Source organism: Lathyrus oleraceus, chromosome 7 (assembly GCF_024323335.1).
Source record: "Lathyrus oleraceus cultivar Zhongwan6 chromosome 7, CAAS_Psat_ZW6_1.0, whole genome shotgun sequence".
Classification (NCBI taxonomy): Eukaryota; Viridiplantae; Streptophyta; class Magnoliopsida; order Fabales; family Fabaceae; genus Lathyrus; species Lathyrus oleraceus.
The window spans coordinates 335352020-335424108 of record NC_066585.1 but is presented as its reverse complement, the minus strand read 5'-3'; the positions used below and the strand labels follow the sequence as shown (position 1 = coordinate 335424108).

General features: G+C 39.6%; 1 protein-coding gene and 1 non-coding gene across 2 annotated transcripts; both read left to right on the top strand.

Annotated features, from left to right (window-relative positions):
- The first annotated feature begins 24030 nt into the window (after positions 1 to 24030).
- Positions 24031 to 24137, top strand: LOC127109424 (small nucleolar RNA R71). The gene has a single exon (XR_007796716.1). It is a non-coding gene; the product is annotated as a small nucleolar RNA R71 (small nucleolar RNA).
- A 13860-nt stretch (positions 24138 to 37997) lies between these two features.
- LOC127103679 (uncharacterized) lies at positions 37998 to 39674 on the top strand. Its single transcript, XM_051040921.1, has one exon. It carries the CDS (start codon positions 37998 to 38000, stop codon positions 39672 to 39674), a length of 1677 nt encoding a protein of 558 aa, XP_050896878.1.
- The last annotated feature ends 32415 nt before the right edge of the window (positions 39675 to 72089 follow it).

The window sequence follows — 72089 nt, the reverse complement described above, 5'->3', positions numbered from 1 at the left end:
TGTTCAGCAAGATAGATTTGAGATCTGGGTATCATCAGATACGTGTGAAAACTGAGGATATTCAGAAGACTGCTTTCAGAACAAGGTATGGACATTATGAGTATTCTGTAATGCCTTTTGGTGTGACTAATGCGCCTGGAGTATTCATGGAGTATATGAATAGGATTTTCCATCCGTACCTAGACCAGTTTGTTGTGGTGTTTATTGATGACATTTTGGTGTATTCGAAATCTGAAGAAGAGCATGCTGAACATTTGAGAGTGGTTTTAGAAGTTCTACGAGAAAAGAAGTTATTTGCTAAACTCTCTAAATGTGAATTTTGGTTAGAAGAGGTTAGTTTTCTTGGTCATGTGATTTCAAGAGGTGGTGTTGCTGTTGATCCTTCTAAGATAGAAGCGGTATCTAAGTGGGAAGCTCCGAAGTCAGTTTCTGAGATAAGGAGTTTTCTTGGTTTGGCTGGTTATTATAGGAAGTTCATTGAGGGATTTTCTAAGTTGGCGTTACCGTTGACGATGTTGACTAGAAAGGGGCAAGCGTTTGTTTGGGATTTAAAATGTGAAGAAGGTTTCCAAGAGTTAAAGAGAAGGTTGACTAATGCTCCTATTCTGATATTACCGAGTTCGTCGGAATCATTTGAGGTTTACTGTGATGCTTCATTGTTGGGTTTGGGTGGTGTGTTGATGCAGAATAAGCAGGTTATAGCTTATGCTTCGAGACAACTGAGAGTCCATGAGAGGAACTATCCGACGCACGATTTAGAGTTGGCAGCTGTGGTATTTGTTCTGAAGTTATGGAGACACTATTTGTACGGGTCAAGATTTGAAGTTTTCAGTGACCATAAAAGTTTGAAGTATTTGTTTGATCAGAAAGAGCTGAATATGAGACAGAGAAGATGGTTAGAATTTCTGAAGGATTATGACTTTGGTTTGAATTACCATCCGGGTAAAGCAAACGTAGTAGCTGATGCGTTGAGTCGGAAATCATTGCATATGTCTATGTTAATGGTTAAAGAATTGGATTTAATTGAGCAGTTTAGAGACTTGAGTTTGGTGTGTGAGAGTACTCACAATAGTGTTAAATTGGGGATGTTGAAGTTAACGAGTGGTATTCTGGATGAGATTAGAGAAGGTCAGAAATCCGATGTGCTCTTGGTTGATAAGTTGACTTTAGTGAATCAAGGTCAAGGTGGTGAATTCAGAGTTGATGAGAATGGTGTTTTGAAATTTGGTAATCGGGTGTGTATTCCGGATGTTACCGAACTTAAGAAGAGTATTCTTGAGGAAGGACATCGTAGTGGCCTGAGTATTCATCCCGGGGCTACGAAGATGTATCATGATTTGAAAAAGTTATTTTGGTGGCCGGGATGAAGAAAGAAATTGCGAGTTTTGTTTTTTCCTGTTTGACTTGTCAGAAGTCAAAGATTGAGCATCAGAAGCCGTCTGGGCTAATGCAACCGTTGGCTATTCCGGAGTGGAAGTGGAATAGTATCAGTATGGATTTTGTGTCTGGTTTGCCGAGGACAAGTAAGAATTTTGAAGCCATTTGGGTGATTGTTGACAGGTTGACAAAATCGGCTCATTTCATTCCGATCAGAATGGATTATCCGTTAGAGAGATTGGCTGAGTTGTATATTGAGAAGGTTGTAAGTTTGCATGGTATTCCGTCGAGTATTGTTTCGGACAGAGATCCTAGATTTACATCGAAGTTCTGGGAAGGTTTGCAGAGGGCTTTGGGAACTAAGCTGAGATTGAGTTCTGCATATCATCCGCAGACTGATGGTCAGACTGAGAGGACGATTCAGTCATTAGAGGATCTTTTGAGAGCTTGTGTTTTGGAAAAGGGAGGTGCTTGGGATTGTTACTTACCTTTGATTGAGTTTACCTACAACAATAGTTTTCATTCGAGCATTGGTATGGCACCGTTTGAAGCTTTGTATGGTAGGAGATGTCGGACACCGTTATGTTGGTATGAGTCCGGTGAGAGCACTGTGGTTGGACCGGAGATTGTTCAACAGACTACAGAAAAGATTAAGATGATTCAGGAGAAGATGAGAATTGCTCAGAGTCGTCAGAAGAGTTATCACGACAAGAGGAGGAAGTCACTTGAGTTCCAAGAGGGAGATCATGTGTTTCTTCGTGTTACTCCGATAACTGGTGTTGGTCGAGCTTTGAAGTCGAAGAAGTTGACACCTCGATTTATTGGTCCTTATCAGATTTTGGAGAGGATAGGGGAGGTAGCCTATCGTGTCGCTTTACCGCCGTCGCTTGCGAATTTGCATGAGGTTTTTCATGTGTCTCAGTTGAGGAGGTACATTCATGATCCGTCGCATGTAGTCCAAGTAGATGATGTACAGGTGAGAGATAACCTGACTGTTGAAACATCACCTATGAGGATTGAGGATCGAGAGTTGAAGCAATTGCGAGGTAAAAAGATTGCCTTGGTGAAGGTAGCTTGGGGAGGACCAGCAGGTGGCAATGTGACTTGGGAACTGGAGAGTAAGATGAAGGAATCTTACCCAGAGTTGTTCGCTTGAGGTATGTTTTCGAGGACGAAAACTCTTTTAGTGGGGGAGAGTTGTAACACCCCGATAATAATAAAATAATTATTTGAATTGAGTTAATAATTTATTTATTAATTTAACTAAATAATTGGAAATTTTATTATTATTTATTATTGGATTATTATTATTATTTGGAAAATATATATATGTTGGAAATAAGAGAAAGAATTCCATTTGGTAAAAAGGAAAGTTTCACGTGAAACAGAGAAGCGATCGTGAAAGAGGAAAAGGGCAAAGAGACAGAGCAGGGGCTGAAGGTTGAAGAGAGAAAAGCTTGGAGCTCAAAGATTTGCCGGATTAATCAGGTAAGGGGGGTTTATCGTCGATTAATGGGTATTATGGGATAATATGTGATGGGTAGTGATAAGCCGTTAATTTGACCCTAATTGGGATTGTTGATGCTGAAGAATTCTGTTGGATAAATTGTATTTAGACTGTAATTGGATCTGTGTTTGGGTTAGTTGTGAAATTCCGAACGTATAGCTTCTTACGGGATCGGAATCGGAGGTCCGGAAGTCCTCCAACGGTGGAAAATGCGGAGAATTCTGCATTCTGCCTTGTGTTAGCGCAGGACTGCTGTTTTGTCTGCGTTAACCGGTTAACCCAGAGTGTTAACCGGTTAACACTGTTTTGAATTGTGAAAATGTACTGTTTTGCCTGCGTTAACCGGTTAACCCAGGGCGTTAACCGGTTAACACTGTTACAGAGTGGAAAAATTGGCTTTTTAATGTTGTATACATAATTGAGAGTTGGCCTATGTTGGCGTATGATGTAATAGGGATTATTTCCCGCTGTTTTGAGCAGTATAGGTATTAGTAGAGTGTGCTAATACTGTGTTTAATTGATTTACATGTGTTGATGATGTATGATGGTATGCATAATGATGTGAATGTATGTATTATGCATGTATGTGTGAATGGACTGTTGTATGGCTTAGAGTGTGAGCATATGTCCGTTGTGAATTGTTGGTGATGCTGCATTGCTAGATGATTAGCGTGCATAGCATAGCCTTCGGGGCTGTAGCTAATTCCCATGGTGAGGAATTAGTGAGTGAACCATTGTGGGTTTGTTGTTGATGTTTGCATGCTAGATGATTAGTGTGCATAGTCTAGCCTTCGGGGCTGTAGCTAATTCCCATGGTGAGGAATTAGTGAGTCACTAGGTCTCAAATGAGTGGGACTAGTGAGCTTAGTAGCCGTATCTGGAGGGATCGGTGAGCTTGAACTATATGTTCAGGAATAGTCGGTACCGCATGTGTGGAGTCTCATTGCATAATGTATGTATGGCGTATAATATGAATGGATGTATTCCAATATTATACGTGTGTTTGTGTTGTTATGGAGTATGATTTGAGATTATACTTGTGCTTTATATTGGTGTTGAGTATGATGTTGAGCTGATGTGCTGTTACTGATTGTATGTTGCGATTAGGGTGATAAATGTGTTAAATTGCTTAACATGACATTATATTCTATAATGCTTATTATATTGATTGAGGAACTCACCCTTACAACTATTTTTCAGGTAACGAGAAATGAGTTGAGTAGAAGCGAATGCTTGGAGTCTAGTGTAGTCTCCTTAGTGGGTCGTGCTCTGATAGATGTAACATCGGGATGGGATGTTTTATGTTGTTGAATAATTTACATGTGAATGTTACATGTTTTACATGATTGAGGAGATCTCTATCCGCTGCGTTTTATGCAAATGTTTATGTTTTGAATAAATAAAAGAGCATGACCGTCATATTGTTGAATATTGTGGGATAATTGTGTGACACCCTTGAATGGCATAATTACTCTGAATTGTTATATGTTTATTATTTTAATTAAATATTTGGGGTATTTTAGAAGGGTGTTACATTAGTGGTATCAGAGCATAGTCGGTCGAGTAGAGTCGTAATTTTCTGTTTCCCTGTACGGGATAGGTGTTGTGTAACCCTATCAGTACTTATTGTTTTAGTTTGCTTGGGTTGTCCTTTGAGTATTTTTGGTAGAGATTTTGGGATAGACCTTGTGTGTCTTCCACTAGTGCAGATTGATGTTATCTTGGGTATGAACTGGTTGGTGTTTAACCGGGTTTCCATCAACTGTTTTGATAAGACTGTAATATTTCCTGAGATTGAGGAAGGGAAGAGTTTGTTTCTATCAGCGAGGCAGGTGAATGAGGCAGTAGCGGATGGGGCAGAGTTGTTTATGCTGTTAGCGACTTTAGAGGCTAAAGATAAACTGGCAATTTGTGATCTAGCCGTGGTGTGTGATTTTCCTGATGTGTTTCCAGAAGAAGTGAATGAATTACCGCCAGAGCGTGAAGTTGAGTTCTCGATTGATTTGGTACCTGGTACTAGACCGGTATCGATGGCTCCATATCGTATGTCTGCTGTTGAGTTAGCTGAATTGAAGAGTCAGCTGGAAGATCTGTTGGATAAGAAGTTTATTCGTCCGAGTGTGTCACCGTGGGGTGCACCAGTGTTATTGGTTAAGAAGAAAGAAGGTACTATGAGGTTGTGTGTGGACTACAGGCAACTGAATAAAGTAACGATCAAGAATCGGTATCCTTTGCCGAGGATTGATGATTTGATGGATCAGTTGGTTGGTGCGAGTGTGTTCAGCAAGATAGATTTGAGATCTGGGTATCATCAGATACGTGTGAAAACTGAGGATATTCAGAAGACTGCTTTCAGAACAAGGTATGGACATTATGAGTATTCTGTAATGCCTTTTGGTGTGACTAATGCGCCTGGAGTATTCATGGAGTATATGAATAGGATTTTCCATCCGTACCTAGACCAGTTTGTTGTGGTGTTTATTGATGACATTTTGGTGTATTCGAAATCTGAAGAAGAGCATGCTGAACATTTGAGAGTGGTTTTAGAAGTTCTACGAGAAAAGAAGTTATTTGCTAAACTCTCTAAATGTGAATTTTGGTTAGAAGAGGTTAGTTTTCTTGGTCATGTGATTTCAAGAGGTGGTGTTGCTGTTGATCCTTCTAAGATAGAAGCGGTATCTAAGTGGGAAGCTCCGAAGTCAGTTTCTGAGATAAGGAGTTTTCTTGGTTTGGCTGGTTATTATAGGAAGTTCATTGAGGGATTTTCTAAGTTGGCGTTACCGTTGACGATGTTGACTAGAAAGGGGCAAGCGTTTGTTTGGGATTTAAAATGTGAAGAAGGTTTCCAAGAGTTAAAGAGAAGGTTGACTAATGCTCCTATTCTGATATTACCGAGTTCGTCGGAATCATTTGAGGTTTACTGTGATGCTTCATTGTTGGGTTTGGGTGGTGTGTTGATGCAGAATAAGCAGGTTATAGCTTATGCTTCGAGACAACTGAGAGTCCATGAGAGGAACTATCCGACGCACGATTTAGAGTTGGCAGCTGTGGTATTTGTTCTGAAGTTATGGAGACACTATTTGTACGGGTCAAGATTTGAAGTTTTCAGTGACCATAAAAGTTTGAAGTATTTGTTTGATCAGAAAGAGCTGAATATGAGACAGAGAAGATGGTTAGAATTTCTGAAGGATTATGACTTTGGTTTGAATTACCATCCGGGTAAAGCAAACGTAGTAGCTGATGCGTTGAGTCGGAAATCATTGCATATGTCTATGTTAATGGTTAAAGAATTGGATTTAATTGAGCAGTTTAGAGACTTGAGTTTGGTGTGTGAGAGTACTCACAATAGTGTTAAATTGGGGATGTTGAAGTTAACGAGTGGTATTCTGGATGAGATTAGAGAAGGTCAGAAATCCGATGTGCTCTTGGTTGATAAGTTGACTTTAGTGAATCAAGGTCAAGGTGGTGAATTCAGAGTTGATGAGAATGGTGTTTTGAAATTTGGTAATCGGGTGTGTATTCCGGATGTTACCGAACTTAAGAAGAGTATTCTTGAGGAAGGACATCGTAGTGGCCTGAGTATTCATCCCGGGGCTACGAAGATGTATCATGATTTGAAAAAGTTATTTTGGTGGCCGGGGATGAAGAAAGAAATTGCGAGTTTTGTTTTTTCCTGTTTGACTTGTCAGAAGTCAAAGATTGAGCATCAGAAGCCGTCTGGGCTAATGCAACCGTTGGCTATTCCGGAGTGGAAGTGGAATAGTATCAGTATGGATTTTGTGTCTGGTTTGCCGAGGACAAGTAAGAATTTTGAAGCCATTTGGGTGATTGTTGACAGGTTGACAAAATCGGCTCATTTCATTCCGATCAGAATGGATTATCCGTTAGAGAGATTGGCTGAGTTGTATATTGAGAAGGTTGTAAGTTTGCATGGTATTCCGTCGAGTATTGTTTCGGACAGAGATCCTAGATTTACATCGAAGTTCTGGGAAGGTTTGCAGAGGGCTTTGGGAACTAAGCTGAGATTGAGTTCTGCATATCATCCGCAGACTGATGGTCAGACTGAGAGGACGATTCAGTCATTAGAGGATCTTTTGAGAGCTTGTGTTTTGGAAAAGGGAGGTGCTTGGGATTGTTACTTACCTTTGATTGAGTTTACCTACAACAATAGTTTTCATTCGAGCATTGGTATGGCACCGTTTGAAGCTTTGTATGGTAGGAGATGTCGGACACCGTTATGTTGGTATGAGTCCGGTGAGAGCACTGTGGTTGGACCGGAGATTGTTCAACAGACTACAGAAAAGATTAAGATGATTCAGGAGAAGATGAGAATTGCTCAGAGTCGTCAGAAGAGTTATCACGACAAGAGGAGGAAGTCACTTGAGTTCCAAGAGGGAGATCATGTGTTTCTTCGTGTTACTCCGATAACTGGTGTTGGTCGAGCTTTGAAGTCGAAGAAGTTGACACCTCGATTTATTGGTCCTTATCAGATTTTGGAGAGGATAGGGGAGGTAGCCTATCGTGTCGCTTTACCGCCGTCGCTTGCGAATTTGCATGAGGTTTTTCATGTGTCTCAGTTGAGGAGGTACATTCATGATCCGTCGCATGTAGTCCAAGTAGATGATGTACAGGTGAGAGATAACCTGACTGTTGAAACATCACCTATGAGGATTGAGGATCGAGAGTTGAAGCAATTGCGAGGTAAAAAGATTGCCTTGGTGAAGGTAGCTTGGGGAGGACCAGCAGGTGGCAATGTGACTTGGGAACTGGAGAGTAAGATGAAGGAATCTTACCCAGAGTTGTTCGCTTGAGGTATGTTTTCGAGGACGAAAACTCTTTTAGTGGGGGAGAGTTGTAACACCCCGATAATAATAAAATAATTATTTGAATTGAGTTAATAATTTATTTATTAATTTAACTAAATAATTGGAAATTTTATTATTATTTATTATTGGATTATTATTATTATTTGGAAAATATATATATGTTGGAAATAAGAGAAAGAATTCCATTTGGTAAAAAGGAAAGTTTCACGTGAAACAGAGAAGCGATCGTGAAAGAGGAAAAGGGCAAAGAGACAGAGCAGGGGCTGAAGGTTGAAGAGAGAAAAGCTTGGAGCTCAAAGATTTGCCGGATTAATCAGGTAAGGGGGGTTTATCGTCGATTAATGGGTATTATGGGATAATATGTGATGGGTAGTGATAAGCCGTTAATTTGACCCTAATTGGGATTGTTGATGCTGAAGAATTCTGTTGGATAAATTGTATTTAGACTGTAATTGGATCTGTGTTTGGGTTAGTTGTGAAATTCCGAACGTATAGCTTCTTACGGGATCGGAATCGGAGGTCCGGAAGTCCTCCAACGGTGGAAAATGCGGAGAATTCTGCATTCTGCCTTGTGTTAGCGCAGGACTGCTGTTTTGTCTGCGTTAACCGGTTAACCCAGAGTGTTAACCGGTTAACACTGTTTTGAATTGTGAAAATGTACTGTTTTGCCTGCGTTAACCGGTTAACCCAGGGCGTTAACCGGTTAACACTGTTACAGAGTGGAAAAATTGGCTTTTTAATGTTGTATACATAATTGAGAGTTGGCCTATGTTGGCGTATGATGTAATAGGGATTATTTCCCGCTGTTTTGAGCAGTATAGGTATTAGTAGAGTGTGCTAATACTGTGTTTAATTGATTTACATGTGTTGATGATGTATGATGGTATGCATAATGATGTGAATGTATGTATTATGCATGTATGTGTGAATGGACTGTTGTATGGCTTAGAGTGTGAGCATATGTCCGTTGTGAATTGTTGGTGATGCTGCATTGCTAGATGATTAGCGTGCATAGCATAGCCTTCGGGGCTGTAGCTAATTCCCATGGTGAGGAATTAGTGAGTGAACCATTGTGGGTTTGTTGTTGATGTTTGCATGCTAGATGATTAGTGTGCATAGTCTAGCCTTCGGGGCTGTAGCTAATTCCCATGGTGAGGAATTAGTGAGTGAGTCACTAGGTCTCAAATGAGTGGGACTAGTGAGCTTAGTAGCCGTATCTGGAGGGATCGGTGAGCTTGAACTATATGTTCAGGAATAGTCGGTACCGCATGTGTGGAGTCTCATTGCATAATGTATGTATGGCGTATAATATGAATGGATGTATTCCAATATTATACGTGTGTTTGTGTTGTTATGGAGTATGATTTGAGATTATACTTGTGCTTTATATTGGTGTTGAGTATGATGTTGAGCTGATGTGCTGTTACTGATTGTATGTTGCGATTAGGGTGATAAATGTGTTAAATTGCTTAACATGACATTATATTCTATAATGCTTATTATATTGATTGAGGAACTCACCCTTACAACTATTTTTCAGGTAACGAGAAATGAGTTGAGTAGAAGCGAATGCTTGGAGTCTAGTGTAGTCTCCTTAGTGGGTCGTGCTCTGATAGATGTAACATCGGGATGGGATGTTTTATGTTGTTGAATAATTTACATGTGAATGTTACATGTTTTACATGATTGAGGAGATCTCTATCCGCTGCGTTTTATGCAAATGTTTATGTTTTGAATAAATAAAAGAGCATGACCGTCATATTGTTGAATATTGTGGGATAATTGTGTGACACCCTTGAATGGCATAATTACTCTGAATTGTTATATGTTTATTATTTTAATTAAATATTTGGGGTATTTTAGAAGGGTGTTACATTAGTGGTATCAGAGCATAGTCGGTCGAGTAGAGTCGTAATTTTCTGTTTCCCTGTACGGGATAGGTGTTGTGTAACCCTATCAGTACTTATTGTTTTAGTTTGCTTGGGTTGTCCTTTGAGTATTTTTGGTAGAGATTTTGGGATAGACCTTGTGTGTCTTCCACTAGTGCAGATTGATGTTATCTTGGGTATGAACTGGTTGGTGTTTAACCGGGTTTCCATCAACTGTTTTGATAAGACTGTAATATTTCCTGAGATTGAGGAAGGGAAGAGTTTGTTTCTATCAGCGAGGCAGGTGAATGAGGCAGTAGCGGATGGGGCAGAGTTGTTTATGCTGTTAGCGACTTTAGAGGCTAAAGATAAACTGGCAATTTGTGATCTAGCCGTGGTGTGTGATTTTCCTGATGTGTTTCCAGAAGAAGTGAATGAATTACCGCCAGAGCGTGAAGTTGAGTTCTCGATTGATTTGGTACCTGGTACTAGACCGGTATCGATGGCTCCATATCGTATGTCTGCTGTTGAGTTAGCTGAATTGAAGAGTCAGCTGGAAGATCTGTTGGATAAGAAGTTTATTCGTCCGAGTGTGTCACCGTGGGGTGCACCAGTGTTATTGGTTAAGAAGAAAGAAGGTACTATGAGGTTGTGTGTGGACTACAGGCAACTGAATAAAGTAACGATCAAGAATCGGTATCCTTTGCCGAGGATTGATGATTTGATGGATCAGTTGGTTGGTGCGAGTGTGTTCAGCAAGATAGATTTGAGATCTGGGTATCATCAGATACGTGTGAAAACTGAGGATATTCAGAAGACTGCTTTCAGAACAAGGTATGGACATTATGAGTATTCTGTAATGCCTTTTGGTGTGACTAATGCGCCTGGAGTATTCATGGAGTATATGAATAGGATTTTCCATCCGTACCTAGACCAGTTTGTTGTGGTGTTTATTGATGACATTTTGGTGTATTCGAAATCTGAAGAAGAGCATGCTGAACATTTGAGAGTGGTTTTAGAAGTTCTACGAGAAAAGAAGTTATTTGCTAAACTCTCTAAATGTGAATTTTGGTTAGAAGAGGTTAGTTTTCTTGGTCATGTGATTTCAAGAGGTGGTGTTGCTGTTGATCCTTCTAAGATAGAAGCGGTATCTAAGTGGGAAGCTCCGAAGTCAGTTTCTGAGATAAGGAGTTTTCTTGGTTTGGCTGGTTATTATAGGAAGTTCATTGAGGGATTTTCTAAGTTGGCGTTACCGTTGACGATGTTGACTAGAAAGGGGCAAGCGTTTGTTTGGGATTTAAAATGTGAAGAAGGTTTCCAAGAGTTAAAGAGAAGGTTGACTAATGCTCCTATTCTGATATTACCGAGTTCGTTGGAATCATTTGAGGTTTACTGTGATGCTTCATTGTTGGGTTTGGGTGGTGTGTTGATGCAGAATAAGCAGGTTATAGCTTATGCTTCGAGACAACTGAGAGTCCATGAGAGGAACTATCCGACGCACGATTTAGAGTTGGCAGCTGTGGTATTTGTTCTGAAGTTATGGAGACACTATTTGTACGGGTCAAGATTTGAAGTTTTCAGTGACCATAAAAGTTTGAAGTATTTGTTTGATCAGAAAGAGCTGAATATGAGACAGAGAAGATGGTTAGAATTTCTGAAGGATTATGACTTTGGTTTGAATTACCATCCGGGTAAAGCAAACGTAGTAGCTGATGCGTTGAGTCGGAAATCATTGCATATGTCTATGTTAATGGTTAAAGAATTGGATTTAATTGAGCAGTTTAGAGACTTGAGTTTGGTGTGTGAGAGTACTCACAATAGTGTTAAATTGGGGATGTTGAAGTTAACGAGTGGTATTCTGGATGAGATTAGAGAAGGTCAGAAATCCGATGTGCTCTTGGTTGATAAGTTGACTTTAGTGAATCAAGGTCAAGGTGGTGAATTCAGAGTTGATGAGAATGGTGTTTTGAAATTTGGTAATCGGGTGTGTATTCCGGATGTTACCGAACTTAAGAAGAGTATTCTTGAGGAAGGACATCGTAGTGGCCTGAGTATTCATCCCGGGGCTACGAAGATGTATCATGATTTGAAAAAGTTATTTTGGTGGCCGGGGATGAAGAAAGAAATTGCGAGTTTTGTTTTTTCCTGTTTGACTTGTCAGAAGTCAAAGATTGAGCATCAGAAGCCGTCTGGGCTAATGCAACCGTTGGCTATTCCGGAGTGGAAGTGGAATAGTATCAGTATGGATTTTGTGTCTGGTTTGCCGAGGACAAGTAAGAATTTTGAAGCCATTTGGGTGATTGTTGACAGGTTGACAAAATCGGCTCATTTCATTCCGATCAGAATGGATTATCCGTTAGAGAGATTGGCTGAGTTGTATATTGAGAAGGTTGTAAGTTTGCATGGTATTCCGTCGAGTATTGTTTCGGACAGAGATCCTAGATTTACATCGAAGTTCTGGGAAGGTTTGCAGAGGGCTTTGGGAACTAAGCTGAGATTGAGTTCTGCATATCATCCGCAGACTGATGGTCAGACTGAGAGGACGATTCAGTCATTAGAGGATCTTTTGAGAGCTTGTGTTTGGAAAAGGGAGGTGCTTGGGATTGTTACTTACCTTTGATTGAGTTTACCTACAACAATAGTTTTCATTCGAGCATTGGTATGGCACCGTTTGAAGCTTTGTATGGTAGGAGATGTCGGACACCGTTATGTTGGTATGAGTCCGGTGAGAGCACTGTGGTTGGACCGGAGATTGTTCAACAGACTACAGAAAAGATTAAGATGATTCAGGAGAAGATGAGAATTGCTCAGAGTCGTCAGAAGAGTTATCACGACAAGAGGAGGAAGTCACTTGAGTTCCAAGAGGGAGATCATGTGTTTCTTCGTGTTACTCCGATAACTGGTGTTGGTCGAGCTTTGAAGTCGAAGAAGTTGACACCTCGATTTATTGGTCCTTATCAGATTTTGGAGAGGATAGGGGAGGTAGCCTATCGTGTCGCTTTACCGCCGTCGCTTGCGAATTTGCATGAGGTTTTTCATGTGTCTCAGTTGAGGAGGTACATTCATGATCCGTCGCATGTAGTCCAAGTAGATGATGTACAGGTGAGAGATAACCTGACTGTTGAAACATCACCTATGAGGATTGAGGATCGAGAGTTGAAGCAATTGCGAGGTAAAGAGATTGCCTTGGTGAAGGTAGCTTGGGGAGGACCAGCAGGTGGCAATGTGACTTGGGAACTGGAGAGTAAGATGAAGGAATCTTACCCAGAGTTGTTCGCTTGAGGTATGTTTTCGAGGACGAAAACTCTTTTAGTGGGGGAGAGTTGTAACACCCCGATAATAATAAAATAATTATTTGAATTGAGTTAATAATTTATTTATTAATTTAACTAAATAATTGGAAATTTTATTATTATTTATTATTAGATTATTATTATTATTTGGAAAATATATATATGTTGGAAATAAGAGAAAGAATTCCATTTGGTAAAAAGGAAAGTTTCACGTGAAACAGAGAAGCGATCGTGAAAGAGGAAAAGGGCAAAGAGACAGAGCAGGGGCTGAAGGTTGAAGAGAGAAAAGCTTGGAGCTCAAAGATTTGCCGGATTAATCAGGTAAGGGGGGTTTATCGTCGATTAATGGGTATTATGGGATAATATGTGATGGGTAGTGATAAGCCGTTAATTTGACCCTAATTGGGATTGTTGATGCTGAAGAATTCTGTTGGATAAATTGTATTTAGACTGTAATTGGATCTGTGTTTGGGTTAGTTGTGAAATTCCGAACGTATAGCTTCTTACGGGATCGGAATCGGAGGTCCGGAAGTCCTCCAACGGTGGAAAATGCGGAGAATTCTGCATTCTGCCTTGTGTTAGCGCAGGACTGCTGTTTTGTCTGCGTTAACCGGTTAACCCAGAGTGTTAACCGGTTAACACTGTTTTGAATTGTGAAAATGTACTGTTTTGCCTGCGTTAACCGGTTAACCCAGGGCGTTAACCGGTTAACACTGTTACAGAGTGGAAAAATTGGCTTTTTAATGTTGTATACATAATTGAGAGTTGGCCTATGTTGGCGTATGATGTAATAGGGATTATTTCCCGCTGTTTTGAGCAGTATAGGTATTAGTAGAGTGTGCTAATACTGTGTTTAATTGATTTACATGTGTTGATGATGTATGATGGTATGCATAATGATGTGAATGTATGTATTATGCATGTATGTGTGAATGGACTGTTGTATGGCTTAGAGTGTGAGCATATGTCCGTTGTGAATTGTTGGTGATGCTGCATTGCTAGATGATTAGCGTGCATAGCATAGCCTTCGGGGCTGTAGCTAATTCCCATGGTGAGGAATTAGTGAGTGAACCATTGTGGGTTTGTTGTTGATGTTTGCATGCTAGATGATTAGTGTGCATAGTCTAGCCTTCGGGGCTGTAGCTAATTCCCATGGTGAGGAATTAGTGAGTGAGTCACTAGGTCTCAAATGAGTGGGACTAGTGAGCTTAGTAGCCGTATCTGGAGGGATCGGTGAGCTTGAACTATATGTTCAGGAATAGTCGGTACCGCATGTGTGGAGTCTCATTGCATAATGTATGTATGGCGTATAATATGAATGGATGTATTCCAATATTATACGTGTGTTTGTGTTGTTATGGAGTATGATTTGAGATTATACTTGTGCTTTATATTGGTGTTGAGTATGATGTTGAGCTGATGTGCTGTTACTGATTGTATGTTGCGATTAGGGTGATAAATGTGTTAAATTGCTTAACATGACATTATATTCTATAATGCTTATTATATTGATTGAGGAACTCACCCTTACAACTATTTTTCAGGTAACGAGAAATGAGTTGAGTAGAAGCGAATGCTTGGAGTCTAGTGTAGTCTCCTTAGTGGGTCGTGCTCTGATAGATGTAACATCGGGATGGGATGTTTTATGTTGTTGAATAATTTACATGTGAATGTTACATGTTTTACATGATTGAGGAGATCTCTATCCGCTGCGTTTTATGCAAATTTTTATGTTTTGAATAAATAAAAGAGCATGACCGTCATATTGTTGAATATTGTGGGATAATTGTGTGACACCCTTGAATGGCATAATTACTCTGAATTGTTATATGTTTATTATTTTAATTAAATATTTGGGGTATTTTAGAAGGGTGTTACAACGACTCCTACTGCAACGATGCTCCTATCTTGAAAACTCTAGTCGATCAAATCTAGTTGATAATGTGGCATCAGAATCCCGCAGGTGTTGAAGGTTACCCAATACGAAGCCTTGAGTGGCCTCCATCAGGGTAACGTATCTCTGAAAGTTTGCTTGCTGACGCTGCTGATTCGAGAGAAGGGCTTGTTGGGATTGCATGATGCTGCAAAGAGAACTATCAGTTTGCCGCTGTGATTCACGCATGAAGTCCAAGTTGTCCTTCAGCTGTTGATTCATGACAGATAATAAGACGTCCCGCCTTTCTTCTCGAGCTTGTAGCTCTCACCTTATTTCTTCAGTAATGTGAAATCCATAGGATGTACCCGCAGAAGGGTGAGTAAAAGATGGTGCGGTTTGTGCAGGTGATGCATGGTGTGAAGGCATGGTCGAAACTAGAGACTGGTCTCTCTGCTCATACTCATCATTGGTCCTATCACCTTCTTCAAAAGGTATGTTGGATGGAAATTGGCCGGTAAAAGGTGGAGCTTGCAGATCATAGATCCAATTTCTCTCAAGGAGCATATCTGTACATCGAGAGCAAGGTAAAACTACACTTGGGATAGCTACACTATGAACCATAAGGTTATAACCGCCCTCTTTCCTCACCCTGCATAATCGCATATCTTTTAAAAAATTTAAATTTATTATGCGGTAAGGTAATGGTTCTAATGTAGCCAACTCAGCGTCAAGATGCAAAGCTCTAGCAATTGAGGTAATTAAGCCTCCAAAAGAAATAGTCCCTCCCTTTTTCAGAACGACACACATATGTGCAAGCATAAAGGGGACATAGTTAATTTTTCTCTTTGTGAGGATACCCTGCAAAAATAATAGTTCTTTGGCATTGATTTTATTAGGATTTTCCCGGCCAAAAATTATGCAAGCCAACAGATAGCGAAAAACGCGTATGGTCGGGTTATGAATACTTGAGGCCAGGTTCCCCTCAAAAGAGTCAGTGTCTAAACATGACAATTTTTTCCAAAATTCAAATGTCTCAGATGACCATTCAGAGTCCAAGGGTGTCTCATATAGGGAACCTTCCCCGTAAGGAATTTCTAACAAACCTACTAACTCATCGGTAGTGTACTCATATTCAACATTGAACATTCTAAACCGTACAGTACCACATGAAGTCCATGTTGTCCTTCAACTGTTGATTCATGGAAGATAATAAGACATCCCGCCTTTCTTCTCGAGCTTGTAGATCTCACCATATTTCTTCAGTAATGTGAAATCCATAGGATGTACCCGCAGAAGGGTGAGTAAAAGATGGTGTGGTGTGTGCAGGTGATGCTTGGTGTGAAGGCATGGTCGGAACTGGAGACTGGTCTCTCTGCTAATACTCATCATTGGTCCTATCACCTTCTTCAAAAGGTATGTTGGATGGCAACAGGCCGGTAAAAGGTGGAGCTTTCAGATCATAGATCCAATTTCTCTCAAGGAGCACATCTGTACATCGAGAGCAAGGTAAAACTACTCTTGGGATAGCTACACTATGAACCATAAGGTTATAACCGCCCTCTTTCCTCACCCTGCATAATCGCATATCTTTTAAAAAATTTAAATTTATTATGCGGTAAGGTAATGGTTCTAATGTAGCCAACTCAGCGTCAAGATGCAAAGCTCTAGCAATTGAGGTAATTAAGCCTCCAAAAGAAATAGTCCCTCCCTTTTTTAGAACGACACACATATGTGCAAGCATAAAGGGGACATAGTTAATTTTTCTCTTTGTGAGGCTACCCTGCAAAAATAATAGTTCTTTGGCATTGATTTTATTAGGATTTTCCCGACCAAAAATTGTGCAAGCCAACAGATAGCGAAAAACGCGTATGGTTGGGTTATGAATACTTGAGGCCAGGTTCCCCTCAAAAGAGTCAGTGTCTAAACCTGTCAATTTTTTCCAAAATTCAAATGTCTCAGATGACCATTCAGAGTCCAAGGGTGTCTCACAGAGGGAACCTTCCCCGTAAGGAATTTCTAACAAACCTACTAACTCATCGATAGTGTACTCATATTCAACATTAAACATTCTAAACCATACAGTACCACATGTGCTAGTAGTGTTAGGATGAACAATATAAATTAGGGAACTTAAGAATTCCTAGGTCAGGTACTCAAATGTAGGTTCCTTTTTTTATAAAAATATCATGCAATCCTAAATTATCTAACATATAGTAAACAATATGAAAAATCCCCAAATTATACAGACACTTTTCATCGATATACCTGGTGGAGAAAATTTGCTTTGTCTGCAACTCCTCGAATATCCTCCTTTGCCTATCTCCGGGGTTTCCTCTTCGAAAAGTGACTTGATAATTCTCTTTTTTTCCCTTGGTGATGATTGAGGAAGAAAATTGGGTTTTATAGGGGAAGATGGTGAAATGGGATTTTAATAGTGGAAATTGGAAATGGAAGTAGGATTGGTAGTGGATTTTTGTTTGAATGGAAATTTAATGGGATTTGAGTGGGTTTTAATGGTGGTCAGGAATGGAGAAAATGGGGGATTTGAGAGGTTGAAGATGGGTTTTTGGGGTAAAAATGGTGGTTTCTTCAATTCTGTCCGAAATATATTCAGACCCCATGGCGGCTGCTTGGACTAGATGGCGCCCGCCATCTTTGTTGTTCTTGCTGGGTCGGTTTCATGAATTGGTCTTTGGTCTTGGTTTCTTTGAGTCATTTTGGGGGTATGCACAACAACTTCTAATATGTTCTTCTTCCATGTATTTGCACATGCATGATATAATTAATTTTTTTCAACATAAGAAAATAAAATAAAATAAAATAAAATATTTAAAGAAACAATAAAATAGAAACATAAAAGAAGTAATATTATATGATGTGATAATATCATAGGGAAAAGATGAGAAAAAACAAATCTATGCGGAAATAAAATAAATCTAGAAACTAGGAAATAGATATAGATATATGTCTGAATATGCTAAATAAATAAAGTGATAAAAGCTGGAAAACGTAGTCCTCAGTGCGTCGATGGTTCCTCAGTGAAACTAGAATCTCGTGCCTCTGCTAGCTGACAACGGAGATCGCCGATTTCTTGGTATAGGCAATCAACCTATGTGGCATTAGTAGCGTCAGACACCTCTAACTGTAAGGTAAGATCAGTAACCTCCTGGCGAAGGATGGCCACTTCTTTGCGCAACTCAATAAGCTCAATGTGAACGTTGCGTCTCTGCAGATCAAAATTATTAGAAAGCACCGTGGTCCTATCTGATGGTGGTAAGGGATGGTATTCTGGTACTGGAGGGGATCTGGGTGCATCAGGTGTCTCATCCTGGCCTTCTAAGGCATATGTCCAATTTGCTTTGTTATGGACATTAGTCTTCGTGGGATCAAGTAAAGTAAAGTAATGGATGGTCTTATGATTGATCAGGAGCTTATATTGGTTCGGGTTAAAGGAGGCTCTCCTCATCAGGCCACGATCTAAACAGAAGGTAACATCTATCAGGGTGTAGCCACAATAAGAAGTCAGGTGAACTAATTTTCTATCAAGAGCCATGGCAGATGCTATATGTGTCACAGTTCTTCTCACATGAATAAGTCCTTTAGAAGATTTGGCTATAAGGTTAAGGTTGTCAATTAGAAAGTTTCTAGAGGCTATAGGGCGTGACTGGGTGATACAAAATAGAAAAAGGATTTCCTCAGCACTAACATGGGTATCAATATCACTCTTTCCAAGGAAAGTGTGGGCTAGGATCATATGGAAGTATCGGAAGGTTGGGTTATGGATTATGTTGGACAACTGGGTAGAAGGGTCAAGGCTCCCTCCTCCTGTAATATCACTCCAGAACTTGTCTATCCCATCCTGTATAAAATAGCCTAAATGGATTTTAGGCATAACATCAAGGCCACACTGAAAACCAAGTAACTCAGCAAACTCCTTATGATTGAAGGTGTACTCAATTCCAAACAATCTGAAGTTAATATAGCCTCTCTAAGAACGAATTCCAATGTAGGGTTCATAGCTGAGGGAACGTAAGAATTCCAGGGTTAGGTTCCTGTAGGGTACATGCATGGCCTCAACATATTCTTCCCATTGAATTTGATTGCATAGGTACCTCACACTTGCCTCAAGACCTAAGGTTTCCATGAAATCAGGGTCAGGGTACCTAGTGGGTAACATGGGACGCTCAGATAGGACCGCATATCGCTTTCTCTGAATTTCATCCCTGAACACAACATGTATATCATCAAAACTCTGCATCCTGAAAAATATGGTTAGTGGAGAATGCTATGGAGAGTGATGGGACCTGAAACCTGAAACATAAATATTACGAAGGTTAGTCCAGTTAAGTACATAAATAAAACATCGAATAAAAACAATGCAAGAAAATAATAAAGTGAGAAAATAGAGAAAAATCATGGGTTGCCTCCCACACAGCGCTTATTTAACGTCTTTAGCTTGACGATTAGAGACTCATATTTGAGAAGTAGGGACAGGTGGATCGATCAGTGTGTGGCAAGAGTAATTAGTAGGGATGTCACCTCCTTGGTAGTGCTTTAGCCTTTGCCCATTTACTATGAAGGGATTACAAGAATGGTTCTTAATTTCAACTGCTCCAAACTTTAGGATCTTTGAGACCTCGTAAGGGCCAGTTCGTCTTGAGCGCAGCTTACCAGGAAAAAGTCGCAACCTGGAGTTAAAAAGGAGAACATGATCGTCTATGTTGAAATACTTTTTTACAATTCTCTTATCATGCCACACTTTAGTTCTTTCTTTATATATTATGGCATTTTCATAAGCATTGTGACATAGCTCTTCTAATTTATGAATGTCTAGAATGTGCTTTTCACCAGCTGCTAGGTAATCCAAATTTAGGGTTTTAATGGCCCAATAGGCTTTATGTTCTAGCTCAAAAGGTAAGTGACAAGATTTTCCATAAACTAATTGGTACGGGGTGGTTCCTATAGGGGTTTTATAAGCGGTTCTATAGGCCCATAATGCTTCTTTAAGCTTTTGAGACCAATCATTTCTGGATATTGAAACAGTTTTCTCTAAGATTTGCTTAATCTCCGTATTTGATACTTCCACTTGTCCACTAGTCTGCGGGTGATAAGGTGTTGCTACTCTATGCTTAACTCCATATTTATCTAAAAGTTTATAAAAAAATTTGGATATGAAATGTGATCCACCGTCACTTATAACAAGGCGCGGTACTCCAAATCTAGGGAATATGTTATTTTTCAATAACTTAATCACTACTTGTGTGTCATTTGTAGGTGAGGCTATAGCCTTAATCCATTTAGACACGTAGTCAACAGCTACTAAGATATATTTATTTCCCATTGATGATGAAAATGGTCCCATAAAATCAATCCCCCAAACATCGAAGATTTCTACTTCTTGGATATTTCTTAATGGCATTTCGTCACGTCTTGAGACGCTCCCAATACGTTGGCACCGATCACCTCTGACAATGTAAGCATGAACATCGCGTCATAATGTTGGCCAGTAAAGGCCAGCCTGAAGAATTTTAACGTATGTCTTAGATGTGCCTGCATGTCCACCATAAGATGCAGAGTGACAATGTTTTATGATGTTTTCTACTTCTTCTTCTTCAGGGACACAACGACGAAAAATTCCGTTTGTCCCTCTTTTGAAAAGGAGTGGTTTGTCCCAATAAAAATATCTTACATCACTAAAGAATTTCTTCTTCTGTTGGTAGTTAAGTTCGTGGGGTATGATATCAACAGTTAGGTAATTAACAAAGTCAGCGTACCAAGGTATGTTGGTCACTGCTAGAGTTTTTTCAATGTTCCAAACCATTGAAAAGTCAGAGTCATCAACCTAAATGGTTTCGATTTTAGCCATAAGTCTATCATAGGTAAAATCGTCATTTATAGGCACTAGGTTTAGTTTTAAATATTCAAGCCTAGAAAGGTGGTCAGCAACTACATTTTCTGTGCCCTTCTTGTCTCGAATATCCAGGTCAAACTCTTGTAGTAAAAGGACCCATCGAAGTAACCTAGGTTTAGAATCCTTCTTGCTTAACAGGTATCAAAAAGTTGCATGATCTGTATAAACTATAATTTTAGCTCCAACCAGATAAGATCGAGATTTATCAATAGCAAAAACAACAGTGAGGATTTCTTTCTCGGTTGTTGCATAGTTAAGTTGGGAGGCATCCAGGGTTCTACTGGCATAGTAAATTATATGTAATTTCTTGTCTTTTATTTGCCCTAGAACAAGACCAACAACGTAATCGCTAGCATCACACATGATTTCGAAAGGTTGGTTCCAATCTGGAGGTGGCATAATAGGTGCGAAAATCAATGCTTGTTTCAAAAGGTTAAATGCTTCAATACATTTTTCGTCGAAAATAAACTCGATATCTTTCATTAGAAGGCTAGTCAAAGGTTTGGTTATTCTAGAGAAGTTTTTAATAAAGCGTCGGTAGAAACCGGCGTGTCCAAGAAAGCTTCGGACTTCCTTAATGGTCTTAGGTGGTTTGAGGTTTTCTATAACCTTTATTTTGGATTTATCAACCTCAATGCCTTTTTCCGAGACTATATGTCCTAATACTATTCCTTCTGTAACCATAAAGTGACATTTTTCCCAGTTTAGCATAAGGTTTGCTTCCATGCATCTTTCTAGAATTTTCTCAAGGTTAGCTAGACAACTTTCAAAACTGAATCCGCATACTGAGAAATTGTCCATAAAAACTTCTATAATCTCATCGAGGAAATCTGCGAAGATTGACATCATACAGTGTTGGAAGGCAGTTGGGGCATTGCAAAGTCCGAATGGCATTCATCTATAGGCAAATTTTTCGTAAGGGCATGTAAAGGTTGTTTTCTCTTGGTCTTCGGGGTGAATAGGAATTTGGAAAAATCCCAAGTATCCATCTAAATAGAAAAATTAAGAGTGTCTAGATAGACGTTCAAGCATTTTATCTATGAATGGGATAGGGAAATGATCTTTCCTAGTTACCTTATTTAGTTTTCTGTAATCAATGCACATACGCAAACCGTTTTCCACACGCTTAGCTACATGCTCGCCTTTCTCATTTTCCACAACTGTGACACCTCCTTTTTTAGGTACCACATGTACATGGCTCACCCACTTACTATCTGAAATTTGATAAATTATACCAGCCTCTAGTAGTTTCAGTACTTCTTTCTTAGCCACATCACTCATTATAGGGTTTATCCTTCGTTGATGTTCTCTAGAAGGTTTAGAATCTTCCTCCAGCAAGATCTGGTGCATGCACACGGATGGGCTTATCCCTTTGAGATCAGATATGTTATATCCTAAAGCTGAGGGATACTTTCGCAAGATGTCTAAAAGTTGATTCGTTTCACCTTCATTCAAGGTGGCGCTCACTATAACGAGTTGATTTAGTTCTTCATCTAAAAACTCATATCTTAGATTCTTGGGTAGCCCCTTAAGTTCTATAAATGGTTTCTTAGGACATGGCATATAGTTTGGGGTAAGTTTTAAGAATTCATAAAGGTTGTCATCCATGTAAGGCTCCATTCCAAATCTGTTGTCTTCTCTTATGAGATTCGAGGGAAATTTCATTGTCTCGGGAGGTCCTTCTTGATCTAGCTCCCTTATGCATTCATCAATGATATTGATGGCATAACATGAGTCTTCTATGGCTGGTGCCATTAGGAATTTGGAAAGTATAAATTATATCTTTTCATCACTTACTTCAAAAGTTAATTTTCCTCTTTTAACATCTATTATGGCTCCCGCTGTTGATAAGAAAGGTCTACCAAGGAGGATTGGGATTTCGTCGTCTTCTTTAATGTCCATTACCACGAAATCTATTGGGATATAAAGTTGTCCGATTCTAACTGGAATGTCTTCTAATATGCCTATTGGATATTTTACAGATCTATCGGCTAATTGGAGAGACATCTTAGCCGGTTGCAATTCTCCTAGGTTTAACCTTCTACAAACTGCTAAAGGCATTAAGCTTACGCTTGCTCCCAAGTCTAGGAATGCTTTGTCTATAACATGATTCCCTAAAATACAAGGTATGGAAAAGCTTCTGGGATCTTTCTCCTTCTTAGCAAGTTTATTCTCAGTAATGGAGTTGTACTCTAAAGGTTTGGGATCATCAAGCCTACGTTTGTTGGTCAAGATGTCTTTAAGGAATTTAGCATAAGATGGTATCTGGATGATGACTTAGGTGAATGGGATTTCTACGTGGAGTTTCTCGATCACCTTTATAAACTTTTTATATTGGTTATCAATTTTGGGTTGTTTAAGTCTTTGCGGGTATGGAATTGGTTGTTTATAAGGAGAGGGTGGAACATAAACTTTATCTTTATCTTCTCCCTTATCTTTCACTTCCTGGTCTTTTTGTCCCTCTAGTTCCTCTACTTCATCTATAGACACAATGTTTTTCTTAGAAGCCTCTGATCCACTCAAGGCTAGTTTTACAGGTTCGTCATAAATGGTCCCACTTTGTATGGTAACAGCGTTAGCTTGCCCTTGGGGGTTAGGTTGAGGTTGTCCAGGAAATTTCCCTCCAGGTGTGGCCCGAGGGGCTTGTTGTTGTTCTATTTATGAGATTTTGGTTTCAAGCATCTTATTGTGAGTGATTATCGAATCAACCTTAGTTCCTAATTGTGTGATCAGTTCACTTACATGAATATCTTGGTTTAGGAACTCTTTTTTTTTTGCTGAGTTTGGGCCGAAATGAAGTTCTCCATGATTTTCTCAAGGTTTGGATTTTGAGGAATGGCATGCATAGGTTGGATTGGTTTTTGAGCTTGAAAACCTGGTGGTCTTTGAGGTGTAGAGATTTGAATATGGTTATTGTTTTTATAAGAGAAGTTTGGGTGATTCCTCCATCCAGGGTTGTAAGTGTTTAAAAACGGGTTTCCTTGGGAATAATTGACCTGGTCTGAGTTTGATTCAGTTAACAGATCGCATTCTGGTGCATGGTGTCCTTTGGTTCCACAAATTTCACAATCTACAACTATTGCACCTGTAGGATTTGTAGACATGTGTTCAACCTTCAGGGCTAAAACGTCCATTTTAGCTTTTATCATGTCCATACAGTTTACCTCATGTATTCCTCCTTTGGTCTCCCTTTTCTCCACTGATGCTCGTTCCGACTCCCATTGGTAATGGTTTTGTGCCATATCTTTGATGAGAGCGCAAGCGTCGGGGTAAGGTTTGTTCATCAGAGCACCACCGACGGCAACGTCGATGGACATCTTTGTGTTATAGTGAAGTCCATTATAAAAGGTGTGAATAATCAGCCATTGTTCTAGGCCATGGTGTGGACAAGCTCTTAGTAGTTCTTTATATCTTTCCCAGGTTTCAAAAAGTGATTCACCCTGATTTTGAGTGAATCTGGTTATTTGGTTTCGAAGGACATCAGTCTTACTCGGGGGGAAATATCTTGCAAGAAACACTCTCCTAAGGTCTTCCCAAGTAGTTATCGATTTAGCCGGAAGGGAATCTAACCAAGACCGTGCTCTATCTCTGAGGGAAAATGGGAATAGTCTTAGATGAATTGGCTCAAGCGAAGCACCGTTGGTCTTGAACGTATCAACTAATTGGATAAAAAAATTTAAATGCTGATTTGGGTTCTCTGTAGCGAGACCCGCGAATTGATTTTGTTGTACTAGTTGTAATAAAGAGGGTTTTAATTCGAAATCATTAGCAGGAATAACCGGGTTTACTATACTATAACTGGGTTCTTCGTTAGAAGGCTGGGCGAATTCCTTAAGTGGTCTTCGGTTTTGATCTTCGGCCATTGCTCTCCTAATTCTTTGGAGCAAACGACGTGCACGAGCGTATCACTCTGGTTTTGCTATTGGATCCTCTAAACTTGTGGTACTGCGAGTTTTTAGCATTTACCGGCTAATAGGGCCTTAGTCTAGACAGTGTAACAACATGGTACGAAAATTTGACGTAATTGGTCCCCGACAGAGGCGCCAAAAACTTGATGATATGGTTTTCTATCTGCAAGTATACGGAACACATCAAAGTAATACAAAAGATTATCGTTCCCACAGAGACCAAATTGTCAATCTATCGATTTCTATTGTTACGGTGTTTATCTAAGGCAAATCAAATAAGTAAGTTCACATACACAGAAAAGGAAATAATGAAGTAAATAAATTGAGATGAAAAATGCAGGCCCAGATGTAATTCACATTAGTTAGGAAATACTCCAATTGTTTCTAAATAGAACTACTTATGGGGCAATATTTTCTACTTTGAGAAGAATCAATTTAACAGGAACTATCGCTTACGCGTATTCAGAATCGAGTTTACTCTCTAATTAATGCCATTCATTGTCACTTATGAAGGGTGCTTGTTGCGTTAAAGTAGTAAACCTATTTTTAAGAAATATAATTCTTGACTTAGTTAAAAAGTGATTTTGATTTGGAAAGTTTGACTTAAAAGAGATCCATGGCTTCCGCTCAAGGATCCGTATTTTAAACCTACAAACACGTCCGAAAATAGTTTCAAAATCATTTCCTAATAGTGTTAAAAATTCCTAATTAACCGGACAGAGTGCTTTCGCTACTTTTGACCAGTTAAAACTAACCAAGTTTATCTTTAAGAGTTGGACGACTTTCGATATTACCCAATTATATCTCGGCTCTACTTTCATAGTTACCGATCAAAATAAGTACTGAAAACTTGTGCTAAAATCAAAACAGCCCCTAAAGCATTTCTATAAATACAAATTATGGAGTATCATCTTAACGACGATCCTTACATCCTAAGCTTTAAAGATTTAGCCAGACATGGAAATAGAATTCAACATAGCAAAAGTAATCATGTTTAAAAGAACAGACAAATAAAATGTGCAAGTTAATAAACAAGTAGGTAAAAGCAAGACAGATAAGTAAATAAAGTAAAGCATGCAAGATAAATAAAACGTAAATGCAAATAAACTTGAATAAGAAACCTGCTCCAAATCGGAGACTTTAATCCGGTACACTGGAAAGTAAACTTGACTGGAAAGTAAAATTTGACTGGAAAGTAAAATGGCGGCAAGATTGTTTGTACAGTGCTTCAACCTAACTACAACTCAAGTGCGAAGACCCCCAAATGTGACAGATTATCGCTTTTATAATGGTGAACTTTAGGCTTAGTGTTGTAAACTAAGGTGGATGCCTTGGCGAGTGAAATGAAGACGTCTATTTATAGAGATTTTGAAAAGCTAGGAAAAGACAAAGCTGCCCTCCAACTACCCTTAGTGGGAACGAGCCAACAAAGATGGCGCCCGCCATCCCCACCATGGCACCCGCCATGTGAACAAAATGAAAGGATCATGGGAACGTGGCAGTTACCACCGGTTGACAGCTCACATGTCATGGCACCCCCCTTGGTGGCTGTTGTACCCCAACAATTTCCCTCCTTTTTTCTTAATTATTCATCCAACCACTTGAACAGGAGATCACTTGCATACATTCATAACTCATCCACATGCATTATTCATCATGGATTCAAAAACTTGGGCTTGTGAAGCTAGTGTTTTGTGTGGATATCAAGGCTCAAAATCATGGTATGACCATGTCATCAAGCATAGAGATGGAAACCCTAATTGTGGTGGTAAAGGCTTGAATTCAACAAAGATGTGGCCATGCAATCTTCTAGGGTATTCAAAACCCTAATTCTTCAAATCACGATCTCATGGAGCTTCCCTAGGCCTTGTCTTGGCGTTAAAAACCCTAATACAGGTTCACACACTGGAAGACTGATAGTTGGAGCATATGGCTTGATTCAAAAGACTTGCTTGAAGGGTAAGCTTCAAGGAAACCCTAATCAAGGAAATGGTGAATCAGATGGACTTGGGGGCCTGGCTGTACATCCATGACAACCAACCTTCACCTATTATCAATAAACTTGTCCTAACACTACTTTGGTCTTCTAGGGGCATTGGTCTTAGTCTCAAGGTCATGATGTTGTTCATGGGATTGTGGATACATCTATGGTCTTGGTCATCCAAACAACCAAATTTCTTGTTTCTCAAGCCAATTTCTAGTCATTCCCATTGATTCATGGATATCTCACTCAAACCCTAATCTTATGCCCTCATTTCATGGCCTTGTTAATATATATTATCAGTCAAGTCAATTTCTTTTCAAAGTCAAGCATTCAAGTCATGAAATAAACCAATTGTGAAACCAATGTCAAGCCATTTTTCAAACCATTTTAATCCATTTCACATCATTTTAAAACCATTAAATTTGATTCTACATAAGAAAATATAAGTCTTGACATTTTGACCAATTGTTGACTTTGGTCAACAGTTGACTTTTTGGTCAACTTTGACCAAAGTCAACCCAAAATCCAAAAAACCAAAAATTCATCATAACCATTGATTCATTGTCCATTTACAAAGGAAATGCAAAGAAAATGAATTTTTGACCATTTGTTGACTTTGGTCAACAATTGACTTTTTGGTCAACTTTGACCAAAGTCAACCCTAAAATCTTAAAACCCTAATTTCCCAAACCTAATCCTAATCACATCACATTGGTCTTGATTCACCATCCAAAGGCCATGATTGCTTGCTTTTACCTTGTTTCTTCATTCACATGTAACATTGCAAATATCATGTTCATTTCCACAAACCTACAAAACACCAAGTCAGAAATGAACTAATGAGCCTGCCACATAAACTCAGACCTGCTACAAGGTTATGGGACCATCACAATGCAACAAAAATCTTATGCATCAAGCCACCTAAACATGAACAAGGAAGCATCATCAACCTGCACCATGGTCATTTTGTAGGACCAAGCCAAGTCCTACTAGCAAGGTACCATCCTGCCACCAATCAACAACATGAGCCAAAGTATAGGTAAGCCTACTGAAATAAAGCTACAACCAACTTGCAATCTGAGCCAAGTCAGAACAAAACTTGCTACGCCATGCCATGACCCAAGTCCAAACCACATGCCAATCATAAACCAAACCCTTGCAACCTGCAATGAAGCCATTCAAACAATTCAGTCATGACACATAATGAACCTAACACACATACCTGTAACATAGTCAATTTAAATACTAGTTCAGCCAAATCCTAGGAAACCAAAACAATCAATACAACCTCCTACAATTTAGTTTTGCAGCACATGAGTTTGAACCAGGACAAAAACCCTACTACAAGACTAGGCACACATCTGAAATTGACAAAGGCATCAAGGTCATGCAGCATGAGGTTTCCACCAGCAGATGTGCATCCAAAAGCCTACTAATACATTGCAAAACATCCTGCTGCAGACTCAGTCCTGCACCAACAAAGCCATTAGCAAGATTGTACATCAAGACCATCATGAACACAACAAGTAACTTGCAACATAGCCCAAGCTAAACATTGTGGAACCATGTTGCAAGACCACAAATGCCTACTGCTACGACATCCATGTGCTACAATGTGAAAATCACCTACCAAGTACAACAACTCATTGAGGCTAGCCACTGAATGCAAACTCAGTTGTGTAGTACTTAAAGCAAAACCAAGGAATACCTGACCTGTAGTGGAACCATCAAGCTCTTCATGTCACCATCATCAACAACATCCATGAGCCATCTGCATTGTGGAGCCAATGTCTTGCTTCATATGACCTGCTCCTGCTTCACCTATGACTGCACACCAGCTGCAATTTCCACAATCAAAATCCATCAATGGCCATGCATATCAATAATGGTTATCATGAATAAAAGCCAAGCAAGTTGCAACCTATGGTACAACATGGCATGTGGTAGTAATGCAACATATTCCACCTGATTCCACATGAATGAATGTCACCAAGGGCATTACCACTTCAGCATGGCATCAAGCACAATGATTCCATATTCATTCAGAACAACCTGCAGCAAACCAAAGCACAAGCACACTTTTCTTTAACAATTACCAGTTCAACAGGTTACCTTTGGTCTAATGGCCTCATCACCTAATTCCAATTTGATATGTTACCTGAAGCAGCCAGTCTATGCATCAAAGCCATTAACATTCACAAACCAAAGCCATTCATGATTTCAAACCAAACCTAAGTCACTTAAGTTTAACCTGCAACATGAACAACAGGTCATTAAAAACCATTCCAATATAACCTCAATCTAATCCCAACCTGTAACAACCAGTTAAGTTTCATTTCACTCATTCACTAATCAACTTAAGCTAACATAACTAACTGAGTTAGCATTCACTAACCAACTGAGTTTTCAGTTAACTCAGTGAGTCATGTCCAACTAATTCCTAACCACATTTAACCAACTCCATACCTAAATCCAAAGCTAACAATTTCCAAGCCTAGCCTCTATTTAAGAAACTTATCACTCACATTTTCAGCACCCTTGGAATTTTCTTAAACCTGTGCACTCTCTCTATTGCAATCTATTCCCTCACCCTACTCAAAGCTCTATTTTCTCCTAGAAGCCATTGAAGCTTCACATTGAAGCTTCAATTTCGCTTGAGCTAAGCCACTACATCCTTACTTTCACTGTTCTCAAATTCAGAAGAAGAAGAAGGAGACAAAAGAAGAAGAAGAAAGAATCAAGTGCAGAACTTACCGGTGGATTTTCCGATCATCTTCTCCGATATGTCATTTCCTATTCCATGTCATTTTCTTGCTTTGAGAACACCATCGTGTAGTATCTGAGGTAGGAAGTAGAAGCCCCATAGTATTAGGGATTGGTTTGCACCGGTCACCATTTAATTTGAGTTTTGGATGCTAGGGTTCCTCCATGTTTAGTTTCGATTCCACCAACGCTGTGACTGTTTCCCTATTCCATTTCCATATTCATGATTAGCTTGATATTGCGCATCCATTGGTGGTGATATTTAGCTATAGGCTACTACTGGCGCCGGCAACGGCGTCGGCACGGTGAGCCTTTGGTGAACGGATGGTAAAGAAGAAAGGCGCCATTTGAATTTTCATTCAAACCTATTGACTTGGACAAGTCAACAGGGAGAGGTACTGGGCTTAAGTTGTTAAGGCCCATTGAATTTGCTTTTGACACACCATGCATTGCTGATACACCCCGAAGGACTTTGAAAAGAAATAGAATTGGGCTTAACCAAGCCCATTGGCGTTTTGTTGATTTTGCCATATGTTTCCAGCGTGCCCTCTGGAAATGTTTGTTTTGGCATTGGGCTTAGACGCAGCCCATGTCTGTTTTTGCTCACACACCACTTTTTTTTGGACATTGCTTCCTGTACCAAAAAAGTTGTATTGGGCTCATCCTGCAGCCCATAGCCTAATGCAGTGTATACCTCCTTCCATTTCACACCTCTTGACTCAATTACTTTTACTTTTATTTTTTCTTAATTTTTTTTTGCAATTTAATTAGGTTAATTAGCACAATATTAGTTTAATTAGGTTAGTGTAGCGGGAAATTCATTATCATCAAGCTATTGACAAGCTAGAGATCAAATAACAAGAGTCGCCACCGCACTTTTATTGTTTCCAAGGGAAAAGGGAAAAAGTACGAACAAAACTCAAAAGTAAAAAAATTTCAAATCAAAACTAATAAAAAGTCAGAGATCACAGATAAGGGGGTTGGTTACACAGAGGAAAGGTGTTAGCATCCAAAGTGTCCTAAGTACTCCTAGGGAGCCCTTTTTGTGTTCATATGTACTTGGTATAAAGTGATGTTTACAAACAAATGGAATGGGGGAATGAGAAAAGAATTCATTAATTATATTTTTGTGTTTGACAAGACCTTCGGACTTGTGCCTACGTACCAACATAAAAATGAGGGATCAAAACCTCGTAGTTCGTGATACAAATTTCAAAGTGGATGCATTACTTTTAACAAAAATTAAGTTTGAAAGGCACAAAGGCCTAAAATGGTTTGAATGAGTTAGTTCTTTTTGGATTTTTTGAAAGTTTAAGTCAAGTATAGTTAAGTCTATTTACAAGTTTAATTTAAGAAAAGAAGTTTGAAAATGCAATGACATAAGACCAAAGTTTCTATCTTTTTGTAAAAGTGGTCAAAGTTTAGAACAAAAGTAGTTCACACAAAGAAGATTTTGAAAAATGGAGGGAGAGATTTTGAAATTAAAGAAATGGAGAGAAGATGAAGAGACTATCCTATGTACAAAATTAAAAGTTTAGAGTCGAAAAGATCTGACCAAATGGGTAGCAATCCAATAGACAAGAATGTCAATAGAAACCCAGAATTCCCTTGGACTTTTAGAATCAAGCAACACACAAATGCACAATTATATTATCTTAAAGAGCAAGGCATCAAATAAAGATGACCATATCCAAGCTTATCCATTCCACGATCTTCTCCAAAATAGCCCATGTAACAGATGAATTCCACAAGTCACAGGTTCAAAATAACAACTTCACAATGATCATGTTGCAGATGTACTTAGAGAGGTCTTCAAAGATGTATCAGATGAATCTCAAATTGCAAACACTTTGTTCTTCAACAAGTTGGCATTGGCCAAGTCCTTTAGCATAAGAAGGTTGCCTAGATTCTAAGTCCATTAGTCCAAGATCAAGCCAACAATCCACTCAAAAGTTTTTTAGGTTTATTTGTTATTATTATGTACATTAATGGTCAAAGACCACACAAACAAGCAAAACATATCACACAATATGGTCCAAATGGACAAAGTGAAAATTGCATTAACATAAACAATTACAATGATATGAACAATGGCAAATGAAATAGAGTGCTAAAAGTAAATTGCATTAAAGTAAAAGCTTGAAATTAAATGTTAGTAGTTTTTTGGTTAGAAGTTAGTATTATTTTGCTTTTGCTTTTCATTTCAAGACATTCTTTGGAGAACACTCAACCCACTTATCACAAGCATGAAACCTTGAGCCAAAACATCTTCCAAAGGAAGGAAAGAAGGCCAAGTTTCCACACGATACCATGAAAGAGTGGAGACTTACAATCTCACTAACTAGAATGCTTATGCCTTTTATGTCACAAATTTAGCGCTATGTTAAGCAATCGTAATTGGACTTATGTAGAACTCACAACTATTTGAGATCGGACAATAAAATTTTGGTGTTAATGCATGTTAGAGACATAGTATAATGGACTATGCTCATAAAATATACCACACACAAAAAGAATATGCAAAAGGTGTGGCCTAATCTCATCCATACTCATGTCAATTTTTCAATCAACTAGCATTAGGACTTTGAGACATCATAGGCCAAATGGAATGAATGAATGAAGAAAGGGAATAAGATGAAGTGGGAGGGGAATGGATCAAAACACAAATTGGTCAAAGGAGGACTTTTACCAAATTAATATCATCCATTCATTTTGGGAGATGGAACGTACATTCCATCAATCCCCTACATCGAATGATATTAATTTGACAAAGTCAAATCAAGCTTGACCAAGGCCCAACAACAAGAGTTAAACATAAATAAGTCATCACATTTGGTCAACACATTTATTTGGCATTTATTCAAATTAAAAAAATACTAAAGTAGTGCATTTAAATTAAATATGGTTTGTCCAATTCCTAAAATCTCATCAAAACACCAAAGAAATGGCCATGAGATTTATCATAGGTCAAACAAGGTCAAAGAACCTTGGAGAAAAAATTTCATAATTTTTGGACATTTAAAAATATTTTTAAACAATTAAAAACAAATGCAAAATCAACTAATTCATGAAAAATATTAATAATGATCAAAAAAATAATTTTAATTCAGAATATGAAAGAGAAAAATATTTGATTTTTTTTGGTGAAAGTCCCATATTTTTTGGATCAATATTGAATTTAATATGGATTATTGAAAATAATGCAATAAAAATGAAAATTAAAATATCAGAAAAAACATGGTCCACTTGATCTCCATCATTAATTGAGGTGGCAGATCAAGTGGCCAGAAACATGCGTTCCACCATGCACATGAGTCAGCGCGCAATAGGCATGGTATTCAAAAGGAACGAACCCGATTAAAACAAATTAGATGGATCCTATGGCTGTGAGAGATGCCAACACATTGCCGGAGCTGTAGCTCCGATCTTCTTCTCCGGTGGACCTCACCGGACTGGTCCACCATCGACCATCACCAAAATTAAAAACAAGGACATGATTTCAAAGTAAAAATGGCACTGAGTTTGAATATGGCCTAAATTCACTCTAACTCCAAGTATATTGAGAGATACATGGAGTTGAAATTTGAGGTACATGAACTGAGTTGCTTCGATTTGGCCTCAAAGCAACTCAATCTTCTTGCCTACATTGGTAGGACTTCAGACAACCAAAGAATCAATAGAATTGAGCAAGAATTTGAGAGAAACAAAGATATCAAAATTTCTGGAAAATACCTTCAATGGAGGTCTAGATTCAACTGATCTTGATCTTGCTTGTGCTTGATCTCACTCCACTTGCTTGCAGAAGAAGGATTGAATACTTAAAAGGCTGTGGATTCCTGGAGATTTGAATTTCAAGACAGTGGAAATTTAACCTCAAATTCAAATGAATTTCTCAGGTTTATCCTTTGCAAAGTGAGGGTTAGAGATGGGGGATCAAAGTTGGCGCGAATGTGTGTTGATTGTTGAGCATATGAGGCTCTATTTATAGCTGAAACCATTGATATTTGCACACTTGAAATCACTTTCCAAATTTGGTCATTGATGATGCATGGGTGCATGGGCGCGCATAGGCCCATAAAATCATTGCTATAAGTCCACAAATGAATGTTAGGTAGTATGAATTCATCTTGGATTGCAAGGCAAGTGTACATTTGGATTTGAAGTTTGATCTTTGCCAAGTGATGACACCACGTTCATGCCATGCGCAGCCTATGCATTCCTTGTCCAAAATGAATGAATTTGAGCTCTTTGGAAAAGTGAGATCAAGAGGAACAACTTTCATGTTCAACACTTTTTCATTTGGAGCTTGGAACTTGACGAAATTTGAGGTGGAAGTTTGGAAATTTTTGACATATCAAAAAGTTTCTAAGTGTCAAGCCATATGTCTCAACATTCCACCTTTCTTAACTTTTTATATGAGATTCAAATGAGAAAAGTGTCTTCATCAAAGTTGTATCTATTTCAAATACATTCAAAATGGTCACTAATTTCATGTCATTTGGATTTGAAATGATAGAGTTATGCATTTTTGAAGTTTGGAAAAATCACTTGATCAATGGTATAGGTCAAAAGTGACCTATAATGTAACCTCATATCACATGCTCAAAAAAGTTGAATTAGCTTCCACACCAAACATCAAAGTTTAAGTAGACACATTGAATTTGATTATGCAACTTGGAAATATTTCATCTAAAAAAAAATGAGCAAGTTATGGCCTTGGGAAGTTGACTTTCAAATTAGGGTTTAGACAAAATGACCTATAATGTTTCAATATATAAAATGACCTCTATGTCTCAACATGAAAGTTGTTTTTAATGTAATTTAGAGTAAGTTTGCTCTTGGAATAATTTTCATATGGTGAAAATTGTAGGAGATAGGGTCTAGGGAGACCCAGTTTTGATTAGATGAATCCATCTGGCAACCACCATCAACCAACTTGCTAATTTCCAATTCTATTGACTTTCTTGGCTCATGGTAGATCATATATGCATAATATGATGAATTTTGAAGTTTCCCTTGAGAAATTTGACCAATTGGCGAGATAGCTTGTTGGAGAAGTTACTCAAGATACCCAGTCAAACTAGGGTTTCCAAGGCAAATCACCCTCAAACTCTTGAAGAAAACTTGATCAATATAACATGTAGAGAACATTGGGACTCATATAATGCTTATAACCATTCTTGAATCAATTATTGGTTGTGCTTTTTGTTCATGAGGGTCTCAAACCCTAAATGTGAACTTGATGAATCAATGGAATCATGCCCTTCCTATAAAAGAGTTAGACAAAATGCAAAGACATATTTTTGGTATTTGCTTAGTGAAATGATAAAATACAAGTATGATACAATCACAAAGTGCTTGGTGATCTCTCCCAAAATAAACCCAATGAAAGAGGGGTAAGGAGGATGCCAAGGTATGATCCTAATGCTAGTGCTTATGATGATATTGCATGAGGGATCTTAGGGTCAAAATTGGGGTCTAACAGTTAGCCATTGACAATTAGAATTTGAATCTTAATCATTAGCATATTAGGATTTTCATTAGGATATTAGAATTTAATTAGAATTTTCATTAGAACTTAATTAGGATTTTTCCTTAGAATTTTAATTAGGAATTTTGATTAGGTTTGATTAGAAACAATTAGGCTTTGATTCAATTTAGAATTACCCCATTCTCAACATTAGGTTAGGATCAACATTAGGATTTAATCAACTTTAGACCTTAGAATTTGACATATTTTGCAAATGACCCTTTTTCCCTTATGGGCTTATTTTTCTTATTTTAGTGATAGAATGGCATGATCCCATTAGGATTAGAATTTGACATAGAAATTTAATCATTTCCTTTCAATTTTAGGACTTATACATAGGTTTAATCAATATTTTGACCAATATGTACATGCTCCCTTAGGACTTCTAACTTAGAATTTTCAATCAATTTTAATAAATCAATGCATGATCGCTTATGGTAGTTTCTAACAATTACTAACTTTGATTAGATCCAAACCTAGTTCCCTAAAACCAAAATAAAACCCATGGTTAAATTGATCAAAAGAAATTTTGATTGATTAAATCCTTTGAACTTGTATAATCCCACAGTCTAAATTGAGTGATCGGAAGACCTTTGGTCACTTAATAATACTTTTCTTCCAAGCCGTGGAGCTCAAGGCCTCAAGACAAGATCTTCAATCAAGGCATCCTCAGTCATACCAAGCAGCAGACTATTCAAGCACATCAAAGGTGGCATCTTCAAGAACTTGTTAAATCAAAGTTAGAAGAGTGTGACACGAGCCTTAAGTAATGGAGAAGGAGTGGGACTGGAGTATTCCTACCCCCATTCTAAGTATCTTTGGGTATGGGACGTATGATCCAGCGCACATCGTATTCACATCTATTAATAGACTTTAGCACAATTCTAATCATATGATTGACAAGTCTCTCACTACAAAGCAAAATCAACAAGATCAAGGACCACACCAACAACTTATCAATCATGAATCAAGTTGTACTATACGAGCCTTAAGTAATGGAGAAGGAGTGGGACTGGAGTATTCCTACCCCCATTCTGAGTATCTTTGGGTATGAGACATATGACCCAACGCTCATCGTATTCACCTCTATTCATAGACTTTAGTGTAATTCGAATCAAATGATTGATAAGGTCTTCATCATCAATGCAAGAAACAACTACAAAGACTCTTCTCTCTCCACTTGAAGTTTAAAACAAGAGTTACATGCCACGAGTCTTAAGTGGTAAAGAAGGAATGAGACTAGAGCTTTCCTACACTCATTCTGGATATCTTTGGGTGTGAGATGTTTGGCTCATTTCTTATCGTATCCATTTTTACCCATAGACTTTAGTGTGATTCCCATTCCAATCTTTTCAATTTCAATCATTCATTTCTTTTGCCTCAATCATCTTGTTTTTTGCCCTAGTGGGATGAACTACGAAATCTCTGATTTCCTTATTGCACTATAAGAATACGTAGGTAGGAGAACCCAGTTTCTTCGCAAGCTACCTTATTTATCAATCAATCATTCTTCATTCATTCAATATATACCATCTTTTTGAGATCAACCATACTTCTCCTTGGACTCCCTGTCTATCCTTTTAGGACGATAACAACAGTCCACCTCATTAATCGAGATTTGTTTGACCCGTAACCCAAACATTTAATTCATTCTTTTTCGGCTAAGACACCACTTTGCTCTTCGATTAAGAGTCTATCCTTCTCTTGGATCCAGGATATTATCCTTATTTGATCTCGAATTGTCGTTTCTCCAGCAAGTGATACACTACTCCTTGCACTTTAGTACTGCTATCCTTCCTTTAAGATGTGTTTGTCTTGTGAGTCCTTGTTGCTTAGACAAATCTCTTTCTCTCTATTCTCGTAGTTACGAACTATGATTGCTCTGACTTTATCGTTACATGATGAGAATACGTAGGCACGAGGATGCGAATCCTTGGCGAGCATACTTCTAATTATTCCTCCTTCGCCTTAGGGCATCAATCATATCTTTCACTATTCATTACCTACCTTCGATCATAAATCTTTCACTATTCACCCTTTTTGGAGTCCAAATAACACAATCTTTTGGTTCAGACCATACTTTGACCAAAATCCTTTTCATCTCCCGCCTCTAGTTCCTTGAACTACAAAGCTCTAAATTCCTCATTGCACTATGAGGATACGTAGGCATGAGGGCCCCAATCCTCACTGAGCACTTTATCTATTTCTCTTCCTTTCCCCTATTCTTTTGCGAGTAATCTTTAGATATAACACCTATTTGAGTGAGATCAATCAAAACGGTTCCCATGGAGTACCATAAATGTTTGGGGTGCTAATACATTCCCCTTGCATAACCAACTTCCTTACCCAGTATATCTATTTCCCCGAGTTTTATCGATGTTTTCCCTTCCCTTTGGGGATAAATAAAGTTCGATGGCAACTCTGTTGTATGTTCGAGCGTGCAATACGTTCGGGTATATTTCCGCTAGCTTCAGCTGGCGACTTTGCTGGGGAAACTTTGCTACTTGGAGTGCTTCCTAGTTGCTAAAAGGAGTCGAGCCTAGTTTAGGTTATTCTCTCGCTAGTTTTAGGTGCTTACCTTATAGATTTACTCACTTTTATTTATCGCGTTTGTTATTTGCTTTATATTATGGATATATCTGTTGTGCTATTGTTGGGATGGGTTAGACTACATGAGAGGAAAACTCTGTAACCAAGCTTAGTATACATATAGGTTAGACTCGTGGATAGTCGTGTACGCCTGCGTTTCGCGCGTTGGGTTGTCACGAGAGCCACACCCAGACTAGATTCACTTGGAAGTACTTTTGTCCTGTGAGTATTCACTACGACATGGTATTTCCATTTCAAGTCGATGACTCTGGGAGACCTTCTAGGGACCACCTTGGAGCATAGTCCACACCTGTGAGGGGGATATGGGTTTTTATTGCAGGAAACCATAGACTCTACCTACCTTGATACTCATGTTACGTCGCACCTTTGAACTTGCAACATGTGGCACATACAGATTGTTCAGAATATACCAGAGTTTTGAATCCATGTGACTTATATCATCTCACCATTGCATTATCATTCATCATGACCAAATTTTTGCATATGTATGTCTTTTCCAGGAATCCAAGAGTCTAGTTTGTTTACCAAGCACTCAAAGCGAAACATGAATCCCGAGAGAAAGAACATCCACAATTACAAGTTTGTGGAACCTCAGTTGGCTGTCTTGAGAGGACTTGGGGCATGTTTAAATCTGGGGCACAAATATGATTTCAAGGAGGCCTATGGTAACCTTTTGGGCATTCTGAACACCGAAGTCAACATCACTGTTGTGCACACTCTTGTGCAATTCTACGATCCCCCACTGAGATGCTTTACTTTCCAAGATTACCAGTTGGCGCCTACATTGGAAGAGTACTCGCATATTCTGGGTATTAGGATTAAGAACCAAGTGTCATACATTCGCACTAAGGAACTTCCTAAATATCAAGACCTTACTGAAGTTCTACACATAGGAAAAAAGGAAGTAGAACTGAACTTGAAACCAAATAGTGGAATTCATGGCTTCACCTCCAAGTTTATAGTGGACAAAGCTATTGCCTTCGCCGAAGCTGGGAGTTGGACGACCTTCAACGCCAATCTAGCTTTACTTATCTATGGTATCGTACTGTTTCCGAATATGGAGGAATTCGTAGACTTGGCTGCTATTCATATCTTCCTGACTCAGAATCCTATTCCTACTCTTCTTCCTGATACTTACTACTCCATCCATGTAAGGACTCATAAGAAGAAATGGACTATCATCTGTTGTACCTCTTTGCTGTATAGATGGTTTATTTCGCATCTACCCAACAAAGGCCCTTTTGTTGAGAACAAAGACAACTTGAAGTGGTCCCAGCGAATCATGTCCTTGAACGCCAAAGACATTTCTTGGTGTTCTCGAGTTTATGACAGTGTCAAGCTTATCCTCAACTGTGGGGATTTTCCTAATGTACCTCTTCTTGGTACAAAAGGAGGAATCAGCTACAACCCGAGGTTAGCACTACGACAACTGGGATACCCTATGGTGGACAAGCCTGATCTCAAGAGTGTAGAAGGTTTTTTCTTATGTGAAGGGGTTGAAGAGCCAGAACTGATCAAGAAGAGTGTTAAGGCTTGGGGAGAAATTTGTCCTCAAGGAAGAGAAGATATGGGAAAGAAGAATTGTATCGCCAAGGAAGCTTACACCAGTTGGGTCAAAGACAGAGTCAGTGAGATTTTGTTGTCGTTCCCGCCTGAACCGTCCATGAATGTCAAGCCTTTTGAACCAGTGAACTGTCTAAATTCTGAAGTCGATGAATTGAAGAAGGTTATCAGGACCCTAGAGATAGAGAATGCTGATCTCAAATCTAGGCTTGGTAAGATCTCTTTGGAGAAAGAAACCTTGAAGTTCAATCTGAATCAGAAGAGAGATCGAGTTCGTCAAGCAGATGATGAGGTGCAAACCGAGGTATTCAAAAGACTCAAAGTGGGTGACACACTCAAAGGGACCTATGCCAGTTTGATAGCCAAAAAGAAGCAGTTAGCCGAAACTCAATACCGAGCTAGCAAAGCGGAACTTGAACACATGGAACAAACCAAGAAACTACAAAGTCTGCTAGAAGCTTGCAAGAAAGAGCTGAAGGATGAGAAAAGCCGCACCAAGCAGCTAGAAGCCACCCTTCACCAGAATCAGTACGAGGTGAACCAGAGACTAGAAGAGATTCTAGAGCTAAAAGGGAAATCACATAAGAACCTGGAAGACACCAACATACAAGTGAATAGGCTCCTGAAGATCTCCCCAACCGAGAGAATACAGTTGTGAGCAGTGTTCCAAATGAACTTGATCACGACTTACCACCTGAAGAGAGTGAGATATTAGGGAAGTGGGGCGCATGCCTGTCCCCGAAGTCTCAGACTTATTACGAAGAGTTGTTATCAAGATGTTTCTAGTTACTGCTCTTTAAGTTTGACTTGTAATTCACTAGGTTGAGGACTGATAGAACCAATGTTGATACTTTTGTAGCCCGTGGGCAGTTGCTTGATATGTACTTGTATTCCGTTTTCCGACATTGAATAAAAGAGTTTCTCGGATATTGGCTTCATTAATTGTGTCTCTTTATGCTTTGTATTTGCTTGTGTTAAATAAGTAGACTCACAGATTCCTTGGAATCGTTTTCCTTTACAAAAAATAAATGAATGAAAAATAAATGTACACATCAATCTTTTCGCATAACATACATGCATCCACGCATTTACTTGTCAAAAACCGCCAGAAAACAAAATGCTTACTCTCGCCGTTTTTCCACAGCAACAACGACGACTCGTCATCAATACTACACTTGCTCCAACAAGTCAAAGATCATGGCCGAATACGAAGCTGACAATGCTGCTGTTCGCGAGTCCCTTGCCCAGGTTCAAGGCGAAATGAACCTCTTCAGGGGAAACATGGAGAGTATCTTGGAGATTCTCCAATCTCAGAGGACCCCTTCCTCTACTGCTGCCAATGTCACTCATACTACTGGGGTGAACAAACCTACCGCTGCTATTGGCACTATCATCGAGGCTCCGACAGAAACTATGATGCCGAACACTAGGAACCGTCAGATGGTCCCTGCTGACTCTACTAGGCTTGCTGCTTCCTACCCGTGGGGAGTGGCCCCACGCTTTGCTGCTCATCTTGCCAATGAGGGGGATTTCTTCCCTCATCCAGCTCTCTCTGCTGCTGCTGCTGCTGGAAACACTGGTTTCCCATGGGGTGTCCCCACTGTCCAAACTACTCAGGTCAATGCTGCTGATCTGGAGAACGACCAAGGTCAGGTTCCTAACAACACTCCTGATGCTGAAGATGACTACCGAGGCCCGCGCCTCCATTTTTAGATTCCCTCTCAGACCGCTCAGGCTGCGAGCGCAAGTTAGTTTCCGGCCATCCCACTTGGTTATCCTGGGGAAACCTCCATGCCCATGCTGACCTACCCTGCACTCCAGCATGCGCAGATAGGGGCACCTCAGGCCCCCAACACTCAGGCTGGAGGACAGTATCCTCAGATGATTCATGCTGCTCAAATCGTGCCACTGGGTTTCTCTTACCCGCCTTAGATATGGTTTACCCTGGACATGATGCACCGATTGCTCCAGAAACTTCCCGACCAGCCAGTCAGGTCGCTCCTCCCGCAGCTAATCTGGCCTGACCTGCGGATTATCAACTCTTGGATAATAGAATAAGGATCATCGAGGGTTTCTCCTCCTTCGGTATAGACGCTCGAGACCTCTGCTTGGTCCCGAATGTGGTACTCCCGCAACAATTCAAGGTGTCCGACCTTCCTAAGTACAAGGGCCTCAGTTGTCCCCGCAACCACATCACCATCTACTACCGAAAAATGGCCTCATACATCGATAATGACAACCTCCTAATACATTTCTTCCAGGATAGCCTGTTTGGGGCTTCCTTGGATTCGTACATGGGCCTAGAGCGCTCAAAGATTCGATCATGGAGGGATCTCTCTGAGGCATTCTTGAAACAATATAAGTACAACCTTGACATGGCGCCGACAAGGCTTCAACTCCAGAATCAGTCTCAAAGATCTAATGAAACCTTCAAGGAGTATGCTCAACATTGGCGCGAAGTGGCGTCTAGAGTCCGACCAGCTTTATCAGACAACGAATTGGTAGATATCTTCATGGGTACATGATGACACTGAAATTCACCGAATTTTCGACTCCGATTTCGCATGCATTTTAGTTGTTTTATTGTTATTTTGTTATGTTATTACTATGTTTTTCTTTGTTTTCAGGTTGTCAGTCTAATCAGAGCCCCGATCGAGAAAAGGAGTGAAAATGAGCTAAAAAACCTAAAAATCAACATTTTGCACTTGTGGCTCCCACTGTGGCCGCCGCCATGGGTCCAGCCACGACGTGTCATAGTTCAACTTCTCCTCAACTGCCACATCTCCCACTATCTCCACTTGGGCGCCACAATTTACCCTTATGGCGGGCGCCATGGTGTTGTGGCGGGCACCACAAGAAGAAAGAAGTTTCCCTCCCAAATTCAAACTGAAGGGCATCCTTGTCATTTCCATTATTTTCCTTGCTTATAAATAGAGACTCGATTTCATTTGTTTCATCATCCAAACTTAGATCAAACTTAGTTACAACTAGGCATATATTCAGTATTGTAAAAGTGGTAATCGCTTCACATCAAAGTGTTGCCACACCTGTGTAATCGAGTCTGTAATCGAGTTTGGAATACTTTGGAAGGAAGTTAATCCTGCCGCCATTTTTATTTCTGTTACGCACTTTATTCGACCCTCCGATTGGAGCAGGTTTTATTGCTTTACCTTTGTCTACTTTACTTTCCCGCACTCGCACTTTACTTTATTTATTTCTCGCACTGGCTTTACTTCGTTTATTTCTCGCACTCGCACTTTACTTTATTTATTTCTCGCATTGCCTTTACTTCGTTTATTTCTCGCACTCGCACTACTTTTATTTATTTCTCGCACTCATACTACTTTTATTTACTTTCTGCACTCGCACTACTTTTATTTAAATTAAAATGCACATTTACTTTACCATGTCTAGCTAAACCTACAAAGGTTAGAATGTAAGGATCGTAATTGAACCGATAACCTGTACAATTGTTCGTAGAAACACTTAAGGGCTGTTTTGACTTTCAACTTATGTTTTCCCGTACTTAATTTCCCTTGGGTAAGATCGAAAGCCGTCCAACGTCTTTTTAAACTTAGTTGTTTTTAACTATTTCAAATACAGCGAAAGCGCTTTGTTTAGTTCATTAGGAGTTTTTAACTTAAAAAGAAAAGTGATTTTAAAATTATTTTCGGACGCGTTTATAAGTTTAGAGTCTGGTTCGTGAGAACCTCTTTTGGTTAAGAAATCCAGGTCAAGATACTTTTCAACTTAGTCAAGATACTATATTTCTTAAAAATAGGTTTACTACTCTAACGCAATGCACGCCTTTTTATAAGTGACAATAAGAGAGTTTGATTAGGGAGTACAACTCGGTTCTGAATACGCGAAAGCGACAGTTCCCGTTAAATTGGTTCTTTTCAAAGTAGGAAACACTGCCCATAAGTAATTCTATTAGCAAGTACTTGGATTATTAATTAATTATGTGAATTACATTCGAACCTGTCTTTATAAATTGAATTTATTTTAATACTTTATTTTTCATTGTGCACTCTCAAAACCCCTATTTTGATTACCTTAGATAAATACCGTAACAATAGATAACGATAGATTGACACTTTGTCTCTGTGGATTCGACAATCTTTTATACTACTCTGACGCGTTCGTATACTTGCGAAAAGTACGCATCAAGTTTTTGGCGCCGTTGCCGGGGACCAATTTCGTCCAATTTCATACCCTGTTGTTATATCGTTTAGATTTAGGTTGTTACCTGCCGGTCAATACGAAGAACTCGCAGCACCGGAAGCTTAGTATACCCTCTGGCGAAACCTGAACGTTACGCTCGCGCACGTTTATTTTTCCATAGAATTAGGAGAGCTATGGCCGAAGACCAAAATCATAGACCTCTTAAGGATTTCTCCCAACCATCCAACGAAGAACCTAGTTCTAGTATAGTAAACCCAATCATCCCAGCTAATAATTTCGAACTTAAACCCTCCCTGTTGCAACTAGTGCAACAGAGACAATTCGCAGGTCTCGCTACAGAGAACCCGAACCAACATTTAAAAATCTTTCTCCAATTAGAAGACACTTTTAAAACCAATGGAGCTTCTCCTGAGGTAATCCGTTTAAGATTATTCCCTTTCTCCCTCAGAGATAAAGCTCTATCATGGTTAGATTCCCTTCCACCCAATTCCATAACAACTTGGGACAACCTTAGAAAAGTATTCCTTGCTAGATACTTTCCCCCAAGTAAGACCGTTGTTCTTCGAAACCACATAACCTAATTTACCCAGAACCAAGGAGAATCACTGTTCGAAGCTTGGGAGAGATATAAAAAGTTGTTAAGAGCATGCCCATATCATGGTTTAGAAAATTGGTTAATCATTCAGACCTTCTATAATGGACTTCACTATAACACTAAGATGACCATCGACGCTGCCGCAGGCGGTGCGCGGATGAACAAACCTTATCCTGAAGCTAGTGCCCTCATCGAAGAAATAGCTCAAAACCATCAATCATGGGGAGTCGAACGAGCGACAGTTGAGAAGAAGGAAGCCCAAGGAGGAGTACATGAGTTAAGCTCTATAGACATGATGCAAGCTAAAATGGACGTGTTGGCCCTCAAGGTCGAGCGTATGTGCATAAACCCGAATATTGCAGTTGCAGCTTCGTCGGATTATGAGATATGTGGAACCAAAGGACACCAATCTGCTGAATGGAGTCTATTAAACGAAACCAACTCTGAGCAAGTAAACTACGCCCAAGGGAACCCATATTCGAATACCTATAATCCTAGATGAAGGAATCACCCGAACTTCTCCTATAAGAACAATAACCCTATCCAAAATAATGCACCTCCGAGACAAACAGGTTACTAAGCCCCAAGACCAAATCAACCTATGTAACCTGTACCACCAAAGCCGAGCCTTGAGAAAATTATGGAAAATTTTATCACTACTCAAACCCAACAAAACAAAGAGTTCATGAACCAGAACATTCACGTTAATGAACTGATTACCCAGTTAGGAACCAAGGTTGACCAAATAGTTACTCACACTAAGATGCTTGAAACCCAGATCTCTCAGGTAGCTTTAAACCAAGCCCCCCAGACTACGCCTGGAGGACAGTTCCCTGGACAACCTCAACAGAATCCGAGAGGGCAAGCCAATGCCATTACCCTACGAAGTGGGAACGCCAATGATGAGCCACCAAACCCAAGATTGAGTGAATCCAAAACTTCTAAGGAATATACCGAACCCACGGACGAAGTAAAGGAACCAGAGGAATCTGAAAAACAGGAAGGTCAAGAAGAAGGAGAAGAACCTAAAGATAAAACTTATGTACCACCTCCGCCATACAAACCACTGATACCATATCCGTAAAGACTCAAATAAACCCAGATCAATAACCAGTATCAAAAATTCATTAAGGTTATAGAAAAACTTCACGTAGAAATCCCTTTCACAGAAGCCATCACCCAAATACCCTCTTATGCAAAGTTTCTCAAAGACATCCTTACCAATAAACGTAGACTCGACGACCCGAAGCCCTTGGAATGCGATTCTATTTCCGAGACTAAGTTAGAAAAAAAAGGATAAAGATCGTGGAAATTTCTCCATTCCTTGTCTTTTGGGAAGTCATGTCATCGGAAAAGCTTTTTTAGACTTAGGAGCTAGTGTGAGCTTAATGCCCTTAGTAGTTTGTGAGAGGTTAAACTTAGGAGAATTACAGCCTACTAAGATGTCACTTCAACTAGCCGATAGATCTGTTAAATATCCGATAGGCATATTAGAAGATGTCCCTGTTAGGATAGGTCCGTTATTTATCCCTACTGATTTTATTGTCACGGACATCAAAGAGGATAATGATATACCAATCCTTCTAGGTAGACCATTCTTATCAACTGCAGGAGCCATAATAGATGTCAAGAGAGGAAAGTTGATCTTTGAGGTAGGTGACGAGAAGATAGAATTTATACTTTCAAAATTTCTTATGGTACCTGTGATGGGAGACACATGCTATGCCATAGATATCATTGATGAATGCGTTAGGGAATTAGAACAAGAAGAAATCATAAAAACAATTAAGTTGCCATCAACCCTCATACTGGAAGACGATGACTTTAGGAAACCCTACATCGATGATAACCTTTACGAATGTTTATCCCTTACCCCAAATCCTATGCCATGCCCTAAGACCAACCTTGGAACTTAAGGAACTGCCTAAGAACCTGAGATATGAGTTCCTCGATGAAGAGATGAACCGTCCAATTATAGTCAGTGCTACCTTGAGCCAAGAGGAAACAGACCAACTCTTAGATGTTTTACGAAGATATCCCTCAGCCTTATGATATAATATCTCTGATCTGAAAGGTATAAGCCCATCCGTATGCATGCATCGGATTTCGCTCGAAGAAGATTCAAAGCCCTCCAGAGAACATCAGAGAAGAATAAACCCTACAATGAGTGATGTTGTTAAAAAAGAAGTTCTTAAGTTACATGAGGCAGGTATAATCTATCAGATCTCGGATAGTAAGTGGGTGAGCCCTGTGCATGTAGTACCTAAAAAGGGAGGCATCACAGTCGTGCAAAACGATAAAGGCGAACATGTAGCAAAACGGATAGAAGGAGGATGACGGATGTGTATAGACTACAGAAAGTTAAACAAAGCTACCAGGAAGGATCATTTCCCTTTACCATTTATAGACCAGATGTTGGAGCGCCTAGCCAGACACTCTTACTTCTGCTATCTAGATGGATACTCTGGATTCTTCCAAATACCTATCCACCCCGAAGATCAAGAAAAAACTACCTTTACATGCCCATATGGAACTTTTGCTTATAGGCGAATGCCATTCGGTCTCTGCAATGCCCCAACTACTTTCCAGCACTGCATGATGTCAATCTTTGCAGATTACCTAGATGGTATCATGGAAGTATTTATGGATGATTTCTCGGTTTGCGGATTTGATTTCAAAATTTGTCTCACTAACCTTGAGAAAATCCTGGAGAGATACGTGGAGGTGAACCTCGTGCTAAACTAGGAAAAGTGTCATTTCATGGTCACCGAAGGGATTGTTTTAGGACATATAGTTTCCAAAAAAGGTATTGAGGTAGATAGAGCTAAGATAGAAGTCATAGAAAATCTAAAACCACCCAAAACTATCAGAGAAGTCCGAAGTTTCCTTGGACATGCTGGATTCTACCGGCGTTTTATCAAGGACTTCTCCAAAATAACTAAACCTTTAACTGGCCTTTTAATGAAAGATGTTGAATTCATTTTCGACGGAAAATGTAATGAAGCATTTAATCTTTTAAAACAAGCGTTGATTTCAGCACCTATTATGCAACCCCCTGATTGGTCAGAACCTTTTGAGATAATGTGCGACGCTAGTGATTATGCGGTTGGAGCCGTTCTAGGACAAAGGAAAGATAAAAAATTACATGTGATTTATTATGCCAGTAGAACCCTAGACGCCGCCCAACTTAACTACGCAACAACTGAAAAGGAACTACTAGCTGTAGTCTTTGCTATAGACAAATTTAGATCTTATCTAGTAGGAGCCAAAATTATAGTTTCCACCGATCATGCTGCCATTCATTACCTATTAAGTAAAAAAGATGCCAAGCCCAGGTTACTCCGATGGATTCTGTTACTACAAGATTTTGATCTAGATATCAGAGATAAAAAGGCACTGAAAATGTAGTAGCTGATCACCTTTCTAGGCTAGAACACTTGAAATCGGACTTAGTACCCATAAATGATGATTTTGCCTATGATAGACTGATAGCTAAACTAGAAACCATTGAAGACGATAGCCTAGGCCCTCATGAGCACTTCCAAAAATCCTTAGCTGTAAGTAACGTGCCATGGTATGCAGACTTTGTTAATTACCTAGCTGCTGATATCATACCCCCTGATCTTGACTACCACCGGAAGAAGAAGTTCTTCAACGATGTAAGAAACTTTTATTGGGACGAATCTCTCCTTTTCAAAAGGGGTAAATATGGCATTTTTCGTCGTTGCGTTCCAGAAGAGGAGGTAAAAAGTATAATTGAGCATTGTCACTCTGCACCCTATAGTGGACATGCGAGCACCTCTAAGACATACGCCAAGATTCTTCAAGCTGGCCTATTCTGGCCTACCATGTGGCGCAATGTCCATGCTTACATCGTCAAATATGATAGATGCCAACACACGGGAAATATTTCAAGACGTGACAAAATGCCTCTAAGAAACATTCAATAAGTAGAACTCTTTGACGTTTGGGGTATAGATTTCATGATACCTTTCCCACCATCCTTAGGAAACAAGTATATCTTAGTAGTTGTGGACTACGTGTCTAAGTGGATTGAAGCTATAACTGCACCCACAAACGACACTAGAGTGGTGATCAAGTTATTTAAAAACTACATATTCCCCAGATTTGGAACATCCCGTTTAGTCATAAGCGATGGAGGATCGCACTGTTGGTGTAAGCCCTAGAGGCCAATACCTTTTGGTACTTGTATCGAATTATTTATTAATAATAAAAGGCATTTTCTTTATTATGGTTGATTAATAAAGTCCCTGGAATAGATAGTCCGTTTAATGTATTAAGTGTGACTTAATCATGAGAACACATTAAACACAAGGACACTATTCTTAAAGTATCCGTAGTCGAGCTTTAGTGTGAAGTGGGATAACATTAAAGCATTAAGACTATTATGTTTGTAGACTGATGGTCACATCTCATGGATCATGGATAAAGAGTTATCAAGTCTTAAACATAGGTATGAATATTAGGAGTAATATTTATACCGGATTGACCCACTATGAGAATACTATATAGAAAGTTATGCAAAGTGTCATAAGTTATTCTCATGGTGATAATAGTGTATTCCACTCTTCGACCTGAAACCACTATGGATCCTAGATGTAGAGTCGAGTGCTTTATTGCTGATCCAACATTGTCCGTAACTGGATAACCATAAAGACAGTTGATGGGTACTCCACGAAGCATGCTGAGGGACATGAGTGACCTAGATGGAATTTGCCCATCCTGCATAACAGGATAAATGTCTATGGGCCCAATATTGAACTGGACAAGGATGAACGGTCTATGCCTTGTGTTCAATATAGACATAAGGGCAAAGGGGTAATTATACACATAATTATTATCACAGGAGGTTTTGTCAGATCACATGACATTTTCGTGTCTTGGGTAGCAGTGATGTGTTGCTAGATACTGCTCACTGTTTATTATGTTAAATACGTGATTTAATATAATTGCCAACGTCACGAAAACCTACAGGGTCACACACAAAGGACGGATTAATGAGAGATAGAGTAACTAAGGAATACCGTAAGGTACGGTACCCTTAGTTAATTATAGAACATCGTAAGGTACGGTGTACTTGAGTAGAATACGAAATATGGTAAGGTACCATGGGCTTAAGTGATTTTGGGCATATTATAAGATATGGGCCAAAATACACTTAAGTGGGCTTTTTAGCTTGAAGCCCACAAAAGTTGTTCTATAAATAGAACCCTTGTGCAGAAGCATTCGTAGCGGTTGCATTATTTTCGTTTTCTCTCTCTCTCTCTTACTCAAAGCCTTCATTCGTACCAGCTAGCACTGAGATTGATGGAACCCGTTCGCGTGGACTGAGTAGAGACGTTGTCATCGTTCAACGTTCGTGATCGCTTCGTGGATCTGCATCAAAGGTTTTGATTGTCACAAGAGATCTGCACCAAAGGTTTCAAGCGTCACAAGAGGTAAATATTCTATCATTGATCATGACCATTCGTAAGGATCTCTAAAGGAGAAAATTTTATTTTCCGCTGCGTTTTGGACCGCAATTCTCCTTCACGCACTTCATATGGAGAATATTTGATAAACTTTTAAGCAAATATGGAGCTAGGCACAGAGTAGCAACACTGTAGATGTTTGATTGGCTGCATTTTATGTTAAAACACTAACTGTACTCTGATGTCTTGACTGATGTCATGACATGCTTGAGAAGTATGCTGCAGGTTTAGCTAATACAGGACTTACTGAATGTCAAACTGGATGTTGTGACATTCATCCCTGACAACAGATACTGAACTATAGAATAGTTGGTCTTTTTGTTATAGCTCAGTATTTATTTCAGTCTGTTTTTCAGGAGAATAACAGACCTGGCACATAGCCTATTGTCTGAATGTCACACTGAATGTTATGACATTCATTCTTGACAACATATACTGAATAATAGGCAGGTTGGTTTTTCTGCTACAGTTCAGTATTTATTTCAGTCTGTTTTTCAGGAGAATAACAGACCTGGCATATGGCCTATTATCTAAATGTCAAACTGAATGTTATGACATTTACCTCTGACAGTTGATACTGAATTATAGACTGGTTGGTCTTTTACAGTTCAACATTTAGTACAGTCTGTTTTCAGGAGAGTAACAGACCTAACATATGGTCTATGTTTTGGTCGTCAAACTAAATGTTATGACATTCATTCCCGACAACATATGCTAAAGTGTAGGCTAGTTAGTTTTTCTGTTTCAGTATTTTTCTCAGGCTATTTTTCAGGAATCCAACAGTTGAGCTAAAATCCAGGAAACTAACAACTGAGCTACAATTAGTGGACCTAACAAATAGCCTATTTGTTAGCACCCTAATATGTGGAAATTAGGTTAACTTGCTTAACCTTATTTTTAGGAAATACAAGTACAAGGCCCAAGTGCTGCAATATAAAAGGATGGCAATCCTACTTTCAACAACGCATGGGGTTTTAAGCGTGAAGCATTCATTGTACCATCATACTTCATTGCTGTATTTTTTATTGTGTCTTGTATTAGGTTGTACTTGTGAGCCAAGCAATTATCACCTAGATGATTGCATTGGACTAAGGTGTTCATTAAGTTGTAAGTGTGTGTCACTCTAAGCTTTTAAGCGTGAGTGCTGTGTATCTTGATTAAAGCTGTTAAGCACAATCAAGAGTTGTTTGAAGTATTACTTCACCATTGACTTTAAACTTAATTAAAGGTTGTAATCACTGTGGTGATTGAGGGGGACTGAGTAGGAACTCTGGTCTTAGTTTAGATTGAAATTGCATTGGGTAGGTATTAAGTGATAGGATTAAACAGTTGGTTTAAGGCCTGAATTAATACTGATAATAGTGGATTTCCTCCCTGGCTTGGTAGCCCCTAGACGTAGGTGTGTTTGTCACCGAACTGGGTAAACAATTGTCTGTGTTATTTACTGTCCTTTACATTTACCTGCTGTATACATTCCTATCTGTGCAGAATTGGATGTCATAACATCCAGTGTGACATCGAAAGTCTGTTAGCTAGAATTTCAATTGGCATCAGAGCAGGCACCCTGCCTGTTAATTTCTGGGTGAGATCTAGGGACGTTACTTTCTAGTACCATGGATAAGGATGTAGGATACTCAAATAGACCACCCATGCTGGATGGTTCTAACTATGATGATAAGAAACCTCGTATGTTAGCCTTCTTGAGGTCTCTAGATAGCAAGGTCTGGATAGCTGTCAACAAAGGATGGGAGCATCCAACGAAGACAGGTAAAGATGGAATCATTATGCAAATTCCTGAAGAAGAGTGGGACAAGGAGCAAGAGGCATTAGCCCTTGGAAACTCTAAGGCCTTGAATGCACTGTTCAATGGAATAAATAAGAACATCTTCAGACTGGTGCATCACTGTGAACTGGCTAAAGAAGTTTGGGATACTCTCAAAACAACTCATGAAGGTACCTCCAAGGTGAGGATGTCTAAACTTCAGATGCTGACCACCAAGTTTGAAAATCTGAGGATGAAAGAGGATGAGACTATTCATGACTTTCACATGAATATTCTTGAAATTGCCAACACTTCTGGTGGCTTAGGAGAGAAAATGGCTCAAGAAAAACTTGTAGAAAGATTCTCAGATCATTGCCAAAGAGATTTGCCATGAAGGTCACTGCTATAGAAGAGGCTCAAGATATCTGCAATATGAAGGTTGATGAGCTTATTGGTTCTCTCCAAACTTTTGAAATGGGTTTGTGTGAGAATGTTGAAAAGAAGAACAAAAGCATAGCTTTTGTATCAAATACTGAAGAGGATTCAGAAGAAGGAAGTACTGGAGGTGATGAAAGCATATCAGAAGCCATAACCGTGCTTGGGAGACAGTTCAACAAGTTCATAAAGAAGATTGATAAAAAAGGTAGACCAAATGTCAAGAACATTTCGTCTGACATCAGGAAAAGATTAACATCTGAAGAAAAGTTCAACCAAGGCAAGGGAATCCAGTGTCATGGATGTGAAGGTTTTGGACACGTTAGAGCTGAATGTCCTACTTACCTCAAGATGCAAAAGAAGGGACTATCTGTCACCTGGTCTGAAGGAGACTCTGAGAGTGAATCAGAAGGAGAATTTTCTAAACATGTCACTGCACTAACAAGTGTCTGTGCCTCTGATGATGACTCAAGTGGAGATGAACTGACTTTTGATGAACTTGCTGCTTCATATAAAGAGCTATGTGTCAAAAGTGCAGAAGTGTGTATACAAGGAGAAAAGCAGAAGAAACTCATCAAGGAGCTGGAGGATGAGAAAAAGAAGCATTTGACAGTCATAGATGGTCTAGATGGTGAGATAACCTTGTTGACCTCTAAGCTAGATCAAATGACAAAATCCATCAGAATGCTGAATAAAGGAACTGACACGTTGGAAGAGATTCTAAAGGTGGGACAGAAGTCAGGAACCATGTCTGGTTTAGGCTTTGTTAAGAAATCCTCAGCTGAACTCAAACGCTCAAAGGCTGAAGTTCAGAAACTCAAGCAGAAGTCACAACCAATGTCTCAACATCAGGGAACCTGGAGGAGTAACCATCAGAAGAAGAAATTTCAGAGATGGAGATGTCACTACTGTGGTAGATTTGGTCATATAAAAGCATTCTACTACAGGTTGCATGGTTATCCTAACCAAACCCCTCACGCCAGACCTAAGCAGAAGGCATCTAAGCATATTGCCCCCATCAAGAAACGACAATGGGTTGCTAGATTAGCTCACACAGCTCTAAGGGCGTCTACCAGAGAAGATTGGTACTTTGATAGTGGCTGCTCAAGACATATGACTGGTATGGAGAATTTATTGGTGGATATACAACCTCACACTACCAATTATGTGACCTTTGGTGATAGTGCTAAAGGAAAAATCAAAGGTGTTGGTAAGCTGGACAGTTTTGGAGTTCCAGAACTGAATAATGTGTTGTTAGTAAAAGGACTAACTGCTAATCTCATCAGCATAAGTCAGCTGTGTGATCAAGGTTTCTATGTTCAGTTCACTAAGGAATTATGTGTTGTGACGAATGGAGATAATCAGGAAGTTATGAGAGGATCCAGATCCAAAGATAACTTCTATCTATGGGAACCTAAAGTCTCAAACTTCTCCTCAATTTGCTCCTCAGCCAAGGAAGAACAGGAGGTGAAGCTGTGGCATAGACGTCTTGGTCATCTTCATTTAAGGGGAATGAAAAAGATCATATCCAAGGAAGCAGTTAGAGGAATCCCAAAGCTGCTTATTGATGAAGGAAGAGTCTGTGGAGAATGCCAGGTTGGCAAGCAAACCAAGATGTCACATCCTAAGCTAGGACATCCTACAACATCCAAAACTCTGGAACTTTTGCACATGGACTTAATGGGACCTATGCAGGTTGAAAGTCTGGGTGGAAAGAGATATGCCTATATGGTTGTTGATGACCATTCCAGATACACATGGATAAGCTTCATTAGAGAAAAATCAGATGCATTTGATGTCTTCAAAGATCTGTGCATCAGACTTCAAAGGGAAAAGGATAGTTGTGTTGTCCGAATTAGGAGTGACCATGGGACGGAGTTTAAAAATTCCAAGTTTGATGAGTTCTGCTCATCTGAAGGGATAAGTCATGAGTTTTCCTCACCTATTACTCCTCAACAAAATGGGATAGTTGAAAGGAAAAACACAACTATTCAAGAATCTGCCAGAGCTATGATTCATGCAAAGAAGCTTCCTATGCACTTTTAGGCTGAAGCTATGAATACAGATTGCTATGTTCACAATAGAGTTACCTTGAGGAAAGGAACCTCTTCCACTCTGTATGAAATATGGAAAGGCAGAAAACCCACTGTGAAGTACTTTCATATCTTTGGAAGCAAATGTTACATTCTTACAGATCGTGAACAGAGAAGGAAAATGGACCCCAAAAGTGATGAGGGTATATTCCTAGGATACTCGACTAACAACAGAGCCTACAGAGTGTTCAACTCCAGAACCAATGTCCTGATGGAATCCATAAATGTGATTGTGGATGATAAAGAGGAAGGAGCCAATGCCATAGAGGATTTTGGAACATTCCTTGAGACTTCAACAGACATACCAGTCAAGACTGAAGAGGTACAGGAAACTCCTCCTGAATGTGAGGTAGATGCATCCAACAAGGTGCCTTCTATCAGAATTCAGAAAGACCACCCTAAGGATCTTATCATAGGGGATCCCAATAGTGGTGTGACTACCAGATCAAGGGAGAATAGCTCAAATTCCTGTTTTGTATCCAAGGTTGAACCAAAAAATGTGAAAGAAGCCCTGATTTGTGAATATTGGATCAATGCCATGCAAGATGAGCTGGAGCAGTTTAAAAGGAATGAAGTTTGGGAGTTAGTTCCACGACCTGAAGGGACTAACATCATTGGTACCAAGTGGATCTACAAGAACAAGTCTGATGAGAAAGGAGTAATCACTAGAAATAAAGCAAGACTAGTGGCACAAGGATATACTCAAGTTGAATGGGTTGATTTTGATGAGACTTTTGCACCAATTGCAAGGCTTGAATCAATAAGATTGTTGTTAGGTGTTGCCTGCATTCTGAAGTTCAAATTTTTCCAAATGGATGTGAAGAGTGCCTTTTTAAATGGCTACTTGAATGAAGAAGTCTATGTGGAAATACCTAAAGGGTTCTGTGATCCTAACCTACCAAAACATGTGTACAAGTTGAGGAAAGCTTTGTATGGGTTGAAGCAAGCCCCTAGAGCTTGGTATGAAAGGTTGACTGAATTTCTGACCTCTAATGGGTACAGAAAAGGAGGGATAGATAAGACCTTGTTTGTGAAGGATGAAGATGGCAAAATCATGATTGCCCAAATTTATGTGGATGATATTGTCTTTGGTGGAATGTCAGAGCAAATGGTGAAACATTTTGTTCGCCAGATGCAATCTGAGTTTGAAATGAGTCTGGTTGGGGAATTGACTTATTTTCTTGGACTGCAAGTTAACCAAATGGAGGATTCTATGTTTCTCTCCCAAAGCAAATATGCCAAGAACATAGTTAAGAAGTTTGGTATGGATAATGCTAGTCACAAAAGAACTCCTGGACCTACTCATTTAAAATTAACCAAAGATGAAGGAGGTCCCAGTGTTGATCAATGCTTGTATAGAAGCATGATAGGTAGTCTACTATATCTAACTGCCAGTAGACCTGATATTGCCTATGCAGTTGGTGTGTGTGCTAGATACCAAGCAGAACCCAAACTGAGTCACTTAAATAAAGTCAAGAGAATTCTCAAGTATATCAATGGGACTTGTGACTATGGTATGCTATACTCTCATGGCTCTGAGGCTGTCTTATCTGGGTATTGTGATGCTGATTGGACTGGGAGTGCTGATGATAGAAAAAGCACATCAGGAGGATGTTTCTTTTTGGGAAACAATCTCATATCATGGTTCAACAAGAAACAGAACTGTGTATTACTGTCCACTGCAGAGGCTGAGTACATAGCAGCTGGAAGTAGTTGTTCCCAACTGGTATGGATGAAACGGATGCTGGCTGAGTGCAATGTCTCTCAGAATGTCATAACATTATTCTGTGACAATCTCAGTGCCATCAATATTTCAAAGAATCCCATCCAACACAGCAGGACCAAACATATTGACATTAGACATCACTTCATCAAAGATCTGGTGGAAGACAAAGTGATTACCTTGGAACATGTAGCTACTGAACTACAACTTGCTGACATATTCACAAAGGCTTTGGATGCTACTCAGTTTGAAAATTTAAGGGGCAAATTGGGAATATGCCTTTTTGAGGATTTATAGCAACCAAGGATGTTAGGAATGTATTGTTTAATATTTCTAACTATTAAACAATTGAAAGTGTGCTCGGATTGGTCAACAGATCATAGCTATTTCACTTGCAGCAAGTGTGTTAACAAGATGTTAAGGGGATATCCTAACATGAGACAGCCTATGTACCTGCTGGAGTTCAAGAACGTGTTCATGCAGGAGTGGTTCAAGATGTCAGACTCAAAGTCATGGCATCTGATATGGGTGTACCTGCTGTGAAGCAAGAGTGTGTGTCTACTTGATCAAAGCTGTGAAGCAAGATCAAGTGGGTGGTGTCTTGATCAAAGCTGTAAAGCAAGATCAAGAGGGAGTATTCTTGATTGAAACTGTGAAGTAAAATCAAGATTATGTTTCTGACAATTATGTGTAATTTTATTGTGTTTTGGTCTGTATTATTAAGTGTTGCTTTGGCAACATTTTTGACAAAAAGGGGGAGTAACACCTGTACCCCAGGACAACAGATTTGCTATGCTTGAACAGATTTGCTATGCTTGAACAGATGTTGAAGATCCTCTAATCCAGAGGTTGTGCTGCAGCTTGATGTTCACCTTCTATGTATGATGAGTGTATGTGTGCTGTTGTTTGAAGTTTTTATTTAACTTCTATGTGTGCTGCTGTTTGAAGTTTTTATTTAACTTCTATGTGTGCTGAGTGTGCTGCTGTTCCGAGTGTATTAGCTATGTTAATTCTCTGCTTGGATGTGTGTTTTCCGCTGCTGTGAACTCTGTTGTGATGCCAAGTTGTTTTAGCCAAAAAATTTCCAAAGGGGGAGTTTGTAGATGTTTGATTGGCTGCATTTTATGTTAAAACACTAACTGTACTCTGATGTCTTGACTGATGTCATGACATGCTTGAGTAGTATGCTACAGGATTAGCTAATACAGGATTTACTGAATGTCAAACTGGATGTTATGACATTCATCCCTAACAGCAGATACTGAACTATAGAATAGTTGGTCTTTTTGTTATAGCTTAGTATTTATTTCAGTCTGTTTTTCAAGAGAATAATAGACCTGGCACATAGCCTATTGTCTGAATGTCAAACTGAATGTTATGACATTCATTCTTGACAGCATATACTGAATAATAGGCAGGTTGGTTTTTCTGCTACAGTTCAGTATTTATTTCAGTCTGTTTTTCAGGAGAATAACAGACCTGGCATATGGCTTATTGTCTAAATGTCAAACTGAATGTTATGACATTTACCTCTGACAGCTGATACTGAATTATAGACTGGTTGGTCTTTTACAGTTCATCATTTAGTATAGTCTGTTTTCAGGAGAATAACAGACCTAGCATATGGTCTATGTTCTGGACGTCAAACTGAATGTTATGACATTCATTCCTGACAGCATATGCTAAAGTGTAGGCTAGTTAGTTTTTCTGTTTCAGTATTTTTCTCAGGCTATTTTTCAAGAATCCAACAGCTGAGCTAAAATCCAGGAAACTAACAACTGAGCTACAATTAATGGACCTAACAAATAGCCTATTTGTTAGCACCCTAATATGTGGAAATTAGGTTAACTTGCTTAACCTTATTTTTAGGAAATACAAGTACAAGGCCCAGGTGCTGCAATATAAAAGGATGGCAATCCTACTTTCAGCAACGCATGGGGTTTTAAGCGTGAAGCATTCATTGTACCATCATACTTCATTGCTGTATTTTTTATTGTGTCTTGTATTAGGTTGTACTTGTGAGCCAAGCAATTATCACCTAGATGATTGCATTGGACTAGGGTGTTCATTAAGTTGTAAGTGTTGTGTCATTCTAAGCTTTTAAGCGTGAGTGCATTGTATCTTGATTAAAGCTGTTAAGCACAATCAAGAGTTGTTTGAAGTATTACTTCACCATTGACTTTAAACTTAATTAAAGGTTGTAATCACTGTGGTGATTGAGGGGGACTGAGTAGGAACTCTGGTCTTAGTTTAGATTGAAATTGCATTGGGTAGGTATTAAGTGATAGGATTAAACAGTTGGTTTAAGGCCTGAATTAATACTGCTAATAGTGGATTTCCTCCCTGGCTTGGTAGCCCCCAGAAGTAGGTGTGTTTGTCACCGAAATGGGTAAACAATTGTCTGTGTTATTTACTGTCCTTTACATTTACCTGCTGTATACATTCCTGTCTTCGTAGAATTTGATGTCATAACATCCAGTGTGACATCGAAAGTCTGTTAGCTAGAATTTCAAACACCATACCACCCACAGACTAGTGGCCAAGTAGAAGTATCCAATAGGGAGATAAAACAAATTCTAGAAAAAACTGTTTCTATATCTAGAAGAGACTGGTCTCAGAAGCTCCAGGAAGCATTAGGGGCCTACATAACCGCTTTCAAAACCCCTATAGGAACAACTCCCTACCAACTAGTCTATGGAAAATCCTGTCATTTACCTTTTGAATTAGAGCATAAGGCCTATTGGGCCATTAAAACTTTGAATTTGGATTACCTGACCGCTGGCGAAAAACATATCCTTGACATCCACAAACTGGAAGAACTTAGACAATCTGCCTACGAGAATGCCAAAATATACAAAGAGAGAACAAAAGCTTGGCATGACAAAAGAAATGTGAAAAAAGATTTCAATATAGGCGACCCTGTTCTCTTGTTCAACTCTAGGTTACGACTTTTCCCTGGAAAGCTGCGTTCAAGATGGACTGGCCCTTTCAAAGTATCTAAGATTCTGAGATCCAGAGTTGTAGAAATCAAGAACGAAACCTGTAGTCCATTCATTGTGAATGGGAAAAGACTGAATCTCTACGAAGGAGGATACATTCCAACAGACTACTCCAGCCACACTCTGATCGATCCGCCAATTCCTATGGCAGGTGTATAAATTCTGATCGTCAAGCTAACGACGTTAAACAAGCGCTGCTTGGGAGGCAACCCGAGGTTTTCTTATCTTGTTTTACTTTTTTGCATTTATTTACTTTATTTTATCATATTTTTGTTAGGACTAAATATCATTTGCAATGTTTGTGTTTTCAGGATCCTTTTCCCTAACCTTTGCAGGATGCAGAACTTTGATGACATGCACGTAGCTTTCAGAGATGATGCCCAGAGAGAACGTTACATAGCTCTCTACCAGTGCCCTATGGCCCCTACACGCTACCCAGACCAGGATTGCATGGAATCCCTAGGCATTGAGCCGAGCATCAGAATCCTGTGCCACCAACTCCAATGGGATGAATTCGCTGATGACCTGAGCAACACCTACAGGAACTTGACCTTGGAGTTCCTCATCTCGTTTGATTATGATCCTTACTACAGACCAGATGGATATGCTGTTTTCAGGCTATTTGGGATTGAGTACTCTTTCAGCCAGAAGGAGTTCGGTGACTTATTAGGTTTTCAGACTACTCCCGACGCTATCCCTGAGACGCTGATAGGATACTTTCTGGGTAAGGAAGTGGAGAAATTCTGGAGCGATATCTCTGGTGGAGGGAGTCAAGATCCTTTTACTCAGTTGTCCTAGGCTATCCACAACCCTGCTATGAGGTACTTCCAGATGATTCTGGCACACTCTTTCCTTGGAAGACCAGATGCTGAGACTTTGCTGAGTGAGGAGGAGATATTTTTGTTATTTTGTGCATCCCAGTCTCGCCCTGTGGCATGTGGGAACTTTCTGCTGTGCAGTCTTAGCAGTGTTTCCAGATCATCCGAAGGAGTTATTCATGTAGGAGGGATCGTCACACAGATTGCCATTGCCTTAGGTCTATCCCGCAAGCTGCTACATCTCAGGACCTTCTATGGATACACTACTATGGATATCGACTTCTGCTTGACCAGAGAATTGATGAGGATATCCTCTTTCAATCCCAGACAGTTCAGATTGCTGATTGATAGCAAGCCGATACACTACTTTGCACTGCCAGATCCGATGATGACCAGTATTCATGACCCAGCTAACTGGAGTTATGCTTTGGAGGGTCATGGAGAGACTATTGAGGAGCCTAGATCCCCACCTGTTGCTGAGTATACCCATACACCGCCTTCACCCAGGATTACTGTGCTCTATAATAATTTATCTTTGCAGACCCCAGACATCGTCACGCAGATTGCCGAGTGTCGTAGAGAGATTGTCGAGCTTAGGCAGGAGGTGGCTGACCTTACCTTACAGATGGCGGTATCCGATCTTACACATGCTACTGAGGCTGATTGTTTGTACCAGGAGATAGAAGAGCTTCGTCAGGAGATAGCCGTACTTCGTGGATTCAGTCAGGCAGAGGAGCCCCCTGCTGTTTGAGTTTACCATTTCGTTTTATTTTGTCTCATTTATGCTTATATTATTTTTCGCATTTCCCTAACTCATTTTATATTATTGCATTTGGTATATTTTCCTAACTATGTTAGCACATTAATATTTTCACACACACACACACACACAGAGATATATATATATATATATATATATATATATATATATATATATATATATATATATTATATGTGTTTATTTTCCTTCATAATCATATTATAGTCTAATAATATTAATTATATATTTATTTATCAGTCTAATGTTTAAATTTTATAAAATTGTGCAAGCCTTATTTCATTAGGAAAAACAATGAAAATGCTATTCGGACCCCCACACCAAAAAGAGAATGGAGGAGCCCATACCAAATGAGTCAAAATCCGGCCCAGCTGAAATAACTCTTGTGGTGCCCACCATGGGTATTGTGGCGCCTGCCACAGCGTCTGTAAAAGCTCAGGGCAGATTCTCTTATTCCCCCATTTTTAACCTTTCCAACCTCCAAAACCCATTTTTTTCACCTTCCAAAAACTCCCCTGAACCCCATAAAAGCTCCCACATTTCTTATCTTCCCACCATACAAGTCACTTTCCCGACTTCCATTTTTATTTCCATCCGTCAATACTCATAAAAATCCCACCTTTATACAAACCCATCTTCATCTTCTTCATCATATTCCAAGAGCTAAATAATGGAGTTCAACAGATTTATCCTTCGCGAAGGGAAATCGGGAGATATGCAGAGAAGGATTATCGAAAGGTTACAAAATCGGGAAATTCTCCCGACAAGGTACGTGGATGATAATTGTCTTTACACTTTGGGTATCTACCATAGTGTTTCCCATTTTTCAGATATTTTAGGCTTACACACTATCTTTTCAAACAGAGAACCTACCTTTGAGCGATTGACAATCGAGTTTTTAAGTTCTTTAATTTATATTGTCAATCCTAACACTACTAGTACAGTTGGTACTATTCGATTTAGAATGTTTGCTGTTGAGTATGAATTTAGTACCGACGAACTAGCAGGTCTGTTAGGAATTCCTCATGGGGAATGTGCTATTTTTGAGGGCCCTTTGGATTCAGATTGGTCGGTCGAGGTGTTTTCCTTCTGGCAGAGATTGTCTAACACTTCAATAAATTCTTTTGAAGGAATTCTTGCCTCGACCATCCATAACCCGACCATCAGAGTTTTTAGATATCTGTTGGCATGTACTATTTTTGGCCGGGAGAATCCAAACAAGGTCAATGCTCGGGAGCTTCTATTTTTACAAGGAAGCCTCACAAATAGGAGAATTAATTCGGTCTCATTTATGATTGCTCATATGGCTTTAACTCTAAATAAAGCGGGACCTATTGTTTTTGGAGGACTCATTACGTCTATTGCTCGGGCTCTTAACCTGAACAATGAGATAGCTACCTTAGATCCCTTAGCTCCTCGCACAATCAACCTAAATTTTTTGAGAGATATGAAATTGTGCCGATTGAGAAGAGAGGGAGGTTATGTGCTGATGATTCATGGTATAGCTATCCCATCTGTTGTCTTACCGTGCACTAGACGTACTGATGTACGTAACGAAAGGAATTGGACCTATGTTTTAGATGCTCCACCTGTTTTGGGTCCACTTCCTCCTAATATTCCTGATGAGGAGGGACACGACACTGATGAAGAGTTTGAAAGGAGAGAGCAATCTCCCGTACCTCATGTGTCCCCCCATCACCCTTCACCACCACACATCGCACCATCTTCTTCTTTTGCAGGTTGTGCTCCTAGATTTTATATTACAGAGGAGATGTGGCACGACCATATGGCTAGAGAGCAAAGGCGTAATGACCTACTCTCAACCATTCAGCAACAACTGGCGGACAACATGAGCTTCATGCAAGAATCGCAGCGAAGGACAGATCGATCCTATGAGACTGTTGTACAGTCCCTGCTTACGATCACAAATGAGCAAGCCCGTCTGCAGAACTACCACCGTCAACATTCTGTGCTGATAGAGGCCACTCAACGTTCCATTTTAAGCAACCTTCGAGAGGTGAGGATTGCTCAGGATGCCTTACAGGCCAGGATGGATCAGAGAGACCGTCGTCGCAGCCGATCCCGTCGTCCACCTCAGGATGGCGAAGGTACCAGTGGTCAGCAGTAGTATGACAGGTTCCTCTCCCCTTATCGTATTTCGAAACCTTGGGGACAATGTTCGATTTAAGTGTGGGAGGAGATTTTATCGCTTTCTTAGTTAGATTGTTTATTTTTATTGCTTTTTAGTTGTTTACTTTGTTTTATTTTTCTTTTAGTTAAAATGTTTTAGAAAATGCATGTGTCTGACGAGTCACCAGTATAGTGTATCTTTAGTACATTCTAATCTCCCCATTCCTTTAGCCCTATCAAAAAAAAATTGCAAAAGAAAACGGTGTTATTCTAAAAGTTTTTGGGCTTTAAGACAACTTTGAGTAAGGATGTGGTGACTTGGGAGAACTTTTTGAAACATCAGTATCGTTTTAGCACCGTAGACTTCATGAATATAGGAATCACTCCCGAAACCCCATATATCATGGCCTTAATCATCATTTCAGTATAGTCCTCAGTAGTTTATTCTAGCAGTCAGCTCCGGCCTACGCATCCTCTACGTAGGGGACCGATGAACATAAGTGAATGATCCAGTGAAATAAATAAAAGAAAAGAAAAGGCAACTCCGGTATAGGTGACCCTCACAAAGTCATTTAAACCAAAAAGTTGTAAAAATTAGCTACAAAAGAAAAAGAAAAAGAAAAACTCACCCGCTGTTAGTTGGTTCAGAGGTACCTAGCGCTGAACTCGGTAGGGCAAATAACTACCCGATCCCCCACAACTGCATTTGGGTCAAATAAAAGGGTTTACACAGACTTATGTGCCAGAAACCCCATGTTTAGGATCAAAATCACTAACCGGTCACTCTGCTATGAAGCATGTACGGATAACGAGCTTAATGTGACTGCGCCTGAATGAAAAGGACCCAAAAAGAGATGAAGAGGTAGGCCTAGGTATTGTGGGATAATATGGGTTGGTTAATATAGGAATGGAGTTTATGTCCGTGTCTGCGGATAAGTGTCATCACGATACCCTTAGTTCACTCAGTTAGTACCTATCATTGCATCCCGACTTGAACTTAGAAGCCTTTCTAGCCCGAATCACTCGTTGACACCAGTTTTTCTTATTTGAGCTTTTAAGTGTTTTGCTTAAGGACAAACAAAGGTTTAAGTGTGGGAGAATTTGATGACACTGAAATTCACCGTATTTTCGACTCCGATTTCGCATGAATTTTAGTTGTTTTATTGTTATTTTGTTATGTTATTACTATGTTTTTCTTTGTTTTCAGGTTGTTAGTCTAATTAGAGCCCGGATCGAGAAAAGGAGTGATTATGAGCTAAAAAACCTAAAAATAAGCATTTTGCACTTGTGGCTCCCACTGTGGCTGGCGCCATGGGTCCAGCCATGACGTGTCATAGTTCAACTTCTCCTCAACTGCCACATCTCCCACCATCTCCACTTGAGCGCCACAATTTACCCTTATGGCGGGTGCCATGGTGTTGTGGCGAGCGCCACAAGAAGAAAGAAGTTTCCCTCCCAAATTCAAACTGAAGGGCATCCTTGTCATTTCCATTACTTTCCTTGCTTATAAATAGAGACTCGATTTCATTTGTTTCATCATCCAAACTTAGATCAAACTTAGTTATAACTAGGCATATATTCAGTATTGTAAAAGTGGCAATCGCTTCACATCGGAGTGTTGCCATAACTGTGTAATCGAGTCTGTAATCGAGTTTGGAGCACTTTGGAAGGAAGTTAATCCTGTCGCCATTTTTATTTCTGCTACGCACTTTATTCGACCCTCCGATTGGAGCAGGTTTTATTGCTTTACCTTTGTCTACTTTACTTTCCCGCACTCGCACTTTACTTTATTTATTTCTCGCACTGCCTTTACTTCGTTTATTTCTCGCACCCGCACTACTTTTATTTATTTCTCAAACTCGCACTTTACTTTATTTATTTCTCGCACTGCCTTTACTTCGTTCATTTCTCGCACTCGCACTACTTTTATTTATTTCTCGCACTCGCACTACTTTTATTTACTTTCCGCACTCGCACTACTTTTATTTAAATTAAAATGCACCTTTACTTTACCATGTCTAGCTAAACCTATAAAGGTTAGAATATAAGGATCGTAATTGAACCGATAATCCATACAATTGTTCGTAGAAACACTTAAGGGCTGTTTTGACTTTCAACTTAACTTTTCCCGCACTTAATTTCCGTTGGGTAAGATCGAAAGCCGTCCAACATCTTTTTAAACTTAGTTGTTTTTAACTATTTCAAATACAGCGAAAGCGATTTGTTTAGTTCATTAGGAGTTTTTAACTTAAAAAGAAAAGTGATTTTAAAACTATTTTCAGACGCGTTTATAAGTTTAGAGTCTGGTTCGTGAGAACCTCTTTTGGTTAAGAAATCCAGGTTAAAATACTTTTCAACTTAGTCAAAATACTATATTTCTTAAAAATAGGTTTACTACTCTAACGCAATGCGCACCTTTTTATAAGTGACAATAAGAGGGTTTGATTAGGGAGTACAACTCGGTTCTGAATACGCGAAAGCGACAGTTCCCATTAAATTGGTTCTTTTCAAAGTAGGAAACACTGCCCATAAGTAATTCTATTAGCAAGTACTTGGATTATTAATTGATTATGTGAATTACATTCGAACCTGTCTTTATAAATTGAATTTATTTTAATACTTTATTTTTCATTGTGCACTCTCAAAACCCCTATTTCGATCACCTTAGATAAACACCGTAACAATAGATAACAATAGATTCACACTTGGTCTATGTGGATTCGACAATCTTTTATACTACTCTGTCGCGTTCGTATACTTGCGAAAAGTACGCATCAGTACACTGCAAGGGCTGTATTTTGAGAAGATGATCGACAGTTCGTCAACAAATTTTGCCGATATGGTAACCATTGGGGAGCGTGTTGAGAGTGGATTGAAATCGGGAAAAATCACAGACACGACTACACCACAGGCAACCAACAAGAGGTCGCATGGGGGCTTCGCTAAAAAGAAGGAGGGGGAAGCAAACGTTGTGACGGCGAGTGCTCGCCCCCGATATCAATTTTTGATGGCCCCTATGCCGTATTATCCGTATCCATACTTCGTCGCAGCTCAGTATCACCAACCGCCATTCCAGTACTAACCGCAGAAAGGTAATCAACAATCAACACCCGCTTAGAAAAATCCGAACAAACAATATAACCGTGATAACAGAGGACAAAATCGAGGTCAGAACAATAGACACAATTTTGGTAGTCGTCCCCAATTTGATAAGATCCCGGTACCATATGCAGAATTAGTGCCGTATCTGATCCACGTGGGGGCTATTGTACCAAGAGAACTTCCATCATCCTCTCCTCCCTTTAATCGTAGTTACAATCCTAATGCCACATGTGCTTTCCACGCAGGGTATATAGGACATTCCATCGAGGATTGTTGGGCTCTCAAAAAGAAAATCCAAGAGTTAATTGATTAAGAGATTCTATCTTTCTCTGAGGAAAAACCTAATGTAAAGACGAATCCTTTTTCGAATCACAGTGGTGCATCAGTCAACACTGTGATCGAAGAGGAGACTACCGAATCTATACCAAGAGCCGAAGTGGTAAAGACTCTAATGTCCGTTGTGTTACCGAGACTTGAACAATTTTGGTTTCTAGAAGGTGTACATGATGATTGCACAGTACGCGAGTTTGATCTGGACAATTATGATAAGTTGAGGGGTTGTGTGCAAGAATTGATAGACCAAGGGTTAATACAGTTCTCCAAGTCTCAAGCAGTAGAAGAGGCGACAATATTTGAGCAAATAACAATTGTGTACAGAAAGAAGAAGGTTGAAGCTCCTCCCAAGAGGATTCAGCCGATTCATTTTCGTGTTCCAACTCCGTTCCCATATCAGAATACCAAGGCAGTGCCTTGGAATTATGAAACTACATCGTATTTGGGAGGAAACGAAATTCGCATTCCTGACACAGAAATCGTCAACATTGCTGGAATGGGAGGCATGACTCAGAGTGGCCGTCTATTTGCTCCAAAATACACTCTTAAGGAGTCTCCAGCACCCACAATTATCCCACCTAAGGAGAAGGTCATTCCTACTCCGACTCGATAGGCAGGGGCAACTGTACCTGCCACTCCAAACGTGACGACTTCTCTAGTGTTGACAAAAGTTATTGTCAATAAAGCTGCAGAATCTGAAGCATCTAAGGGTAAATGGACGATGGTTGAGAAAGAACAAATTGAAGATCACAAGAAGAGTATCACTTTTAAGGAAAGCCAAGAATTCCTCAAATTGATCAAGAGAAGTGATTTCAAGATTGTTGACCAGTTGAATTAGACTCCCTCAAAAATATCAATTTTGTCTTTGCTGTTGGGTTCTGAGGCTCATCGCAAGGCATTGCTGAAAGTTCTAAATGTCACTCATGTGATGCAAGATATCATAGTCGATCAATTTGACGACGTGGTTGCCAATATCACTACCAGTAGGTATCTGGGATTTAATGAAGCATAGCTACCTTATAAGGGAAACACCCACAACAAAGCACTACACATTTCGGTCACATGCACTGACTCCCTCCTATCTCAAGTCCTAATTGACACTGGTTCTTCGATTAATGTGTTGCCAAAATTTACATTAAGCCAATTACAGTTTAAGGGGCCCGAGATGAGGACCGACACATTGATCGTTCGAGCTTTCGATGGTTCCCAAAGGCAGGTGATTGGGGAGGTCGATTTTCCTATCTGTGTTAGACCTCACCAGTTCAGTATCACATTCCAAGTCATGGATATCAAACCAACTTACAGTTGTTTGTTGGGAAAACCATGGATTCATGCCGCTGGGGCAGTCACTTCTACGTTGCACCAAAGGCTGAAGTACTTGATAGATGACAAACTGGTAATTGTGTGTGGTGAAGAAGATTTGTTGGTCAGTGAACTCTCCTCCTTCAGATATGTTGAAATAGATGAAGGGATCGTCGAAGTTTCGCTCCACTGTTTAGAGTTTGAAGAAGTCAGTCCCGCTACCTCCAACAACAATCAATCTTCCGCTACCATCCTATCCTCAGCAAAAAGTTCCAAGCAAACATTGGAGAAATGCCCACTTCCCGGTTGGGGTAAGGTTGTCAATGTGGTAGAGAAGCGTGACAGGTTTGGTATCAGTTATCACCCAGCAGCACGCAAGGCAAGCCCGAAGAAAAAGCAATTCAACCCGGTCAAGTTCAGCAGCGCCGACTATCAAAATGAGCATACTGTGGCAGTTATAGGAGAGTCCGGTGGTAGCAAACCAGGGGCACCCAGCCTTATTCGCAGATGTCATCCAGGGTTCAAGCTTCCCAATTGGACGACAACTGTGATTCCCATGGTGTACTCGGAAAAAACTAATGCATTTTTTTCTCAATCCCTCGTCCTCGCCCGAGACGAGAGGATAGCTTGTAAGGGCCTTCATATTTAAAAGTATTATGTGAATAAATAAAAAGTACTTTTTGCATGCAAAACTTGTGTTCCCTTTCTTTCAATTATTTTCCTTTTTCACTAAAAAACAACGAAATGGCAAAGGATTTCTTTTTCTTTTTTCCACTTTTCGCAAAAAGCATACTAAAATAAGCTTATCATATGCAGAGCAAACAAAACTATTGATTACAACATGGCTAAAATCAACCGTAAATCTGGATTTCCAATCGACCAAGCTGAAGACGACAGTGAGGAAGATTGTGAATTACCAACTGAACTAGCACGGCTCCTTGAGCATGAAGAGAAAGAGATTCAACCATACAAAGAACCAGTGGATGTCATTAACTTGGGTTCTGAAACTGAAAAAAAATAAGTAAAAGTTGGGGCATCTCTTGTCGAGAATGTACACTCCGAGTAAGTAGAGTTGTTGCGTGAATACGTTGACGTCTTCGCTTGGTCGTATCAAGATATGCTAGGATTAGACACCAGCGTTGTTGAACATCACTTTCCATTCAAGCCTGAATATCCTCTAGTCAAATAGAAGCTCAGAAGGACTAGACCCGACATGGCACTCAAGATCAAGGAAGAGGTTAAGAAGCAGCTAGACGCTGGCTTCTTACCCATTTCTGAATATCCGCAATGGGTTTCTAATATCGTTCCAGTTTCGAAGAAAGATGGTAAAGTCATAATGTGTGTAGACTATCGAGACCTCAATAGGACGAGTCCAAATGATGACTTCCCTTTGCCTCATATTGACGTTTTGGTCGACAACACATCTCAATTCTCTGTCTTTTCCTTCATGGATGGGTTCTTCGGGTACAATCAGATAAAGATGGCGCCAGAAGATATGGAGAAGATTACTTTTATCACACCTTGGGGAACTTACTGCTACAAAGTAATGTCGTTTGGCCTGAAGAACACAGAGGCAACATATCAACACGCCATGGTAAACCTCTACCACGACATGATTCATGAAGAGATTGAGGTTTATGTGGACGACATGATTGCCAAATCCAAAACTGAAGAAGATCACTTGGTGAGCCTGAGGAAATTGTTTGTCAGACTCCGAAAGTTTAAACTACGCCTAAATCCGGCTAAATGTACTTTTGGGGTCTGATCCGGTAAGCTCTTGGGTTTCATAGTCAGTCAGAAGGGTATTGAGGTTAATCCCGACAAAGTTCGAGCCATCCAGGAAATGCCAGCTCCCCGAACAGAGAAAGAAGTCTGAGGCTTTAAAATTCTAGTTAACAGACTTTCGATGTCACACGGGATGTTATGACATCCAATTCTGCGCAGACAAGAATTATGAAGAACTTAAAAGGTAAGTGCAATAAATAACACAAGGAATTGTTTACCCAGTTCGGTGTCACACACACCTACGTCTGGGGGCTACCAAGCCAGGGAGGAAATCCACTATTAGTAGTATTAATTCAGACCTTAAACCAACTGTTTAACCCTATCACTTAATACCTACCCAATGCAATTTCAATCTTACTCTAAGATCAGAGTTCCTACTCACTCCCCCTCAATCACCTCAATGATTACAACCTTTAATTAAGATTAAAGATAATTGTGAAGTCACACTTCAAACAACTCTTGATTGTGCTTACCAGCTTTAATCAAGATACACAGCACTCACGCTTAAAAGCTTCGAGTGACAAAACACTTACAACTCAATGAACACCCTATACCAATGCAATCATCTAAGTGATAATGGCTTGGCTCACAAGATGCACCTAATACAAGACACACATAAAAATACAGCAGCGAAGTATGATGGACAAATAAAATCTTCACGCCTCAAATCCCCGAGTTCTGAATGAAGGATAGCCATCCTTTTATATTGCAGCACTTGGGCCTTGTACTTGTATTTCCTGAAATTAAGGTCAAGCAAGTTAACCTAATTTCCACATATTAGGGTACTAACGAATAGGCTATTTGTTAGGTTCATTAATTGTAGCTTAGTTGTTAGTTTCCTGGATTTTAGCTCAATTGTTGACTTCCTGAAGAATAGCTTGAGAAAACTGCTGAAACAGAAAAACTAACCAACCTACAATTTAGCATATGCTGTCAGGAATGAATGTCACAACATTCAGTTTGACATCCACATCATAGACCATATGCTAAGTCTGTTTTTCCTGAAAATAGACTGTACAAAATGTTGTACTGTACAGGACCACTCAGTCCATACTTCAGTATCAGCTTACATTAATAAATGTCACAATATCCAATTTGACATTTACACAAAGAGCCTTATGCCATGGTCTGTTGTTCTCCTGAAGAACAAACTGAGATACATACTGAAATGTAGCAGAAAACCAATCTGCCTATTGTTCAGTATATGCTGTCAATGATGAATGTCATAACATCCAGTTTGACATTCAGACAGTAGGCCTTATGCCAGGTCTGTTATTTCCTTGATAAACAGACTGAAAATAAATATTGAGTTATAACAGAACACCAACTGTTCTATTCCTCAGTATCTGCTGTCAGGGATGAATGTCATAACATCTAGTTTGACATTCAGTAAGTCCTGTATTAGCTAAACCTGCAGCATACTACTCAAGTATGTCATGACATCAGTCAAGACATCAGAGTACAGCTAGATATTCTAACACACAATGCAGTCAAACAAACATCTCCACCGCATGTCATGACATCAGTCTTGACATTAGAATCCAGCTAGAGTTTTACCATAAAATGCAGCCAATCAAACATCTACAAACTCCCCCTTTGGCAAATTTTTGGCTAAAACAACTTGGCATCACAACAGAGTACACAGCAGCGGAAAACACACACCTAGCAGAAAAAAAACTAGCTAATACACTCAGAGCAGCAGCACACTCACACACATAGAAATTAAATAAAAACTTCACATATCAGCACACATACAGAAGTTAAATAAAAACTTCTAATAGCAGCACACATACAGAAGTTAAATAAAAACTTCTAATAGCAGCACACATAAACACACTCACACTCATAGAAGTGGAACATCAGCTGCAGCACAACCTCTGGATTAGAGGATCTTGAATATCTGTTTAGCAAAACAATTTGTTGTCCTGGGGTATCGCAGGTGTTACTCCCCCTTTTTGTCAAAAGTGTTGCCAAAGCAACACTTTAAATTACAAACCAACATAAACAAAATTACACAAATGATAGAAATACAGTAAATGAGTTATTCATCTGACTTAGAGTCAGCCTCATCATCAGTGCCATCATCAGAACTGGCCTCCTCTTCACCCTCTACATTTTGCCTTGCAGCTCCTTCTGTAGCCTCAGTAGCTTCACCAAGCACACCGTCATCAGACATCTCCAATTGGATAATCAACTTTTCCAAAGTGAGCTTCCTTGCCTCTAGCTCTTTGCAGGTCTCTCTGAGTATGGCAATGACAACAACTTTATCTGGTTGGTTGCCAACACTTGATGTTTCTCCAGTTGTCATGGCAATGTCAGGGACATGCTTACCCCGGAACAGTTTGTAATTGAAGGCCAACAAACTCTCTCTTCTTTTCACAAAGTCATTTTCTGTCAAGATGTTTGGAAACTGATTCAGCACAATGCCACATATAAGGGAAGGAAAGGCTATAGGCCCCTTCACACTGAAGCTCCCAGCATGTTTCATGGTCTGATAAAAAATGTATGTTCCATAGTCAAACTTTGCTTTGGTTCCAACATCATAGATGAACTTTCCAAGCATCACAGACACAGTGGACTTGTGATTTGTGGGCACCCAGTTGGCCGCTCCAACTTTGTGTAGCATAGCATACTTCACACTGAGTTTGCTGGCCACCAACTTACCTTTAAGAGGCCACTTCCTGACTTGATTTGCAGTGATGACTTGACAGATTCTGTTGTCAGTCACTTCAAGCTCTGGTTGAACTACATCTGGTCTTCCCAAATATAGGTTGATAACTGAGGGAGAGAAGTTCACACACTTGCATCGCACATATACCTTTCTGAATTCACTTGACTTTCCATCTGCACATTCCTCAGACACATTGACAATAAACTCCTTTACTAAAGTCTCATAGCACTTTGGGAGTTGAGTCACAGTTTTCAGTAAGCCTGCTTCTTGAATCAGGTCTACAATCTCCTTACACTCCAGGGCATTCTGAGCCAGTTCCCTCTTCAAGGCCAGCCTCTTGTGATAGACGTACTTCCACCTGTTTACACTAGAGGCAAAATGGAATGACACGTTGTCAATAGGTACCTCAGGGACACTAGCAGCCAGCTTGCTAGTGGTTGGCTTCTTCTTTTACAGAGATGTTGTGACATCACAAGGGACATCAGAATCAGACTCCAAAACAAAAGTCTTGGTCTTCATTTTCTTGGGCACCTCTTTGCTCCAAGATTTTGCAGGCCCATGCCCTTTCCTTTTGAGGGAACTCTCTGTCACCTTTGGAGTGGGAGAAGTTGCCACATCAACCTTCCTTGTTGGGGACCTCTGCACCACAGTCTTCTTTCCTCTCCTAGTCCTAACCCTTTTGGCTATGCTAGGGACAACTGAGGTCAACTGTTCATTATCAGAGAATTCTTCCAGATTAACTGTGTCAGCTTTAGGTTTGTCACTGACATCATGAGTGACACGGACCTCCTCACCTCTCACATTGTCTAAGGGTTTGTCAATTTTTGACCCCTCATGAGCATCAGGTTGCTCAACATCGTCAGAGACATT

Bases quoted from the DNA above. Each gene is read 5' to 3' on its own strand.
- LOC127103679 (XM_051040921.1), top strand. From the start codon at position 37,998: ATGAATCCCGAGAGAAAGAACATCCACAATTACAAGTTTGTGGAACCT.